We start from the raw sequence: 72,089 nt of genomic DNA, 5'->3' as shown, positions 1-72,089 counted from the left end.
ATAGAGATGTATGCCACCAATCAAGGCTCTCCTTGACTTGCAAGGCTCCCAACAATGACCATCACCAACAACCAGTAAAAGTGCCCTAAAAGAAAGATTTCAGTTTTAACCATCCACAAAAACCAGAAAAAGAAAACCACCTAACCAAGTAAAATTGCCCTATTCCCATCCCAATCCTCTTTGCCCAAATTTTACATGGAAGGGATATATAGTCTGCTAGTTAGAGTGGGAGCAGGTAAGTGGGAGAAGGAGCAAAAGGCAGAAACCTACCCCAATGCCTTTCCTGAGGCCAAGCAACCACCAACCAAAAGTTGACAAAGGGGAAGAAATCTTTTTTTAAAATAAAGACTGAAGTACTTATTAATATTTTGACCTATATACATTCTACTTGCTGAACTCTTACTATATTTAGTGGCCTAATGTCAGTATAGGTATGTTTACCTAAGAGTGAGTAGAGAAGACCCAGGATGTGCCCAAGCATGTCTGCATCAAGCGGCAATAGAGAACTATCTATCTGCCTAGCTCATCTTAACTAAATTTTAAAAGGACAAGGAAAACAAAATAAACTTGTATTTTGATTATAAGACACCACTGGTTATACACAACTGGTTATAATGTTTTCTTCTGTTACATCAACTACTAGCAATATTTTTTAATAAACTGTGAACCCTTAGTCCGGGTCAGATACCAAGCTCTTAAATTCAAAACTATTAATAAGTAGCACCCAATACCTGTATGATACAAAGGACTCTATTAAATATTATCAGAAAGTAAGAAAACAAAGAAGACAAATCTTCTGTCCTTGCATTACTTCACAATATAATTGTAGTCTTAAAACCTAGAACAGTATTGCAAATTGTGAACAATTGCATAGTGACTTATTAATTTTCTCAAAATAATAGAGTTCAATAAATCTGCTGTAAAATCAGCCAGTGAAATGAACGTGTTGTTCTGTGGAATGCCCATGATTGACTTCTCTACTCTCTCTAGATCAGAGAATCAGATTCCTGGAGCAGCACCATACTCACATTTTATTTGGTTCATTTTCCACACGCTTACGTGCACATCCTGAAACTAAACCTCTGCTTTCCAAGAGTCATTTCATGCAGTTTCCATAGTTGCTCCAGGAAACGAAGATGGCCATCTTGATAGTCACTAGCAGTGAACAGGTGAGAGGCAGAAAAATGGACAATACAGATCCTCTCTTTACCTACAGACCCTTTTCTAGAATGGGCATCACAATACATCATTGTTAAGAATACTAGTTAGGCATTTCATATAGAAAGATGACAGAAATGTTGGACCCACTTAAGATAATGGTATACTAAGTCAAAGAAGAATTCTCCCAAGGAACAAAATATTTTCAGTATATCAGAGAATAAATGATATCCTCTTTTAGGGGCTGAATTGTGCCTCCCCCCCCCAAAAAAAAAAAAAACTCATATTTTGAAATCATAATCCCCAGTACCTCGGAATGTGCCCTTATTTGAGAATAGGGCCGTTCAAGATATAATTAGTTAAGCTAAAATGAGGTCATAATAGAGTAGGGTGCCTAATCCAATATGACTGATATCCTCATTAAAAGGAGATATTTGGACACAGAGACGTATAATCAAGGAGAATGCCATGTGAATATAGAATTTATGCTGACACAAGCCAAGGAATTATCAGAAGCTAAGAGAGAGGCCTGGAACAGATCCTTTCCTAGAGGCTTCAGAGGCAGCATGGCCTTTCTGATGCCTTGATCTTGGATTTTTTTCCTAGTTTCTAGAAAAGTCACACAATTAATTCCTGTTTTTTTAAGTTACTCAGTATGTAGTACTTTCATACAGCAGCCCTAGGAAATTAGAGCCAGCCTATGAAAAACAATGACAGCATTTCAACATATACTCTATAAAGGTATAAAAATAATACTTTAAAATAACACATAATAGGATCTATTCCCTAAGAAAAAAGCAGACAAATTTAACACGTACGAGTATTTCAAACTCAAGTGTCAATAGAAATTATAATCCAAAGGTAAGTGCTCAGTTCTTAAATCTTTATTTATGTGTTTATGATATCACATTTGAATGTTCTTCCCCAATAGTCTGAAAGTGACTTAATAGGAACCCTACCTTATTTATCTTTATAATTCCTTCACCTTACACAGAACCCAAAACGATTTCGTGAGAACTGAACTGAATGAAAGAGAATAAAGTGAATAATCTTTATCAGGAAACCGACCAACAAAGAAGCATTGTTTGGGTTAATCTGTGACTAAACCATGCCTGTGTATGTATTTCCTTGTTCGTCATTTAAATTATGGACATTTGCCATGGGCATGGATTTTAATCTGCCACATTCAGATGCAAAATATATTGCATTGTTTTATTTTCTGAGTAAACTTATTTCTGACTCTAAAATCCTGTCTCAATGATGGAGAGAAAAGCAATTGCTTCAGGATGGAAAATTGCTTCCTCTGTCCAAGGATCACCAAAGACAGTAGTGCTGCCCTCCAGTACGTGAGAGTCCCTGCCATCTGTCATCATGGTGGCCTTTGTGCTGCTTACTTCCTAGACCCTAAGTTTTCCTCAGACAAAGGCAACTCTACGTCCATGTCAGTGTTGAACACCAGAGACCTTTGTCAGGCTTGGAGACCAGGGCCTTGGGATTCGATCTCCAAACATCCCTGTCCTAGGGACCTGGGCAGGAGCAGGGTGCCAGGCTTCCTTTTATGTCCCTGTCAGAAAAACCTTTCCAGCTTCAGACTCTTTTCCTCCAGAACCAGGCAGCTGCATCTGCCCTCACTTCCAAACACTTCCCATCTTTGTCCTAAGGACACTGACCATTAGAACCTCTCTCCTAGGTTCGTACAGAAGCTGAACCAAGGTCAGTGTTGCCTTTTCTAAGAAGAAAGGCTGGTTCTCATCTTTTAGTTTCGTATCCATTTACCCTGTTACATACTTTGTATATAATGTGTAGCTCTCACTACTAAACAAACCAACAATTTCATACACATTGAACTGGATATCAGTGAGACTCAGAAAAAAGTGAAGCTTTCCTGAGGATATGATGGTGGCTAGAAAACACAATGACGGTGTCTGGACTATTCACTGGACTGTGAGATGGATTCACCCTAAGAAACAGCAGAGACGTGGAGCTCCCTCTTCAGCCGTCCTGGACTCAAGTTTTCCTGAACCCTGCTGTGCATGTATTTGCTTTGTCGTCATGCATTCGTGGAGGATGGTTCTTGCTTGGGGGTTGGGGACACAGACTGAGAGAACATCTTTAGCAACCCAGACCAAAAGCTGCTCACCAGATGTGCACAGCTCTGCCTGGAGTACATCCACGAACACACCCCGTATAAATTGCAGCCGCCTTGAGTTCATGTTAAATAGGAAAATCAATTAGAGGAAAGCCAAAGCGTAACTTGAGGAAACCCCTCCAGTCTCCATTTAATATTTCTACACTTTTTCTTTTACTTTCATCAAACTTTGATGAATCCAGCTAACTTTTTTATACCACTCACTGTCCCTGCTCATCTAGTCAATCTAGAGAGAAAGAAAAACATAAAATCCCTTAGTTGTTTCATTTTTCAATTGAGTTCAGTATTCCAGCATTGTGAATTATACCTCAACAAATTGGCCTTAATATACATCTGTAACCTATTAGAAATAGAGAGTTTTCAAGACTTCTCTATGGATTCTTCCTGAAACTTGTGAAAAATATGTGCATGTGTATGTGTGTGTGCTGTGTGTTTGTGTATGCACATGAATTCATACATGTATGCACATGTACATGGACTCTGTTTTAAAAGTGCTGTGAGAAGAACCAGCCCCCATTGACCATTTTATTACTGTTTGCACATTTGGTGCAGAGCAGCAGTGAAGGCCTCAGCGTCTGCAGCAGCTCCGGCAATTAGCTCCAAATGAAACAGTCATAAATAGTAATTAGCCATTCCCTCAGTCGTGTCCCAAAGCCTTTAAAAAAATCCACAGAGAAATCAATGCATTCTTTTCTGAAGACCTATTATAGGCGCACCGCCCACTCCGCCATCATTTCACAGAAGCTGAAAACAAGAGCAGCGTTCCTGCCACTCCCCAGATGCCAGGGTGTGAGTCCCTGATGGGGATCACGGAGGGAAGGTGAGCGAAAGGGGGTGAGACAAGAAGCTGCACAGCCGAAGGTCACTAGGACATTTGTTGAGCTAGCGAGATGTGGCTCTGGAGGAACCAAGAATATTCAACACAGGAGGACACTGGAACAGAACCCTAATTAACATAGAACTGCCTCCTATCCTGGCTCTACTTCTCCTTCAACTCCGAATCAAGGTGCTACAGGGAAACCTCATGAATTCCCACTTCCCTCAGCGGTGAACTCTCTCAGCTCTAAAATGAAGCCAGTTGGGTCACATCACTCCTTAGTGGGAACATAAGAGTGGAGATCCTAGAATGAGGTATCATATTAATGAAGCTTCACCCCGTGTCTTAAAAAGTAGATTCAGAGGCCCTGACAGGTATATCTATGTGTTATAAGGGAGTTTGCAACAGGGACAATTAAACCCTGTCATTCAGTAAGCAGACACAGTCTATTCTGTGATATGCCGAGTGGACTTGATGTGATCACTCAAATTCTCACTGTCGGACATCGGGAATGGGCCTTGAAAGCTTATCTGGCTTATTCCCTTGGCTTCGGTTCTGTCTCTTCTCTTCTGTTTCAAACAGATTTATGTTCAGTGAAACCCTGAGCTCAGCCTTTCGATATCAACCATCTAGACCCTGGACTAACTATTCACAGCACATCTAATCAGAACATTCTCAGAACCACAGTCCAGGCATTACCAGTGGCCCGAACAAAAACTGGCAGTGTGGCTTCCGCTCCTGAGATACTATAGTGGTGCCTAGCATATGGCATCCAAAATCAGACCTAAGCATCTTTTCTGATCCTGTCTCCTACCTTCCACTGTTAGTTTTTTTGTTTGTGTGTGTGTTTTTAGTTAGCCAGATTGTATCACTCAGTACACCTTGAATATATCTTTTCTTTGCCCTTACACACACACACACACACACACACACACACACACACACACACGGATTACCAGTGATCTCTCCACTGAGCAGCCCCATCCCCCTAGGGTCAGCCTAATATAATGATAAAGGTTCAAGTCAGACCCTTGTGCTTGAAACCTGGGCTTGTCATTCATTAGAAGTGTGAATTTGGAATTGTTCTTTGTTCCCTCTAAGGCAGGAGTTCTCAGCCCTGGTGTCACAGTAACATTACCTGGGAGGTTTAAACAACCATAACCATGACCACAACCACTCCTCCAAAGCTCAGATCCTCTGCAGACTGTGAAATCAGAACCTGTGCGGTGGGTCCTGGTGCAGGTCCTTCGCAAAAAGTGCCTCATATGATTCTTATATGCTTCTCATTCTATTTGCACTTAAGGTCCAGACCATAGTTTGAAACCTCGATATTCTCACCTATAAATCACTGATAATAATGACCTATTTCCAAGGGTTATTATATATTTTTAATTCTACAACATGGATAAATTACCTGGAAAATACTAAATATATGAAAAATTAACAGTGACTATGTTACTATTATCCATTTTGCTTCCACTGCATTTTATCCAGGCCCTCTAAAAGCTCTGTTGTAGGGCAGTGTGTGCTCAATTCCAGAGTCCTTGAGAATGTATCTGCCTGCATAGCACTAAGCCAGTGTCTGGTACAGGAGAGCATCTGTGTCATGAGTACACTATTCTTCTAGATGTCCTCTACCTTTGCTACAAATATCCTAGTCAATCCACCCTTTAAGATCTATGGCAAATTCCCACTTCTCCCCTAAGCAAACTTTCCCCCATCAGAATTCTCTTACAGTGTAGATCATTCGCCTGACTCATCTAGCAACTAGTTATAACTGCCCTTCCTTCCTGACCTCACATTATTTTTTGTTTGGCTATTTTTTATGTATATCTCACCTCTTCAAAGAAACATTATATTTAATCTTTTTTATATCCTTCACAGAACCTAACATATATAATACATGGCATATATTTTTAAAAAAATAAATAAATCCTCTGATAAAAGCAGTAAAATATTCTACTTATTTAAGTACAAATTGAAATGAGATAGCAATGACAACATTAAAAAAAAAACTTGAGCAAACATTCGAATTTCATAATAATAAACTGCCCTTCCTCTATGGGTGAACACATAGGGTGTCGAGAGCTAAAAACACGGTAAAGTAAGACAAAAGCTCTGGAGTTTGGGGACATCAATTCTAGTCCCAGTGTCATTGATATCTAAATTGAGACCTTGAGCAAGTCAAGTCACCTTTATGATTTTCAGATTCTGAAGGAGGCAAGGGTTAGATGCTGATCTGGAAGGTAGCTTTCAGCCCTTATGTTCTATATTTGTGATTCTAAAAATTTTAAATACAAACATGCAAAGTTACAAATATTGTGGACCTCCCAATAGATAACATTATTTCTCTGAGAATGGATGATAGAATTATGCAAAAGTGAGAATTCAAGGAAAGAAGGAAAACCTAGCATAAATAATGAAAGAGAAACAAAGAACTGGGAATGAAGCATGATTCGTGGGCCTCTACTGCCCTCCTCAGAGAAAAGGGTGGCAGTGGGGCTGCAAGGCACATTATTGTAGGAAGAAAGGGGACTTTTCTGCAGTCAAGATATACTGAATAGGACTTTCCTAGGAAAACGGGCTTCAGTGAGAATTAAGCTATTTTTTAGATAACAATATGCCACTGAGAGAGTCATTTATACTAATTTTAAAACTAATCAAATCATCTTCATTATTCAAACCAACATCGATGAAGCAACTGCTATTTCTCAGTCAAAAGTAAAAGGGGCCTGTTTAGGGACATTAGAAAACTTTATTTTTCACCTTCAGATGAGCTGCCTCACTTCTCTACCTGGTGACTCTACTAATAAGGCATGACATTTTTTACAAAAACCAGTTGGCCTCCCACATTTTACTGGGTCATGAAAGGCCCTCCCTGGTGGAATGCCACCCACAGGCGCATCTGTATTTCCCTGAGTCTCCTTCTTCTCCACAAGATGTGGGGAAGACACGCCCTTCCCTCCATCCTGTCTTTGTGCCTGAGCTTCCTTCCTAGCCCATGTCTCCGTGCAAGTATAAATCATTACAAAGGTCCACCATAAAGTACTGCGCTGTGAAGCCTTTTTCCAACCCCTCCTGTCAAAATCAACTTTAAAGATATTCAATTCAATCATTAGAGGTAGAGGATTGAAAATAAATATTAATTTTCTTTCCAGCGCTATCCCCAAACCACACTACAATGACAGTAAAGAAATAAAAAGTCAAAACCCCAAAAATGAAAGAAGAGGACAGAAGATAGAGTCATTAGAGAAACTTTGTCTTCATTAAGAAGGAGGTATAACTCTGTCAGCGAGTTTAGCGGAAGAAATAGTGATGAGAAGGACATTAAAAAAAGAAAGGGTTGTTTTCAGTAGGAAAAATACATAAAGAAATTAAATGTAATGATCAAATATGTTAAGTGGTAGTAGCATATGAGAATGTAAGAATTCTAATATATCATAATAGATGGCTTAAGATTTAAAAAGTAAAGAAAGCAATATACATGTATTTTTCAAGATATGAAATAAATGCTGAAAAATAAATAGCTAGCAAAACTGAAAACAATTGCCTCTGGGGAGCCAACTATTGATGCTATTGTTTCTGTTATATGCATTTATATTTGATTTTATTAAACTAGCTGCCTATAATACATAAGTAAAAAATAATAATTTCATTTTAAGAGGCAGATAGAAAGAACATCAACTCTTCATTCCCTTCTATCTTATTAGATCCTACTAGACCTCTGTCTGTACCATCTCTGTCACATTATATTTTGAATTATAACTATGTATTTTGTCTTACTAAATAATCATAAGTGTCATGGCTTTTATTTTTATGTTTCTTCCATACCTCCTCCCCAGGGCATTTTTGAGAGTTGTCATATTAAGAGTGTACTTTTGTTGAAGGTGTCATTATCCTATACATCCTGCAATATGTGGGGATATTCCTACAAAGAAGATAAATATCCTGTTCAAAACACTTTGAGAAATAGCAGGTAGTACGGTATTAGACTTAGTGTCCAGTCGACATGCCAATGATGCTGGAAGAATTAAGATTTGTCAGCTAATAGCTGTGATCTACAGCAGTGTGAATGAGTTGAGTAGGTTTATTAGAGGAGAAGATGCATGTATTTTGTTAGAACTCCAATTAACAAGAAAATAATGAAAATACTGTGTAAAAATTTTATTATCATCTCTAAAAGATTCTGACTCGGTAGTTCTGAGTTACGGCCACAGAATCTGTTATGTGTGTAAAGCTCATCGGAATATTCTAATGCTGCCAAGTTTGAAAAGTACTACAAGTTTAGAATACACCGCTAAAGGAGACGGAGAATAGAAAATAAAATGAAGAGTATTTAGAGCCCCTAAAAGAAAAACTTTCATTCTATTCCATTTGTCCAGAGGTAATGATCACTGTCATCTGAATTCTCCAAAGGCATTATTTTTCAGCATTTGAATTTTGCTCATTTAAGTTCAGAACAATTGTCATTTGAGAAGGGCCCATAGCAGTTTTCACAGTCTAACCTCTTGGAGCTGTATCTGATATCCAAACACCCAAATTATTAAGACACAAATATTTATTTTCAAACTGCAAAGAAAACAAGGGGTTTGTCAGTAGCCTACAGATTTCACAGACATTTTGGGACATGGACACCGTAATTTCCTTCTCAATCCATATATGATTCTGTCTCTCTTTTAAACAACTTGTTTCTAAAAACTTATATAATAAAATCTGTCATTCCCAGCCATAAAACATTTTCCCACAGGTAATATTTAAATACAGCTCAAAATGAACTCCAGCTTCAAATGTGAGGATTTATGTGGTATTATTAAATATTATGCTGTCTGGTCACCCAATAAAGACTGCAAGTCCAAATAAACATTTGAGTAACTGTTCAGTTGTTCTATCAATTGATTTAACGAAAGTTAAAACACCAGCATAATGTTTTTACCTATCAAAATAGCAAATATTATTAAACTTGTAATGCCCTGTGTCAATTACATGCACAAAAATTTATACGAAAGGATTTTTGCTATTAGCAAACAATGTTAATATCCCACAATATGAGAATGATTAAATGAGTGAACAATTATTTAGTCACTATAACCATGTTTTTGAAGACTGTATAAAGACATGAGGAAATGGTCATCATCAAATAATTTTATAAAGCAAAGAATGAAAATCTATATACAGTATCATAAGTTTCATAAAACATAAACATTCATATTAATATTTTTATATTGCAATGTACCTATAGAGTAGTAATTCTAGATAGTGAGATTATAGGCAATTTTCATTTTCTTTATATCTTGTTACAGTTTTTCAATTTTACATCATAAAAATGTGTTATATATTTTTTAATTACAAAAAAATAAATGTATCAGTGTTGCCTGCTCAGCAATGCCCCCAGCCTCACCGACAACATTCACCAAGTGAGGAAAAGCAGTTGCTTAGGGCAATTGCTGCAATTCCAGAGAGACCTGAAGATCTGATTCAATCAGGAGGGAAAAATCATTACTTACTTTTCCCTTTCTGGGATATTTTTTATACATTGTCAGAGGTAGGGGTCGAGTAAAATAGACCACATGGAATATTAAATCAAGAAGAAATAGATCCATCATAAAAGGGCGTGTTTTGAAATTATTATAAGTGAACTTATTCATGCTGCATTAGGCTTTAGTAATAAAGCAGCACTCTTCTCTCCCTCTGTCTCATGGTTCCCCTGCTCTGTCTGCACACTTCTGAACAGTAAAATAAATCAAATTATTCCGACAAAAAAAGCATAATATTCTCCAAAGAGAGGCCCCTGTGCCCCTCCCTTTATTCTATACCGTGCTTGAATAAAGCACCCGAGATCCTCTCATTGAATTGGTCTAAATATAAAGCCTTTGGAAATACCAGGCATCCTCCCCTTTCCAAACTCACGTACAATTTCCATTAATGTTAATAAGAGCTATGTGGAGGGATGAGAAAAAACCATTCCCATTACGTTTTATTACATCTTTATTTTATGAACTAGTCTCTTGGATGATAAATCAGTGCTACTGCAAAACCATAATTCTTTGGGGAAAACCTTCCCTGAAATTTCCCTTCTTTGTGCTGTTTTGATGCTGTCAAAAAGAAAAATCCAAAAGACCAAATGCAAGCAGAATGTTTTTGACCTGTAGTAACTATGGTACTGTGGATGACATCCCAATAAAATGCCAACTACATCTTTCATAATTAACAGCAAGTGCAGTTTTGCTAAAAGGAAAAAGAAAAACTGCCCAAGGTAATTATTGTATTTTACAAATATCCACTCAGCAGCTGGCAATTAGATAACTCAGAATCAAATCATGCCCACCATTAGATAAGTCTCAGACACCCAAATGCTTTGGAGTCAGCATTTGGCAGAAGTCCGATTATGGTGACATGGCTTAGCCCTGTGGCTGGCCATACTCAAATGGCCTTATTTGTCTTTGCTCTAAGACAGGGGTGTTCAAAGATTCATGCCTTGGTTTTCTAATCTTTACCATTTCCATATGGCAGATATTCCACTGTAAATGTGTTCTTTGTATTTATTCCCTTGTACTTCATGCCCAGGCTTGCCACTATTCCTCTGATTGAGTAGCTTCCTGAATTTAAAATTTCTTTCTTTCTTTTTCTTTCTTCTTTCTTTCTTCCTTTCTCTCTCAGTCTCTCTCTCTCTCTCTCTCTCTCTCTCTCTCTCTCTCTCTCTCTCTCTCTCTCTCTCTCTCTCTCCTTTCCATGTCTCTTTTTTCAAGAACATTTTTAGCTAAAATTCTGGTCTGTGTTGTTCTTTTCCCTTAAAAACAAAAAATGACAACAACAACTTAATTTTAAAAATCTCCAAACAGCTTTAAAAATAGTGCATACATTTGTAACACATAAAATTTATTTTCTACAAAATAGACAATACTTTTGCACAAATTGATAATATAAAGGACTTCTTGAAAAAGGCTTCATAGCACCCAACTACCTTCCCTCCTTTCCATCAACTAACCCAAGATGAGTGGAGTCCAAATCTTGGCTTTGCCACTCATTTGTGATGGGGCTTAGTAGGTGTCGAGAAGGGGTAACTAATAGTTAATTTAACTTCTCTGAGGTTCAGTTTCCTCATGTATAAAACTGCGATTACCTTGTAGGGTGTTTATGAAAATTAAATAAGGTGGCATAGATAGAGTAGGTAATGCAATCCCTGGAAAATAATAGGTGCTCTGAAAATATTGGTCATATTCCTACTTTTCTCATATCTTCCATTTTAAATTCACTTTAAAAAAATAAATTATATCTGTAGATGAATGTATGTAGTTTCTGTTGTCAGAAAACAAAACTCTGTAATGTAATGTAATTTTCCTTTCAGCTTTAGCTGCCAATAAACTTTTAGTCAAATCTATTGCTCAAGTATTTTAATCTACTCAATTCTTATTCATGCAAGACTTTATTTTCTTCTTCATCTTTTATGTGAATGAGGACCAGTTTTCAATTAAATAATTTCAATCACATCAAAATGTTAAATACATAAATGTACATATCAATTTATGTACAAATTATGCATAGTGGGGAAAACATTGCATTAAAGCGTAAGAAAATTTGAGATTTACTCCCAGCTTTAACACTAACTAGCTTATATGCTTAGACATGTAATTTAATATTAATAGGACAGTAAAATTAAATGATTTGTGAGACCATTTTAAATTATGTGATTATTCTGATCTTTAAATAGAGACACATTCAGAATAGATATTGGGCTCTATATAATTTTCTTACTGTCAAATTTTAAAGACAGAAACATGATGTACATCTTAAGAAAATGTCTATTAATATTTCTCTCAAGTGTGTTTTCAGATAGCTGAAACTATGGTAGAAAAGATATTTAAGTCTCCACAGCTAACTGAATAAATAGGTTCTGGTAAGAAAAATGTATTGTATGAGTGGATGGACCAGAAAACTATACATTAAAAGGGTCATAAGAGTCATATCATCAGGTGGAAGCTCTTTTTAAAGAACTACAATGTATTGATCTGTTATAGTACATATTATATTAATTATTATATTTATTATATTTTAGTGAAGAAAAACTATTCTTAAAAATCCCTTGAGAAGATTCAAACTTTCATTCTCTCCACCCAAAATCTGTGTTTTTGCAAAAACATTTCCAGTGGAAGAAATATTGGATTAAGGGGCAAAGAAGAAAGTACACTGAATAAATGCTTATAGTTAGAAGAAAAAGAGCTACATAATGCTAAGGTATTACTTTAATAAGGTCTCTAAATAACTAACCACATATTTTTAGAATCCTAAATAATTTAATATTTTAAAAACCTGAACTATTTAAATCTTAAATTATAATATTTTTAATTATTTTATGCAAATAAATAACTACACTTCATAAAATGAATCTATTTGAGCATTAATTAATGTGTATTTCTAATAGCAGTGATAAATGATGACATTTATCCATAGCCCTCTATATTAATGTGTAATACATTTTTGTGTATTGACATATTTTACTCAGACACATTTTTTCAACGTGTTAATATGTATTTGTTTGACTTGATGTTGGGTGCTGTAGTCACCTTCCTTTGTTATTATTGTTAATTACACAGACAAAAATAAAATAAACATATCAGGGTAAAATGCAATAATTTATTTGATTCCATCTATTTATGTCAGCTCCCCTAACTTACTAAAAGCAAGCATTTCCAAGTGGTATCCTTAAACAAAATATTTTTATTTGTTTATTACTTAAGTGTCTTCTATGGGACAAGGTGATGCTAAATGCCCACAGATCTGGTTTTCCCTTTTAAAATGAGATCAATACATTGTAGTTCTTTAAACAGAGCTTCCACCTGATAATATGACTCTTATGACCCTTTTAATGTATAGTTTTCTGATTCATCCATGTGTACAGTACATTTTTCTTACCAGAACCTATTTATTCAGTAGGTGGTCACTTGCAGGGAGGGAAATATGCCAAAAACCAGAGTCTTCATAAATACTTAAGAACAATAAATTTTCTAATATGACACTCTTCACTATATAATTTTATTCTTTTTTTGATCATAGAATTTGTTTCATTTTCTCAAAATGACCAATAAAATATCTTTAAAATGGGTTTAGCAGATTAGCTAGAATTAAAAATACAGAAAACATCATGTGTTACCAGAATCAGCCAATTTCAAATCTGATTTTCTCAGAGAAAAAAAAAAGATAAAAAATATTATAAAAGATTGATCCTTTTTCTCAGATATCTATTACCCTGACAGTATTTCAAGATATATGAAATGTTTCAAATGTAAATGAAATATTGGCAATGTTAAACTATGTAAATTAAGGAAAGAGAAAATCTAGGGTTACTTTATAGTCCACCCCAAAATAATGCATCAGTGTTTTATATGCTACTTCCTATGTTGTGTCTTACATTCGCATATGCTAACATCCTGCATTAGTTGCAAGATATCAAATGCAAGAAGTGGATTGGATTATCATTTGATATTAGAAAGTTAGGAAGAACATATTGGAGAATGCTGGCTTAGAGAGTAAGGAACCTTCTACCCTTGAGTCTGGCATTGACTGACTTCATAATATTAACCTGTTGCTTCACTTTTCTCTACAACTATATTATTTATTCAACGTTTTGTGTTTGTGAAACATAATCATTGCTTGAAAGAAGGTAAGGACAAACTGGATAGTTTCTTTCAGATAAAAAAGAGAAGCTCTAATGAAAAACTACTTTAGTTACATAATTTTGTGGAAGGCCAAAGGCCCTCAACAATGAGAAAAGACGGCCCTACAAAATCTTTTGCAGAGTTCTCAGCACAGATTGCAAACCACAGGAACCTAGTCTGACATAGATCTTGCATGAAAACTTCAGATATAAGTGTTTCCATCAAGCCGATTTTCCCATACCAAAACTCTGAGTTAATGGTCTTTGTTTTTTACAAAGTTGGGGAAATTTAGAAACTGGAAATTATTGGGAAATTATGGAAAAGTGGATTATGAGAAGGATGAACAACTTGTCTCAGTTTTCTCAATGCCTTTTTGTGCTAAAATACTATATTTCAGGACACCTGACTTCCTGTTACTTTTTGTATTTTGCCATGTAACCCAGAGGAGTAAGGACCTGTTGTTAATTTTCATATCAATATTCAATGTGGTTTTTGTCATGCAGCTCCTATCAGGCTCTATGTCTAATTTTCTGCCATTATCAATATTCTGTCCCCATTCTACTCATCCCTGCCACCCCCACTTATGCACATCAGAAACTGACTCAAATCCCCCATGATCTTAGAAATGTAGATTTTTCATTTTAACAAAATGATACTTTTCATCCCCTACCTCCCTCTTTCCCATCCTTATCTATTAAAATTGACTGGTAAAGTCAATGACAATCTCAGATTAGACAAAATGTATGTAATTTTTTTCAAGCTTAAAAGTGCTGTCAAAATAAGGAATTACTAGTACAATAAATAAGCAAAGCTGATAAATCAGGGAAATAAACAAATATCCGATTTTATAGTCTAAAATTATTTTTCCAAGTCTAGATAAATTTAGTTCTAGTTTTGGTAGTCCTTCATAGCACTTGGGAGAGAAGATAAAGCTTTGTGCCATCCAAAAGGCAGTTCTGTTAGGAGATCTTCTATTATAAGGCTGAGGTCCCAATGGGCTGTAAACATGAAGACAGAGTAAATGTGAAGCAGAAGTGAACCAGATAACATTCTATTTCCAGGAAACACCAAACAAAATGACCTTGGTACAAGAACATGGAATGGGGTCTGGGAAACAAGTTATAACCTGAAAGGTTATAATGACAGACTGGCCCTCAGAAAGACTTGTAGTTTTAAGTCACATTATCTGTGGCATCCAAGATTATCTCAAGTCATTAAGTCAAAAGGATTTCATAATTGTTACTATTCAAAGTACCAGTCAGAAACAACTTTAGTATCATCCTTGGGTCTTACAAAGGCTCAAAAATATTTTTCCAAAAAAATGAATGCTTCTTAATTAAAAATCAGAAAGTGAAGAAGAAAAAGTTGCCTCAATTGACATCCAATAGAAACAATATTGTCAATTGAAAATATTTAGAATATTGGAATAATCAAAGATAAAATATGAAGTTATTTTACTTGACGATTATTAAAGGAGTAAAGAACAAGTTTAAAATAAGGTATAATTTAAAAAATTAAAACAAAATAAATTCTCTAGAAAGGAAAGGTATAACAAAAATTTAAAACAAATGGATAAATTTATAGCAGATTCAATATAGTTGAAGAGAGAATTAATATACTGGAAAGTAGATTTAGTAGGAAGTATTCCAATAAGCAACATTAGAAAAACAAAAAGATTAAAAGAAAATAGCAGTTAAAATGCAAAGGTTAAAGAATAAAGTTGTAGCATACATTTAATTGAAGTCTAGATGGAAATAAATAGTAAGTACAGCAAAGGCAATATTTGAAGAAATATTAGATACTAATTTATGAAAGATATTTTTCATAGGTTCAGAGAAACCAATGAATTTCAAGTAGGATAGTTTTTTAAAAATCCACATCAAGACTTACTACTACAAAACTGAAGAACACCAAGGACAATGAGAAAATCTGAAAAGCTCCCAAGTGAACCAACGTATTATCTTAAAAAAAAAAAAAGTGATAGATATACAACTATCTTATAATGTTCTTGTTATTAATTTCAGACTCTGATACGTTAAATTTGTGTAACTGATTTTAGTATAACCACTAAGTGAAGAGAAAATGTGTAAAGTCTCCAATGTGACAGAGAAGAGAAATGAGAGTAATCAATTTAAACAAAGTAAAAGAAAGGAGAGAGAAAAAAAAATCATAGTATATCTGGGACAAAGAGAAAAGTATATATGATGGAATATAGAGTAAAACCATATATGAGACTCTAAATAAATCAGTAATTATATTAATATAAGTACACTAAATGCTTCAATTAAAAGACAAAGATTGTCTGACTAAAATTTAAAAATCCAACCAAATGTTGTTATGAGAGACATAAATAAAACTTAATAAATTAAAAAGTTGAAAATAAAAGGACAGAAAAATATATCCTAGACAAATTTTGACCAAAAGAATACTAGTGCAGCAATTGATATATTGTTACAAGATAAAAATATACCAAAAAGCACTAAGCATTACCATAGATAAATATATTCAGTGAATAATAAAACATTCAATTCACCAGATAGAATAATTATAATATGTATATATTCAATAATATTGCTTAAAACTATGTAGAGAAAAAAAATGACAGAAGTCCATGGAGAAGCAGACAAACCTATAATCACAGTAAACGATAGAATTCAACACACTTCTCTCAGTAATTGGTAAAATAAGCAGAAGAAAAACTCAATAAGGATATAGAACATATGGAAAACATAACCACCTAACTCAATTCAATAAAATTGATACTTAAATAGACAGTATTTTTTTTAATTAAAAATAAAAGAGCTAGAGGTATAATATGGGAGAAAATGTTGGCTATACAAAAAAGCAATAAAGAATTCATGTCCATATTATTTAAAGAACTTCTACAAATATATATTTTTTAAAAAAAGAAAGAAAGACAATACAACAGAAACAATAAGCAAAAGCCTTGAAGAGTTACCCTGTAAAAGCTGTGGTTGCAGCCATATCTGATGTTACTATGGGCTTTGCTCCTATAGGCACAAAACTCCAAACCAGGTGCTCTGGCCTTATCAAAAATTCTAGAAAGCTAATGTTTTCTAATAAATTCCTTTTGTGTTTAAACTAGTCAAAGTAGATATCTATTTTGGTTTTCTTTGTTTATATACAAACTCCGAATGGCACAAATGTCAACATGTGGCCTGTTTGGAAAAGCTTAGGTATCGCCACCTCTCCATAAACTTACTTAAGGTACAAGTTTTGCCAGCCCACCACTAGCTAATACCCGCTTTGCCGTTACCTTTCCAAGTGCCAGAAGATACTAGTTCTACCGCTCTCTTATCTCTGCTGATCTGATTTCCCCCTTGCAACTCTTTCTAACATTGGTACTCCGGTTTCCCCAGTGTGCCAACAAATTTAGAGTTGATTACCTTCAGAAGTCACTTTGTGGAACCATTAAGCCCTGTTTAAGCAAAGATTATACCTTCTAAAACCCACTGATCTGCCTTCGTGGTGGCAGAGAGTCATTACAGCATGGGAAAAGAAATTGTTAAGACCTATGAGACTATTGCAAAATAGAAAAACATCTAAAAGACCACATCTTTCCCACAGTATTATATTTATATTTCCTGAAAATTAGAACCAAAGGAATCATCCTTCTTTCTAGCCTCTTTTTCCTAATAACTTTCTGCCCAGATACAAACTTGACCTTTTGATCCCAGATTTATATTCCCCCAAAACATTGTGATTGGCTCTAATGCTAAAATGATTTGCCTACAAATTGCATCCTCTACACTATGGCCTTGCCTATTATGTTCAACCAAAAAGCCTACGATCTTGCCCACAAATAAGGCTCAAATAAGACTATGGATACTACTGTTCTCTAAAAATGATGAAATGATAGTTTAAATATAGTGGTTAAGTTGACTCACTAGAGTACACAGGTCCTTATTAAAGAGTAAGGTAGGCAGAACATTCTGCAGTCCCCTCATTCAGAGACATCTTTCCTACTCCCACGATTATGGAGGCACTGTGTTTCTAACCACATAAAGTGTCATCCCAGACTCCTTCCATTCATCTTCTATCACGTATAAGAACCTTGCTTTAGATTCCTCCTGGGCACTGCCCTAATCACTGTCAGATAATTCAAATCATGAGTTAATATGCATTAACTCTCTGTTATACATATGACATATCCATTCTGAGAGTCTTAAAGATAAGTGAGATGTAGTTTCTGTGTAATCTCTATCCTATGCTCAGGAAATTCTCCGACAGACCCAGTCCTTCTGGACAAAAGCAGGCTGTTTATTATACTTCTGATCCTGAATCAAATGAATGAGCAGAAATCTTGTTTTCTCAGTCCAACTTTCTTTCCAGATACTGGTTAGCAGAAGAGATAAAGCAATGTGACTCGCAGGTATATGGTGATTTTCCCTGGTCTGTGAGGGACATTGGGTTTTTGTATAGATTCGAGTTATATGTTTGGATTCTTTCTGAGTACATACTTGGATTGTGCAAACACTAAGATACTTTCCTCATGACTACACTCTGTCTAATGCACAAATCCTTCCCGAATACCAACCTGGACCTCTGCTGGGTTTCAGGAGAACTTTGAGACTCCATCTCTAATTAATATCTGCTTATGGTATTATAAGTAAGAAATAACCACAAGGAAGACTCGTTATCCTGTGTTTTTAGATTGAATAAATGCTGCAATCAAGAGAATGAAAATATTCTGCCCTTGATATCTAGTTTCTCTCCTTTTGCTGTTGTTGCTATTGTGTATTTTATATTCGTTATTATTTTGGTTTTCTTTCTCTATTTTTCTTTAAGGTGGGGCTGAACTATATAGTTCCCTGAATTTATTAGTGAACTATTAATGTTTTTTTTTTTAATTTCCACTGGCTAATCTTTATGCCTTTCATTCCCCCTACAAAATATATTTCCCTTCTGAATGTCATTTCTGATCAGTCTTCCCAATTCAACATGCCTCAGTCTCTGAAAGTGTCTTTTTTTATTCCTTATTGTCTCACCATAAAAAAAAAGAGTATATTACGTTTTTTATCTGCATGTCCTTGATTTATATTTTTTCACAATATTATTTTGCTACATTAGTTCAATGGTAATAGAAAAAAAGATACCTCATTATTTTAAACCCCTTATTAAACTGCATAAAATATAAATTCCCCAGTTCATCCTTCCCAGGTATATTATACTTTTAATAAGCCACATGTGTTTCATTGTGAAGCAATACTTTTAAACCCCATAGATTTGACCTACTCCTGTTTCTAAGTGTGTTACACTCCTTTTCATGCTTCCCAATGTGTTTTTCATTGCTGTGTAAGAATAAATTCAAGCTTTCTTGTTAGTTAGTGGCTTTGAAATTCCTACTTGAGGATAGTCTCTGGGCAAGAACAAAAATATCCTACAGATGAAACACTTTGGCTTCTCTAACATGCATATTGGAATCTTCAGGGCCCAAATAAATAGTAGCCTTTTTTTCTATCCAAGATGTAAACAAATGGTAAAATAAGACAAAGAAGTGGTATATGAAAGAACAAAATACTACATTTCCAAAAATCAAATATCTTATGGATTGTAAGACATTTTGCAATTTCAGAAATGATGAATGTGAGAAGTACATCATAGTTGTTGAAATGTGCTAGCGCCTGCCTTCTGGATAAAGAATGGAATGTAGAATGTGATTTCTATCTTTGGGAAGGTGTCCTTGCTAATAATGAATTACAGAATATGACTCCCATACACTCACAAGCATGGTGGCCTGGAGCAGGCCTTTTCCATGAGCATAGAGGGTTGGTACAGCCCGGGTAAGACCTCTATATTAAGAAGCAGAAAACACTTACACATTACTGGCAATCTACTCCTTAGAGTAGAATTCAAGAGGAGGAGGCTGGACTACACATGCCCATTTCTCCTTCAATTTCAACTACCTAGCTCATCCCTGTCCCCTTACCCCAGGCAAAGAAGGGTTCAAGTGCAAAGAGAAGCCAAGAATGTTCCAGCAAGAGCTGCTCCTCCTGTAAGGAAGAAAATATCAGCAATGAGTAATAAACATTCCCTCCCTGTCCTACCAGACTCCCCCAGCCCCTCCAAAATCCTGTAACTTTCCATATGAACTAAGAAGCTTAACTACAAGTCATGCACAAACCAAACATGGCCCCAAAAGAAGTCTTGAGGTTGCAGTGACCAGAGATTGTTACTTAGGGGCATGACTCCAACTCCCCATAGAACTATATGAAAGGCAGTTACTCTTCTTCCCCAAAAGGCGCAGAAATTACAACCACCTCCCCTGATTGTTATGCTCTTTGCCACACCACAATCCTGGTCCCAGTTCTCTCTATAAACTTTCATTTCCAGACAACCACATGACATTTCACAATACTATTAAATTTTGTCTCATAGAGGACAACCACAATTTTACAGACTGAGTAACTAAAGTACAAGTTACTAAAGTAGTCCACCAAAGGAATCGTGATGATTTTGTTGCAGAAAACACAGAAAGCACCAAACACTTTATACAAAATTCCTCCATATTTTACATTTCTCTGCATTTCCATTTTCTATTAAAAAAAAATGCATCTCTATTTTATATAATTTTACTTGGCTAAAACTACAGTGAAGGATGCATGCCATTTGATTACATAATAAGCAGCACCTCCTATGACGTTAGAAACTCAAGCACATTATAAATACTTTTTCATTCTTGGTTAGTTTTAGTGCAATGATAGACATATAGCTTCTTTAACATATGTATATGTTCCAGTTGGCTATAATTTTTATCTTTCTGATGCTCAAATTTTTACAATTTAGCCAGTAACAGGCTTCTTTTTATGCTGGCTTCTTTGTCCTTTCCCACACAACTCTAAATATCTCTGAAAATATCTTTCCTTTCTTGCAATAAGATATTTCATGTCCGTATTTATTCATTCTGCCTTAAGATATGATATTAGCCATTCTCTCAGGAGTTCCGGTTGCCTTAGTAAATGATATTAGCGCTAAAACCTGTGTGTCAAGAGTGGAATGAAATAATTTTCATTGAGTACCTGCAATAGACAGGGTAACTCCAAAAAATATTAAGAGGAATATTTCCTTTAAGTTATGAGTTGACATTGACATTTTCAAATTACTTCTATTTTCACTTAGTTCGCTTTTCTATTTAACCTGTTTTATTATAAAAGCTTAATAATTCTATTGTTCTTTCATTTTGACTACCACCTTTCCCTTTTTTTATACTTAATGTGCCATTCTATATACTGTGTCATATCAAGCCCCCTTCTCACTACAAAGTATACATTTTCCCATCTCTCAATTGACTCTCAACCAATGCATCCTGGAATTGACTCCAAAGTATAGAGGTCAAGATGATTCTATGTGTCAGTATCATCTGAAAACATTTCTCCGAATTTAGAAAGGATACCAAAATGGCAATCTAATCCAGAGGTCACCAGATCATTTGAAACAAAAGAGCTTAATACCGTGCATTTATTGCACATTGTAGGCATCCACTTAATGAAAGACCGTACTGAAACAGAATATAGTACAACAGCCACTCTCAAGGTTTTCTTTTTGCAGCATCACTGACTTTCCCTTCTTTTTTTCCTTGTTTCATTACTTTGTCATTGACATTTTGATTACTGAGTACAGCTCCGGTACAATTTCAAATTTGCCTTTTATTTATATATCTGCAGTTTCTATTACAAGTAATTTCAGATATTTTTAATGCATCCCAGAAGCTTTCTTTCTACATGGATACAAGCAAAAAGAATTCAGAATGTCAGAGAATTTAAAAATTATAGTATAAACATATAGAATTTTTAATGGATTAAAACACACCAAATCTTGGGTTACTGAATTCTTGCTGCAGAAACAAAATGTGCAGTCATCTCAGAAAAGGTAAAACTATTGAAATATAACCTAATTTATCAGAAAAGATATCCACACATTCTGGATTGTAATATCAGATAAAGAAGTGTAATGCTCCCTCTTAAGTAAACACTGACATCTCTGAAAGCTAATTAATTTTATACCAAGTAACTTGAATATATTTGGAAAAATTATAATACTTCAAGGTCAGAATATATTACTGTAAGGAAAATGATTTGGCATGCACATTTCAAAACAGAGACACTTGAATCCAAGCTTCCCCTTGGTGTGGAAATGGGCCAAAGTTGTGAGACAGGGCTGAAAGAAGGGCACTTCATGTCAGGTATGTTTTTTCACATGTGCAAATCGTTCAGTGGCCTCTGCCCTGGGAGCCAGCATTAACTCAGTTCAGCATGCATTCCACATTATGACAGATGTGATGACCGGGATGTATTCCAGAGTTATATATATTGAGCACGTGTGGTGATTTAGCACTTAACTATTTCTTTCCAGCTTCTGCTTATCAGCAGTGCAAAGCTGATTGGGTTCTGTAATCTCTCTTCTCTGCAATGTCGATACCCTCTATTTGGGGGGATAGCTTGCCATTTCCTTATTCAGCTCCACCACTCCTAACATGGTCTGTATGTAAAAGGCTCAATACACTGCAGGAACTACTCTAAACCTCTAAATCTTGCCACTTTGAGTAAAAGATAATGTATGAGAGACTTCAGACTCCTGCCATCTAGTTTCTGTGAAACCTATTTGCTGCATGTATAGTCATGTATCCATCTTTGTATTTCAATGTTGTTTCTCTGCTTAAATGGAGTTGAGTGTTAAAGTCAGCATATCAGACATAAAATTGGATATAATCCAAATGACCCTTCAAATATCCCCATTAGCATCCTTAAATCTTGAGGACATTAGCCCTTGACCTCTTAAAAGAACATGATTGACAGTATTTGTTTCTGTATTTTGGATTAGTCCTTCTTTTACCATGGAAAGTAGAGACCAAGAGATGCAATTTGAAGAAGAGATAAGCAAGGAAATAAAAAAAAGAAAGATTTTTCTCCTACTTAATTGAATTCAATTCAGTTAAAAAGGCCTACAGTTCTATTCAAAACTATAGTTCATTTATCTGACAGATATTTACTGATTTCTTTTCAATTCTGAGGATATATTATTAAACTAAACATGAAATTTATGAAACTTATATTTTATAATGGTAACTATAGTTCATGGACTCCTAGTTTTCCTGAAGGTTTTTTTTTCATGATTTTTTTTCACTGTTTTTTATCTGTTTCAGAAAGGAGATGAGGTAGAAATATTATTTTGCTCTCTTTAATAAGTCATTTGCGTTGCATTTGATTTTTGTTTTGTTTTAGTGCAATGCCATGCTGAGCAGATTATAACTCAGCCCAGCTTATCTGGATTATATTAGCAGACTGCATCTATCGTACATGGTAGGCATCCATGAGAGCTCACTGATTTTATTGTACTCCATCACTAACTCTTTACATATACACACTTCCACATACATGCACACATTACCTAGGACTTCTCTGGACAAATAATAAGAGTTAATGTAAATTCCAGACTTCATAAAAGTAGTATATTGTCTCTTGACTAGACTTTTGTATTTTTTATAATTCTTTTCCATAATTTCTGACTTCTACTCAGGTTGCCAAATGATAGAAAGAATGATTACCAGGATTTTTATTAATAGAGTACCAGTCTTCATGGTCTCTCTTCTCTAATGAAAAATAAAAGATATTATATTTCTACTATCAGAAATCTTCTAATTCATCATCTACTTCTAAAATTGCTCTGAGACCTGCTTTCGGGGCAGAGACACTAGCAGCTCACTACGAATAGCACAGCTACTATCATTTATTATATTCTCTGAGGTTCACTACACATGCCCCTTCTTTATAGTCATTTCTACCATAAAATTCCTATGATCCTTGTCCATTTCTTCCTGAATTGTTTTTGACACTGATATGTGCTCTGTTCTGCCACCATATCCTAGGCATACACCACACCCAAAGTTTGAAAGACCATGCTGGAGAAACACAAGCTTGCATTTCTTTCATAATTACCTTTCATTCAGTAAACTGTGAGATAGGTGAGACCACCATAGTTTATTTATAAAGAATATTTAGGACTCCTACTAAGATATAAAACATTTCTGATGTGAACATGTTTTGTATTCTCTCCACTTAGACCATGAATTACTACTGAATACATTCCATGTTGCTAAAGTAATTGATTTACAAAATAGCTTTTATGTAGCACATACAAACTCACTTTTTTGCCAAATACGAAAGATTTTCAAATGCAACAGTTTGGTGGAGCAGAGAGCCTGCTGAGCTGAAAAGCAAATACAGCTATCTGATTAATTGATTCTGACCTCATAAATATTATAGTTTGGGGGCTCTAATGGAACTTCCTGAGGGTAAATTGTATGGTTCACCTCATTCATTTATATCTCTGGCTGACAGATGTACATTATAAAATGTCACTGAATATGCTGGCAATAAATGAGGTATAACATTAGCATCTTGATTCTGCGGTGGGATTTTTATGGAGCATTTTTGTTAAATGATTCCAACAGTAGCAAAAATATTATAATATTATTCACTATACATTGTGCTTTCTATTTTAATCCATCCCCAGGCAATTCACATTGATCTTCTTACTTATAAATAAAATTTCTGCATTTATAAAGTAAGTCTCTTTTTATTATGTGCTTTCTCTCTCACAAAATTAACAATTGTTGACTATCTGTAGGAAGAAGTTTTGTGTATTCTGTTCTAGCTCTATTAATATCCTTTATTTATACAAATAAAGAATGCAATATAAAAATTTAAACTTCAATATGAGGCAAAACTCAAAAGATATATCACAAATTAACAGTCTTGCTTAGAATTAAAAATTTCAGTCTCATGATAATTTTTAAGAACCATTTAAAGAAACACAAATGCTAAAAATCTAGATAACAAAGCAAAACAAAGCAATTTTACACAATAATATGATGTATTTTAACGCAATAGTATATTTTATGTTTTTGTACTGACATCTCCCTGAGAAAAATGTATTTCATAAGCTCTGTGAGCCTATAAAGTATGCAAATTCCAGTAAACATTAATCTTGCAATGAAAGGATGATTATTTTAAAGACAACTTAGCTTCAGGAAAAGGCTAGAAAGGAAAACTAGTGTATCTGCCAAATGGAGCAATTTAATAATGTACTTGAGGTGTCATTATTCTTTTTTGTTTGGGTTCTTGGTACTAGGGGAAAAAAAAATTCCAAAAGTGAAATCAGAAAAACCATTTGATTTTTTTTTCATTAGTAGAAGATTTGTGAATTTGAATATTAAAGACAAAATTTGCTATCAATAATATGGTTATCATTCTAAAAAAGTCTTGATTATATTTTGTTATAGTTTTCTACATATCGTTATTTCATTATTTTTAGAAATCTAGAAGGCAAATATATTTAACTCTATTCTTCAAATGAGAAGTGGGAATATAGGAAAGTTATGAAGTTGGAATATGATTTAAAGAAACCAGTAGTCGAGCTGGTTATTATCAAACTTCAAGATGTAATTAATTCAAATGGATGTGTTCAGTCTGTCCTTTTATGTTAACAGATGCCCTCTGAAAAATCTACAAGTAGAAATGAAAATAATTTCTAACATTATCATTAGTGGACTAACACAAGATTCTCAGTAAAAAGAAAATCAAAAAGCATGCGATGTTGCCCACAACAGAAAAACTACATTCATTATTCAGATAAATGTGGCAATGAAGCTCTCAGACTCTGCTAATGTAAAGGATTAAAAAGTAACTAAAATTTATGCTGTGGATATATTTCTAGACTTTCTCAATTAACCTTATACTTCGTTCAGATCTTCGCTTCTGTTTCTTTTGCAGGGAAATCTTCCTTGATCTTTTCTCTTTGTTACTGTTATTTGCTTTTTTTCCCATTTGTGCTTTTATATTCATCAGTGTGGCTGATCAGTGGTAAGATCTATCTTTCCCACTAGCCTGTTAGGCTATGAAAGAAGGAACTAAGTTTGTTGTACTCCTAGAGTGCTGAGCTATCTGTTGAAAAATTTTAATTTACATTAAATTTTTAAAAAAATTCTGATTTAGATATTTGTGAATGTAAATTATGTGCTCTATAATTATATTAGGTTTAATTTACTAGAAATAGCTCAAATGTTTCCATTCCCTAGAAATTCTGAATTCCATGTGGGAAAATAGCATTAAATATGGGAATTTTTTTAATGGAATTTTGTTACACCAATATGTTCATTTTTTATGAACTCTTGCCTGATTTCTCTGATAGCATATAAGCATAATTTTTGTTAACATTTTTTAAAATGTATTTTATATTTTAACTTCATTCCTTTTAAAGATTTTAAGTGCAAAGTAGAATTGATATATTTGATAAAAATAAGCAAATTGATCATTTAGCAATTTGACTTTCAATTAATTGATTTGTGGCAAATTAACCTGTTTCTTCTTTCTAGTATTTAGCACAAGTCCTAGTAAAATAAGTGTGTTTGGTTTTATTTTGACTTGTAATCTGTAAATTTATATATAATCAATAGTTTTGATAATATGAGAGAGTCTTGTCAAGCTCCTAATTTAGACAGGTACTAAATCACTTTAGAAAGACCTGTTAACCTTCCTCAATCTCTCTTTCTTCATTTGAAAAAAAACCTTTATTTCTCTTGGTAATTTTGGAGGGATTATGTGTAATTTATATGCAGGCTTTTTGAAATCTGTAGAATACTATAAAAAATATAAGGCCATCACAGAGAAGCTTAATCTGAAGGGTTGTTTTGTGTGACCCATCTATCTTTGTAAAATTTTTCTACACTTGAGTTATCTGGAAGTCTGAATGGCACATTCATTCTTGAGGGCTTTTGGAGCTAATCAACCAGAGGTCCAAGGTTATAACGGTTTCATGGTTATTTCCAGGGCATTTGTCAAATTCTCTTTTTTTCCTTAGAAAAGGAAACTTACTACTTCTTACTAGAACTCCTCTAGGATTGTAATCCACAGAGAGTATGCACTGCAAATCAAGACCAGCTGATTTGCAATCAGGAGAAATCGATTTGTCAAGACTTAGGAGTGTCTAGATCAAAATTCATTTGAGTAGCTGAGCTCAAACAAGGGGAGGAAAAAAAAACAAGAAGGATTTTTTTTCCCTACATTTCTGTTTTTTAGCATTCACAAAGGGAGAACAGGCATCTTGGGTTCTTCTCCTTCATAAAGTTGCAGACATCTTACTTTCCCTTTTTTAGGCCTCTTAATTGGTCTAGAGATTTGAGTTTAAACAGCAAGATAGCAGTTGTTTTTTCTTTGTTTGTTTCTTTTTACCTCAAAATTTGGCAATGAAATAAGAGGTATCCCAATTCCTTAATACCAAGTGGATGTTGGTGGTGGCTTTATGGCACAATGACTAGAAAATGGTCGATTTACTCCATTTAACAGGTGAAAACAAATGAAGTGAGTTTAAGTTGTTGGTCAGTCGTTGAACTGCTAGTAAACATTGGAGCTGGGTTGCAGCCCGAGGGCTATGTGGTTTAAAAGTCTGTGCCCTAACTCCATGTAGGAAATAGGTGATTGGTAGCCTCCCTACAAAGTCTTTCCTCTTTATAAACAAAAATTAATTTCTTAATCATCCATATAACTTAACATACTTCCAAATTTTTGTTTTCCATTAATTGACACTCATGAAAGGTAAAATTTACTCTTCTTTTCAATACAATAAAAAGACAGATTACTAGAGACATACTCTAGAATCAAATGACAGTTATAAAACTGACTATGATTTATGAAAGCCTGAGTTCATCCTAGCTCTGTGTTGTGATTTTCACTGTGATCTGCTGTCAGATGGCAGGGGAAGCAAAGAAGAAAGGAGAATAGTTTTATATTCCAATGACAAGGCGGCGTTCTCCTGCAACTCCCCCCATCTTCCCAAAGTTCTTCATTTGCTTAGACCACTTTGTCAATTTTTTGAGGCTCTGGACCTAATTTCTGAAGTCTCCTAACACTTTGACTGCTTCTTGCTTGCTCAGTTCTACTTAGCAGCTCTGTGTCATTGGGCCTCTGATACTTCACACATAAAATGAGAAAAATAACATTGCATAATTTTTAGGACTGTTATAAGGATTGAATGTGATGAGATAACAGCAAATGCCATTTAGAAAGAACCACAGTAAAAGTTACTATTACTGTTATTATTATTGTCATTACTGAAAACCTATTATAATATATCGAAAGAAAGAGAAAGAGTAGGTAGAGGAAGGGTAAATATGAGACCAAATAAAAGAAAAAAAGGAAATGTCTGTGTTTTTGTAAATAAATAAGAACAGAAGATAAAGGAGAATACTTGATATGTTAGGTGTTGCCCCCTTCCAATCTCATCACTCACAGTTCTATTCTTTGTTCCCTACACTATAGCCATACCTATCTACTTGCCTTTTCCAAATACACTTTGCTATCTAATACTACTAATCCTTTGCATATTTCATTTCTTCTCATCAAACAGTATAATTGTCCAACTTATGTTACACAGAATGATTATTAATAGGCTTGACAAAGTTCATACAGAAGTACAGTTATTCATGTACAGAATTTATCTACTAGATATTAAGTTCTTTAAAAGAACAGAATTCTATTTTTTTAATATCTTTTTTTAAAGAAATGTTTATTAAATTAAATCAAGTTTCTGGAGTTTTGCTTTATTTATTTTTGTGAGGAAGCAACTAACTAATATATCATGGATTTTCAAATTTTTTCTTAAAGATAAAATCAAATGCAATCTTTTTGCATCTGTTTACCCCCATTTTTATGTGCCAGTATAGTTGCTTAAAACAGGGTACACTGCTGTGATGAAAAATGCAGTGTTCAATACTACATGCATTTTAGAATCATGTGGAAAACTAAACAAACAAACAAAACTTACATCCAGTACATACCTGAGATTAAATACATCAGAATCTGTTTAAGTGTATGTTTGGAGGGGGTCTGGGATGGAAGACTGGGTACTTTTTAAAAACATTTTGCAGTTCATTTTAATGTTAAGCCAGAGTTGAAACACTGATATGAATCTGTAATCTTGTAGCTTGATGAGAAAAGGTAACTGAACATTACCAATCTGTGTTTTAGATCATCTGAAAACCAACTACTTTAACCTCACCCAAAAAATGATTTGGACCCTATTCCATTGGAGTAGTGCAGAGTGGTAGAGCCAATAGGCTGAACAGTGATGTGATTAATACTTTGTAGGCTTTATGGCCAATGACAAATTTTCCCCAGACATAGAAATTACCACTGAAACCAGAGTAAGTGACTTGAGGGACAAATTCCTTTTAGCCAGATGATGATTAACAGTGTGGTATAAAGGATTGGCTTTGAGGTCAAACAAAAGAGAAATTGAATTCTAGGCCTACCACTTATTTACTATAGGCAAGTCTCTTTGCTTATGTAACCCTTAGTTTTTTCACATATATAATGAGAATAATAATACTAACATTAAAGAGTGGCTATGAGAATTAAGAGAATATGTATATTTGACTGCCAAGTTATAGCACATTAATTCCCTAGAACTCTAGCTACAACCTCTAAGAATTATCCTCCTTCAAATCCTAAAACATAGTAGATGATTCTTATAAAATACATTTACTCAGGGCTATAGTGAAATCATATGCTGACCTTATTCTATAAGAGCAACAAATCATGGCTTGCTATTCGTGAGTTTCATCCTTGAATTCTAGTTTTATCTGTTAGCCAGAAACTTGTATGTGTATGGGTTGCCCTTTAAAAGACACAGAATTACTCATGTCCTTAATAATCCTGGACTTGCATCAGCCAGGAGCTTTGAGATTCACTCCTTCCCACCAGCACACCCGTCTTCATTTCCAGTTGTTCATCCCTTATACATGACACCTCTGGCAGGATGCCTGGAAGGAAACTCATGACCCATAAAGTTAACTTACCTCAGGAGTAGTAGACAAATAGGCTTAATTTAACCCAGAAGACACCAAGAAATAATAACTTGGAAATGGAGACCAGGCTGAGCTAATATACTGACAGACTTGAGAACTATCATTTATAGTAGGGTGTACAGTATTCAAGCACAGATTAGCTCACTCTGAAGGCTGTGAGCCAGAAGCCAGGTTTCAATGTTAATTATAAGATAACTGCCAGGTCTCTGCTCTACACATTTCAGGAAATTTGGTCAGCTGAAAGAATGTATATTCATCTTGCTCCCACGCAAGCCACCATGAGCAAATTTGTGACTCAGACAAAGGTAATTGTAATATGTTCAGTTGTATTTCAAACCCCTCACCACTCACTCCTCCATAAAAGAGAAAATCATAGAACTTTATCACCTTTACGTTAGTTTGAGTCCCTATTGCCTCCAATCTAGAATAATTATTTTGGCGTGTGTGAGTACATGTGAATGTATTTTTAACAAAATAGGAAGAAAACTAAGTAGTTTCTTAAATATTGTTCTCCAATGACTTATTTCTGCTGCCCAATTTAACATTTCTAAAATAGAAAATGAGAAAGTAAGAAGTATGAGTAAAGTGGAATCTAAGAGAAACCACAGATTCCAGTGTTACTATCAGGCTGTCTTTTCCGTCTTTTCGCATCACAAATTTGCATTCACTCCAGAGCTGGAAGGGGAATACTGTGAGGAAGAACTACTGAGGAATTTTACTTTGTTAGTTTAACAGCCAAAACCAATGTCTAGCAATAAGCATGATCATACTTAACCTATTGCTTTCTTTCAATGTCCTCTTTTAACATCTTGACACAATAACTGAGTTCTTCTTTTGATTCCTTCTTGCCCCTAAATAGTTCCTTGGACAATAGTGGAGCAATGTTGAAGACACATCCACTTTGAAGGGAAAATCTCCTTTCTTGAACCGAAGGGGGTACTGCCACAGGATGCAAGAAAGACGGGTATAGGAAGAGAAGAATGCACAATTTCCTTTTTCTATTGTTAACTACAGTTAACTATCAGTTTGAAGAAACAACCATGTCTCTGTTCAATAATTTTCCTGGGCCTAAGATGAAGCATACCCTGTAAGTATATGAGAGTTTTCAATTGTGGGTTGTAATTGTAAGGTCATGTATAACATAGATGTTCATTTATTTATTTAACAAATATTTATTCAACCCCTGGTATGTGACAAGGGTTCTTCTAGATGCTAGCAATATGAAGGTAAAGAATATATAAACTCCCAAAGAGTATATAGTTCAGAATAGTACAAGGTAGGCATAAAAATGATTCTAACTTCACATGGTATTTTTATAATGATGTGGCCTTATGTACAATTTCATCAGGACCACACTAAAGTAGAAAAGAATGTAGGTCTAGCTACAGGCATGAGTGACTTCAAATATAAAAGTTAAATACATTGAGCACTTGAACTGAGATTTAAAACAGAATAGGAGCTTGCTGGACAGAAAAAGGGGAAGGTATTGTAGCCCAAAGAAGAGTGTGGAAATGAGCATATCTGTAGTAGCAGCAGGATAAAACATGAGGGTTAAAAGGTGAGGCTATAGCAGATATAGGGGCCAGGATTTGAATTTTCTCTTCTAGATGATGAAGAGTCACATTAAATTTTGGAGCAGGAAAATAAGAAAGTCAGGTTCAAGGTTGGAAATGTCCAGCTGGAAGCAGAGGAGGGTGCAAAGTGGAGGGGAGCCAAATGGAGGCAGGGAGACTACTGCAATGGTCCAGATGGGAGGATGACAGCAGTGACATTGGAGATGGAGAGGAGGGTAGGAATATGAAAGAATGCAAGAACACAGGAAATATTTGGATATTTGGGGAAAAGTTTTTTTGATTTGGGCAAATCTAAGAGAAGCACATTAGTATAAGACAATTCGTAAATGTATTAAGTAGTTTCCAGTAACATATGGTTCAACTACTGACTAGTACTAATTTAAATAATACAAGAGTTCCTAAATTTGCCATGATGGTAGATTGATAAGTGATATACCTTATATATAAAATATATATTTCCAAATATATGTATTTAAGTATTAAATTATCTCATCATTTAATGTTGAGAAAATTCCAAAAGGCATTTGGTTTGAGGGGAATGGAATAAAGGAAAGTGTAAAAAAAAATGATAGTTTAACTCTGTCCTTTTTTTCCCCAGTAGTGCCTGATATCCCTTATTATAAAATGTGTTTGTAGCTGGGAGGATACAATTAAAAAGTCTGAGCCAAAGGCATTGCTTTGTACAAATTAGTTTTCTTCTTCCTACATACATTTTATAAAATTTATAATCGATAATTTCTTTCTCCCTCTTAAGAAAGAAATGAAAGAAAACAACAAAAAATAAATAAAAATTGTCAGTAAACTGTTGAACATTGTAAATTATACTCAAAATTTAACCAATGTGTATTTATTGAGTACTACCCTGCGCCACTAATCTTCTAGGTCCTGTGGAAAAAAAGATAAACGATATATTACAACTAGTACTAAAAACATAAAACTAAAGACACTGGAATTCAAAGTGAAGTATAGCGCTTGATAGATATTAAAGAGAGCTTGTAGCAATCACATGGAGAATTTTCCCAGTTCCTGGCATGCTTGTTAAAATTTCCCATCATAAGATTGTACTTCATCAAACCAAGATTCTTCATAGCATATCCATAAGACACATGTTTCTATTCCCAAAATATTTATCATTCTACCTGGAACCTAAAATAATCTCCATTTTTATAACTTTATTCCTCCTGCCTGTGACGGTTAATATAATGTGTCAACTTAAAATTTTTTTGGATGATTTTACATTTGAATTGGGAAACTTTGAGTAAAGAAGATTGTCCTCCATAGCATGGGTAAGCCTTGTCCAATCAGTTGACAGACCAAATAGAACAAGAAGACAGGCTTCCCTGAGCAAGAGCAAATTCTCAAGAAGACTGCCTTAAGACTTTATGTACATCATTGGCTCTCTTGGGTCTCCTGGTCTTCCAACTGGAACTGCACCATTGCACCTCCTAGATCTGAGCCAAACAGCCCACGTTGCAGATTTTCAATTTGCCAGCCTCTATAATTGCATGACCCAATTCATCATAATAAATATTGTTCTGTATATAGATACACCCTATTTGTCCTGTTTCTCTAGAGAAATTAGACTTTCATATCACCCCAAATGTGTTATTCTTCCTAAAACCTCCATTTTCTTTTCTTTAGCACAGTCAGTGAGATCTACCTACAGTACAAGAATGGTAAATAACATGTAATAAAAGTTATCATTAACACAAACACATACACATATAACACTTACGAAAAACAAATATCTATCAATTTAATTTACAATCAGGAAAAGTCATTCCTAGTCGACACTATGATATAAAGTTTTTTTTCTGTTTTCTTTCATTTTTCTCCTTCAACCTGTCCCTGTAAACCACAGCAATGCCTGCCTTTAAGTTCCTGCCACTCCTGAATGGTAAAACTTAAGCCAATATTCCCTATAATAAGGACTCTTCATTATCCTTCCTACTCCATAAGGCTGAATTATCTTTGCCTCCTCACTCTTGATATCCAATTAGTTGTTAAGTTCCCTTGATTCCTTCCTACTCCTCTGTTCTTTTTCTGTATGGAACCGGAACTTCAACAACACTTAATCTCCAGCTCTGAGTCTAGCACTAGAGGTGACACTACTTTTGATAAAACTCAAGACACTTTAAGGCCTGAGTTTAGTTTAATTGAGTAGTATGTGTGTAGGAATATGTATATAAATATGAATATGTACTTGTATATGTGGCACATGCATGGAGAACCTGAATTTCACATCATGAGTCGGAGAGAAAAGAAGATTATAACATGGCTTGTTCACATAAAGCACATATGAAAACATTTATATAATTCCATTAGGACCTATGTGTGCAGAAGTAGAACTCTTTAAAGATTAGTGCAACAGTGAGAACAACTTTGGTTAGAACCACGAATGTTTTTTCAAATGTTGTTATAATTATGGCTGGAAAGAGAGCACTTTAGATCCTGAGGGACTTTTCTCAGGTTAACCAGCAAAGCTCTACAAAAGGCCCCCTAGTGTCTTTTCATAACACAGAAATGGTGGCATATAAGTCCCATGCCTTGCTTTAGGCAGCACCATAAATCAATGTCAACTTCAGGAAAAGAAAACCCAAGGAAGCCTCTTGCCTTCCTATCCCCAGCCTGTTTTCTTAACAGAGCCACCTGCACTGCTTCCTTTACTAGAACTGACCTCTGGGAACCAAGCAGCACAAAACAAAATTACATGATGTGGAGCAAATGAAGGGAGAGAGACCAAACCAAATCCTGAAAAAATAAAGCTGACAATAGTGTTTGGGCTGTGAAATGCAGAACACCACTTTTCTCAGAGACCCCTGGGGTCTCGCTCATATTCCAGGGTAAGAGGTGGAGGGAGGGCGGAGTGAAACCCTAGGCCCTTCACCCCAAAGCAACCACAGCAACTCTATTCTTTCTGTTTTTAAATATTGTGATCCCGCTTAGTTTTCATCTGAGAAAAAGATTTCACTCATTTTCTTTATCGAAAATATTGTTTTAGGATAACAAGTGCTAGATTAAGAGTCAGGACAACTCGGTTCTAGTGTTTTCATTGAAATTTCATTTTTCTGCACCTCATTTTCCCATTTGCAAATGGAGATAACATTAGTTTCCTTGCCCTCCAAGATTAAATGAGCCAATGCTCATTAAAGGTATTTACGAAACTGGAAAATACTATACCAATGTAAATGCAGCATTAAGCTGACAATGTGTAATCTATTTAACAAAACTATTCCATAGTAAAGTTGAAAGCCAACCCTTATCGCATTTCCTCCATATGAGAAATGTTGTAGAACATGCAGACTCCATGACTAGGATGTTATTCCTTTGTTCTGTAGTCGTGAACAAGTTGGTTGTTGCTATTTCTATATACTTGTTTTAGCAGCAGACATCTTTTTAAAAATAAAGTTATGTGAAATGTCATTACATAAAGAAACAATAAACAGTGAATGAATTTAAATACATGGGGAAGTCCAGAGGCTTGAGCTTACCCTCCCACCCCAAATACTCCTAGGGTACTTCTGAGGAACCACAGGGCTCTGCTAGTAGTCCCTGAACGACTCCGTTGGTTCACATTTGCAATGTTGACACCACCTCCAGTTCTCTATTTTGATACTGAAGCTTTACTTAACCCCTAAACAATTTTATTCAATGACTTTCCAATCTGTTCAAGTCAGTGTGGTCACTTGGAAGTTCATAGTGACATTTCAATTTTAAGTAATTAATTTTAATTTTAACATTTAATTGTCATTTTAATTAATTAATTTAAATGTTGCTCTTCTTAACAGCTTGAGTTTGGTGTGAGAAATAATCTTGTCCTCCTTTACAAATAACACTAACAGGGCCAAAAACTGAGGTGCCTAACTGCCACAGATAAAAGATGATCAGATAATTTAAGCTAAACCCATCAGATTTTTTCTCTTAAATCTCCAAATTTTGAGCTGAGTGCATGTAATAGAAAAACGGAAAAGGGCATTCATCTGGAGATTGGAACCAAGTAAGTCTCAAGTTCTTAAGGCTAGAAATCTTGAGCTGAATTGGCCCCTATATCGTCTCACTTCTTTCCAAGACTGTTTCTCCAGCATTATTATCCATTCTCTAAGCTGCTTTTTGTCCTCAGTGAACATTTTCTGTTTAACTCAAACAGATTTTTTGGCTTGCAAAACAAACAAACAAACAAACATGCAAAAAAGTCCAGCTAAGTCCATATCCTAAATAACCCTCCAATTATACTAGATTACATTTAACTAGATAAACTCTGTAAAAGCTAACCATGTGCCTACAATATTCTGCCATGTATCCATTATATGTAAAAGTTGTACAGGGTATTTTGTATGTTTTCTAATTTAGTTGTCACACAATACAATAAGCAGATACTATTTTCTCAGTTTTACAGCTAAACAGGTTCAAACAAGTCGTATACCTTTTCTAAGCTTAGATAGCTAGAGAGTAGCCTAGCAGGTCAAAGACAGATGTGATTGGTTTCTAAACCTGGTTCTTTCAACTTACATATTCTATCATAAGTTGAATTATTTGGCTAAAAGAATGCTTTACTTAGTGTCTTGATTACAGTTCGGAGGTTTTACTATATACATTCTAGTTATTGAAATAATAAAATATTACTTAGAAAATAAATTTATTTGTGTTTCTATGTTGGGAATGATGTATTAATATAAACATGTATTTCAAATGTAATTTCAAATGTTAGCGTTGTTGATAAGATAAACACAACAACTGGGATATGTCCCATTTTACATTATTTCTTATAGTTTCCTTGGCAAACACCCTGCATCAGCTAAACACTTCTGGATTAAACATTGTTCCCCTCTCTTGGAGGTCAGAAAGCACCTTGTTTTATTAGTAATTCTGCTAATGGATGAGATCGTGTTTGGCTCCAGCCTTCAAACAGAAATATTTCATCAATTTCCTAGAGGTTTGGGCCAATATCTGGCATTTCACGTTTTAATCTTAACTCTTGATCTTTCTTTAATTATTGTCATTTATGAAATGTAACAATATGAGCAGAAATAAGTAGTTAAAATGTTAAGGAATGCATCTTCCCTCTGACCTTTGAGAACTGTAATGACATGTATTAAAATTTGATATGAGATTTCTCTAACTTACCACCTTACCTCATAGACAAACCTTGTCATATTCATCTTCCAAACATAAAATGTCCCCATCTTGTGAAAAATGTATCTGCATGGAACACCTTTTAGAATTAACTCCATACATGTAACATAGAATGTGTGTATCAGATGAAAGAATAAGTAAAAACATACCCCAAATTCTACCACCCTGAATCAGATACTTTTCTTCGTACTCAATCACATTTAAACATTCACAAATACACAAAAAGACACACAAGATATCAGACACACCTTTTTTCATTGTAGAAATCTCTCCAAATTACCTTATACAAGTTTCACTCATTTTTAATTAGGTATATGATAATTGTATGTGATTGTGTTGTAATTGATTCATTCCTTCCCCATGATGTGTATCAACTTAATTGTCAGTTTTTTTGCCACTGTAAGCGGTATCATTTTAAATACCTTTATTATCTATTGGTGTCTTTATTTCTACGTTAGAGATTCACAGGAATAGAACTGAGGGGTAAACCGCTCCATATTACTTTTCAAAAAGCTATTAGGATTCTCATTGCTATCGGCAATATATAAGAATAAACTTTTCTCCACATTTTCACCAATTATCACTATTATTTGTTTTCTTACTATTTACACCTTCTTCACATGTGAAAAACAGTGTCTGTACAGCAAAAACCCTAAAGCCAGAATTTCAGCGAGAAGGTAGTGACAAAAAGACTAGATGATCTAAAGAATCCATTCTAATATGGATGGTAAGAGTTCTGTTTAATTTTGAGAGAGAGTTATGGGAACAAAGTCCAGTGAAACTAGAGTTTCATTTTTGACATGTTAAGTTTAAGATGCTTTCATCACTTTCAGGTAGAAATTACCAGTAGACAGTTGGACATATATCTAAAGCTCAGAGGAAAGGTGTGAGCTAAATATGACAAAGTCAGCATACAGATGAACCTAAAGCTACAGGAATAGAGGACATCATTAAATGAGATGGTGTAGGGAAAAGAGCAGAGGCAGATCTCAAGCCTGAATCTTGAGAAACTCCGAATTCAGAAGTCAACCTGGAGGAGGAAAGTTTGCAAAGCAAACTCTGGAAGAGCCAGAAGGGAGATAAACCAGACTTGTTTCAAATTAAGAAAAATAACCATTTAAATTCTTTTAACAGATCTCATCAGATAAAGAGAAATGTTCACTGCTTGTGGCAAGGTCTTAGGGAAGGTCTTGGAGACCTTGGCAAGAGCAGTTTCAGATGAATGTTGGAAGAGAAAATAGATTGAGGTGTAAGAGCAGGGAATGGGAAAGGGAAGAAATTGAAACATTGAAGAAAGGACACTTTGAAGGCACATGCCTTTATCTCCTCTTCATGAATCTTTGAAGTCCAGGAGAGAGAATGTGCATAGAGTACATTTAAAGAAAGGCTCAGGGTTGAGGAACTTATTCAACCCTGTCTGGGTTTTGGAGAAGGCCATTGGGACAAGGCGTCCATGCACCATCTACATGGGCGTGATCATGGTGCTGTGATATAGAGAGAATCTAGTTTGTCTCCTGGGACTTTTTCAGCCCCACTGTGTTGAACAAAATGAGTTGAGGGCCTGTTACCCTGCCATGAGGTCAGTGAGGTTGAAAGGAAACAGGAAAGAGTGAAAGGCCCTGTAGGGTCAAACGTCTAGAACAGGATTTGGATAAAAAATAAGGCAGAAGCTTTAAGTGATTTGTAGTCTCAATGAGAGCTAAGGAGGCAGAAGGAAAGTCAGAAGGAAAGGTCATCTGGACTCTGGCCGAACCTAAATGGTTTAATAGTCAGCTGTGCTGTTTGAGACATATGAGACATATGTGTTCCTAAAAATCACTATGCCAGGCAAAACAGTGCAATAAAAACATCAGGGCTTACTGGAAAAATGAGGTTTGGGAATGACACTCAAAAATTTTATCAGTGACACATTAAAAAAATACTGGAACCTAATAAAAATAGAACCACAGTTTATGCATGTTACTTGGTTAAGGAAGACATAAATACTACAATAAATATGGCAGTTTACTTCGAAAAAGACCTGCAATTTGCCTGTGGAAATAGGCATTGGAAGGGCTACAGCTTGTGAGATACTGAGAAGTAGTGGAAGGATGGAAAGTTACAATACCAGATGAGGATGGGAGTGGCTCATAACACATGGGGTAAATTGAGGGAGATGCTTGATGTGTGTTTGTGTACCCCTACAAGGGCTCAATTCTGCATTCCCCTAGCTTTTCTTGCTCAAGAAATTGAGCATAAGCAAATGGAAGCAGGATTTATGCTCAAATTGTTCCCTAATATATCAATTGTGTTTTTAAAATAAGCATTATAGCAGAACTGACTGTACCATGAGTTCATCAGCTGTAGACAGTAGCAGATGTTAGCCAAACAATCAGAGACAGAAATGGCTTAACCACATATTAGCAGTTGTCAGGCAGGCACATTTGAGGACCAGAATTAGAGTCCAACGGCCTTTTCCCAACAAGGGCATGCAGACTTTTTTGTTTGTCTGAGGGATAAGATTTATTTCTACATTTTTCAATTTTCATACAATGATCTTATTATATAGAAAATTTTTATTTATTCCTCCATGTTTATCGAAATATAAATGCCTAAGTTTAAGGTAGGCTATTTAAATATGTATGTGTGTGTGTATCAAAATGATTAATACAATAAGATTTGTCAACACATTCATTACAAACACACAGAATTTCAATTTTGTGTGTATGTATGTGTGGGTGTGTGTATGTGTATAGTGAGAACTTTTAAGATCTACTCTCTTAGCAACTTTCAAATATGCAATACAATATTGTTAACTATATTCACATGGTATATATTTGCAGAACTCATTCATTTTATAACTGGAAGTGTGTATCCTTTGACTACTTCTTTCCCCTATTTCTTCCCCACATCACCCAAACCTGCCCCTAGCAACCATCAAACTACTTTTTGTTTCTAATGATTCATTTTTCCTTAGATTCCACAAATAAGTGACATAGTCAAGTATTTGTTTCACAGGTCATGCAGACTTGTAAAGTCCTTCATACAACCATTTATTATCATAGAGAGCAGTAGGACAAGGGAAAAAACTAGAAGTTTGCAATTATCCAAAGGGACTGAAGGAAACTCAAATTGACCAAATTGACTATAGTAGAATTTATTAAAATATTTTCCCTTTAGTCCAAATTTAATCCCATTACCCCAGAAGGGAGTAGATGTTAGGGGTGTGACTAAGACCAAGAAATAAAAGAGCCACAACATTACTGTGCTCTTTCTTTCTATCAAAAAGCATTAATGGTATAATTAAGGGAAGAGGCTAATACGCAACCATTTTGATAAGTTTGCTATAAAGAGGAATTGAGAAATGGGCAAATGATTTAAATTAAATGTGTGTTCTACAGCAGCTTTTCGGAAGGTAGTTGTTTGTATGTTTTTAAGAAAAGCCTAGCCATATGAGTGTTTTGTTGTTGTTGTTGTTGTTGTTGTTGTTGTTGTTGTTGTTCTTATTCAGCAACTCCAATACAAGTAAGGGAATGATTTTCAAGTAGCAATAAATTTTGAGACAGAATCCAAACCCAACTTCTGATCCTGATGGATATGGTATGTGGGCCAACAAAGAGCCACTCCTAAATAGGACTCAGAGGACAACAAAAGGAAAGGGAATGTTTCAAAAAATAAATGACCATGAATGGGGCTCTGTCAATCACTGATGATCCAGAGAGAGCCAGGAAAAGGATGGTCAAAAGTGGAGGGGTTGGGCAGAGAATTGCATCAGATTCAGTTGAGAGAGTACAGGAAATAGTCTACAAGCCTGGCACTTCTGGTGCTGTGTTAAGGCACTGCTCCTCTAGACACTTTGCTTGGTGGTATGACAGCATCTAGGATATTGCACCTTCCATTAGGGAAGGGGAAGAGCTGACATTTATTGAACACCTCTGTACTCCAGGTCATGTTCTAGGTTTGTCATATACATCTCTTATTCTGACAACTTTATAAAAGTGAGATTATCTTCAATTTACCAAATGAGACAACTGAAACTTAGAAAATTAAAATAACATCTCCTGATTCACACAAGCAATAAATAGAAGAGCCGATATTCAATTCCAACTCCAATACCAAAGTCCATGTTTTTTTTTAACACCCATTATGCTCTTCGTCCCTCCGACATCACATGACCTCCGTTAATAATGTCCTTGTTAAACATGCAAATTGTTGCAAATTCATGAAGAAAAAGTAATTTTAAATATATTTCTTGATTTGATACAGTATTTACCACTGTCATATACATAGAAAGCAGCCTGTTTCTTTTTGATGAACAAGCAACTAAATAACAAAAAAAAGAATGTTGTTAATTCTTTCAAACAATGTAGATTAAAAGATCCTTATGGGGAAGATCATAATCCATTTTAAGGAACATAGTGCAATGAGAAGTTTTACAATCACTAGAATATAAATTACCATAATCTAAAACTATATCTGTGATATATTTGATTCTTAAATATTATTTATTGAGTTAATGAACTAATAAATAAACAAGCTTGGGTCCACCCCTACTTAGTGGCTTTTTGACCTTGGACAAATTAAATTTTAGGCTCTCTGAACTTTTTACTTTAATTTGTAAAATAAGGATATAAATAGCCTACCTGTAGCTCAAGTGCATTCTAAAAGCCAGGTAAAGAAGGGAAGGATAGAAACTAGCATTTAGTAAATTGATATTAAAGACTCTTTGATAGGCATTTTCCTCTATATTATGTTAATGAAGTATGAAAGAGTGTTTCAAAGTTTTTTAAGCAATTGTTTATTAAACAATTTGTACATGAGTTTTTATTAGTTATTGCCTAAATGACATGAGAGATACTCTTTGAATTTGACATATTTAAGATGAGAAAGAAAAAATATCATAAAAAAGAAAACCTTGGGACATATTACATCAAGAAGTGGAATAGGAAGTCCATATTACTGTATTTAAAAAGGTAGAACAAATTATTACTGATGGAATCATAAAATGGCTGCCATGAGTGGCTGATTCTAGTGGGTTTTTATGGTTAATAAGTGAGAACACTGCCTTCTCACAGCTATTCAAGCAATAGAATCCTGAATTGAATAACTAAAGGTCTGAATCAGTGTGACACTACTACAGAGAATACAGGTAATTTTTTCCAAGGTTGTACAGAAAGTCAAAGATAAAATTTTTTTAAAAAATGCAGTTTAGCCCTTTTTAGCTGCAATCTAATTTTATACTTCACTATACAATTACCGGGTTCATGTTCTCCTGGGAGATTTGGGGTTATTTCTATCCTGCATTCCTATTTCTATTATTCAGTTCTGCTAGAATTCTATAACCAGTGCACAAAAGTAGGACAAACTATGTCAGAACATGAATAGTTTTTGTTCCAATGAAATTATCACCTAAAGGTACAAATAATGTGGGGAAAGAAAAATCCAATAGCTATATAGTATCAGATAGTATAAATATAATTATTTTTAGGCTGGGCACTTAATTTTTCAGAAAAGAAATTAAATGATTAGCAAATACTAACTGGAGACTTGTTGTACCTAAAGCGTGTACTCACATGTTTAGGGCAAATCCTCTGACATGTAGAAAGATGACTGTAGCAGCAGAGAATCAGCATTCTTTTTCTCTCTCCCTTTTTCCACAACTCTGCAACATTCAGACTGGCTCTTGTTCTTATCACTTTCAGGTACTGATATTAATTGCCAAAGAGCATTTAAAGTCTGTACTTGTCGATAAAGGACTCAATATTAAGAAACTTCTACATTAGTGGTATAAGTGCCAGTGAGAATGATGATAACCTTCAATATTTACATCATGCTTTATACTTTCAAGATTTTCTTACCTCCAATATTTAAATTTATTTTTTATTATGGTGACATTGGTTAACGAAATCCAGTAGGTTTCAAGTGTACAATTCAACAGTAAGTCATATGTATTTTGCATTGTATGTTTACCGCCATAGTTAAAATTCTTTCTGTCACTACATATTTGACCCCTTTAACCCCATCTACCTCCCTCCTTCCCCTTACCCTCTGGTAACCACTAGTCTATTGTCCCTGTCCATGTTTTTTGTCATGTTTGTTTGTTGCTTTTAGGTTTATATCTCACATTTAAGTGATATCACTTGGTTTTCAACTTTTTCTGTCTGGCATATTTGGCTTACCTCCATTTTTAAAATGTGAGCATCACAAGAACATTATAAGTCAAATAAGGTATATTACATATCATGCCTTAAAAGATATTGAGATTGACCTCTAGTTACTGAACTCTGAGTTGCAAAGCTGAAACTTAACTCTAGAAGCCCTCACCAGTCCAGTCTCACCTTCTAAACTACACCAACCTTCTGTTACTACGCATAAAGCTCATTTTGATAGTCACCTGTTCAGAATCCATCTGAATTTATAAATCCTCCATCCTACACAACTATTATCTTTTGTATGGCCTTCTAATATAGTTATTTATTGTATATAGTTGGAATTTATAGTATATACCTATTGCATTTCAATTTTAGATAATATACAGTTTACATTTTCCATGTTTTATTCATAGCTATCTTTATAATATCTCCATAATATTAAAGCTAGCATATTTAATTGTATATTTCTCTATTGTTGGATACTGTGGCTTCTTCTATTTATTACAGCCTTTTTTTCTTTTTCAATCGCTTTGGTAAAGTTTCATAAATAGTACTCTTTTTTGTTTTTTCATTATTTTCTTTAGCTAGATATCTAGAAGTTGGATTTTAATAACTTAAAAGAGTATATTTAATTTTATAGCTTTTATATCTATTGCCAAATATCTTTATTTACCAGAGCACTGAACCAATTTATATCATAAACAACAATATATGAAAATGGCAAAAGTATTGTTTATATGTCTGCCCTTCTTCTATAAACCAATAGGCAAAAGTAAGCTTAATACAATTAATCAAAGGTTTATTTAAAATCGACTATTAGCCAAGTATTTTATTAGACTCTAAGAAGAAAGGCACACAGCCTACTCTCAAGAAGTTCTGAATAATTTTGCCACAGATAATTCCAGTGACTCAGGAGGCAAAAATTATGTGCAACCAGAACACATATGTGTTTAGTGAACAACTTATTTTAATAGGATATGAGTGGTGATGTATCTTCCAGCTTCGTATGATTCCATCTCGAGTATGTCATTCTTACTCAGTTGTCAACACTCTCATAAATTGGCCTTAATCATCCATCTATGTTCCACATAGACCTCCCCCCACCAAAAACAAATTCTACATCAGTTCTTCTTTGTATGTTTCCCAGATGAAGCCATTGATTTGGAGCCCAGGCAATATTTCTTTTCAAATTTTCAGGTAAGAGCTATCATAACTCTTTTATGGCTCTTCCTTAGCGTCCGAAAAAGTGTATCTATGAGGAAAAACTACCAGAGCAGAATCAGAAACCTTTGCTTTAGTCCTCTATCTGCCACTAAGTATGTACTTGTGGCAAGATGTCTACTAATTTTGTGTCTCATGGATAAAGTAGATAAAAATACTTTTCTGGTCTATTCCATGACTATCCTCATTTGGCCAATTCCCACCACAAGCTAACTCTCTTCTGGAAGCAGGTCTATCCTCTCAGATTTGTTTAATAACCCATCTTAATAAAGTCTTAATTCTAATTACAGAGCCCCAGTCAAGATCCATCTCAGCTAGCACCAACTCCAAAAAGTTTATCTTCTATAATTCCGGCCAGCCTTGATTTTTTTCCCTTCCATCGCACACCAGCTTTTGATAATGTTAAGGTCAGCATTTTATTGTACACTACTTTAAACCATTTCTAAATTGTTTAGTAATTGTTTAGCCCTTATCTCTCTCACACTTTTCTACTAACTCTCCCCCAAAGATGTAAGCAGAAGATAAAATTTTGTTTAATCCTATAGGACCTACCACAGTACTAGAAACAGTAGGTACTCAAACAACATTTGTTTAAAAGCGATTGAAAAGAACCAAAGGAATCAAAATTTAAACAAACTCAGTGCTAGAAAAGAAGAAACTGCAGAAAAGGAAGGCCAAAATTCTGCCTACAATCTCCCAACTTGGCATTTTGAGATTCTCAAGCTGTGCGTACATGTGGGAAGCATAGAAAATCAAGCAAAAAGCACTGCAGGGAGAACGAAGAACCATGCAGCGATTTTGGCAGAGCTGCAGAGACAGAGGCCGAAGTTCTGGGCCAGCCAACGTGCAGAGCAAACACATAGGGCTGTAGATTAAAACATCCCCAAAGGACAACGAAATAGAATTAAGGGTTATGCCTTAGAAGGAAAGACAGATGAGAGAAAAGACAGTCATGACATATACTGAAACTTAGCCTTGACTGGGTTAGGTGATCTTGCACTAGAAGTAAATCACTAGAAAAGACAGTGAAAAAAATTAAAGCACCTCTTGAAAAGGACACCTTTATCCATAGCCATTACCAAAAACTTCTTAATATCCAATCATCAATAATTAAATTAAATCATTGATATTTAATCATCGATAATTAAATTATATTAAATTAAACTTTAAATCAAATAATTGAAGTATATTTGTATAACAATAAAATATGCTATTTAAATTATACCATTTGCTACGTTTTTATAAATCCATATTTCCATATAAACATCATGAAAATCATGAAATAGAACATTTATATTTCCCCATAAAGTTTCTTTCTGATTCTTTGCAGAAAAATTCCACCCACCTCCACTTCTAGGCAACCATTGAAATAGTTTCTGCTACTACAGATTAACTTGACCTGTACTAGAGTTTCCTATATATAAAATAATATGGTATGTACTATTTTCAGTCCTATGTTATTGTGTTCCTTTTTATTACTGAGTAGTATCCATTATCTCAAAAGTTGTTTTTCCATTTGGCTGTTGTTGCACAGTTTGGTTATCTTCAGTTTAGAAATAAGTAAAGCTGCTATGAACATTATTTATATACAAGACTTTCTGTGGATATATATATATATATATATATATATATATATATATATATAATTTTATTTCTCTTGGTAAATACCTGGGAGTGGAATTGTTGTCACCTGGTAATGATATGCTTAACTACATAAGAAAGTAGTAAAATGTTCTCCAGAATAGTTTATACTATCAATAGCAAAAGATAATATATCCAGCTTCTCCACATTCTTGTCAAAACTTGGTATTTCTTTTTTAGATTTTGTTTCAGTCATTCCAGTGAGTGTACTGATAATTATTGTGGTCTTACTTTGAATTTCACTAATAACTAAAGATATTGAACATTTTGTAATGAACTTATTGACCATTCATAAAGTTTCTTTTCTAAAAGAGCTTTCTTTCCTATTTTCATTGTAATTATTAGGCTCCTAATTACCAAGTTATGAGAATTCCTTATCAGATATATGCATTGGAAATATTTTGTTCCATCTGTTGATTTTTTAAAAATTTTTTTGATGTTGTCTTTCAAAATGCAGGAGTTTATAATTTTAATGAAGCTTAACTTATCAGCATTTTGGGGGCTAGTACAAACCTTAGCTTGTAATATAGTTACAAATTTACTCCTATGTTTTCTTCAAAAAGTTTTATATTTTAGCTTTTGGTTATGGTTTATAATCCATTTCAACTTAATTTTGTGCATGATGTGTGCTAATGATTGAGATTCTTTTTATGAGATTTATTTGTTCCTTTACCACTGTCAAAGACTAATTTCCCAATTAATTACCTTAGTTTCTATGTTGAAAAGCAATTCACCACATATGTGCGGGTTGATTTCTAGACTTACTATTCTGTTTCACTGATCCATATACCTATCCCTATGCCAATATACATTTTTTAATCAATTGATGGTCTAATTTTAGGTTGTGAAAACAGATAGTGTACATCCTTCAACCTCGTTTCTCTTCATTTTTTTACCAAAATTGTTTAGGCTATTCTAGATCTTTTATTTCCACATAAATTTTAGAATTGGCATATAAATTCTTATTTTGAAGAAACTTTTAAAAATTATTATTGGGATTGTGTAGGACTAAAGTAGAATTTGAGAAGAACAAATATCTTAATAATACTGAATCTTACAATCCATGGTCATGATGTATTCTTTATTTATTTAAAGTTTTTAATTCTTCTCAGAATTTTTAAATTCATTTTCATGAAAAGTTCTTAAACATATTCTTAAATATATCCCTAGATACTTCATGTATTATACATAGAAATGTTTTCTATTTTAATTTCCAATTTTCCATTGTTAATATACGAATATATAATTTATTTTTTATTATTGTTCTTGTGTCCCAGGACTTTGAAAATTCATGTATTAGTCTCTTGTACATTTCATAAAATTTTATACGCATAATCACGGCATCTGTGAATTTAGAGTTTTATTTACTCCTTAATCTATAGTATTTTATTTTTCTAGAATTATTGAAATGTATTTCAGAATAATATTGAATGGAAGTGAAGAAAGCAGGCATTTCTGCTTTATTTCCAATCTTAGGGAGAACATACTTAGTTTTCTATCATTAAATATTAGTTATATGTTTTTCAAAGATATATTTTATCAAGTTAAGCAAGTTCTCTCTCTTTTAAAATTCCTGTAAATTTTACTATAAATAGGTATGAATTTTTTTAAATATCTTTTACTCCTTAATAAGATTATTATAACTTTTTTCTCCTTTCTTTTAACATAATGAATCACACTGATTGATTTCTAAATGTTAACCAAACTTGTATTCTTGGAATTAACAAAATTTTGTAAGATGCATTTTTTTTATATATATTTTGCTTTATTTGATTTGCCAAAATTTGCTTAAGGATTTTTGTATCCTTGTTCATGAGGACTATTGGTCTGTAGTTTCCAAGTAATGTTTTATTCAATTTTGAATCTAGGCAAAGCTGTACACAAGAAATAACTTCACAAAATACTTCCATAAAGTGACCCCACTTTCATTCCTGTTGTTAGTAAATCGTGTCTTCTATTTATTTTGAATTGATTAGTGTACCTCAAGGTTTATCAACTTCGTTAAACTTTCTTTAAGCTTTGCTCTTTAGCACTTTCTACATTTATTAACACTGGATTTAATTTTCTCTTAATGAGGAAATGTAGATTACTGATTTTTAGATCTTTTGTTTTCTGGCATAAGAATTTAAACTATAAATTTCTAAGTACCACTTTAAATGCATACCACAAATTTCATATTGTTATTTAATTTTTATTCAGTTTAAAATATTTTCTAGTTTTTCTTGTAATTTTTTTTGACCTATAGGTTATTTAAAGAAGATTGCCTTATTTTCAAAAGTGGGTGGATTTTCCATATTTTTGTTACTATTTTTAGTGTGATTTCATTGTGGTCAGATAACATAAGCTGTATGAATTCAATACGAGGTGTTTTGGATTTTTTTTAATTTCTTGTGCTTTGAATGGCTATTTTGCTCCTGTTTGGTGCAGTGTTCCATAGATAGTCAAAGTGATTGATAGTGTTTTATCAAGATTAATACACCCTTTTTAATTTTCTATTTGTTCTAACCATTACTGAAAGAAGATTGCTGAAATTTACAACTATAAATGTTAATTTTCTATTTTTTCTTTCATTTCTGCAATTTTTCTTCATTTAAGTAGAAGCTCTACTAATAGTGCAAATACATGTAATACTAATCGATTGCTTTAACTAATTGACTTGAAATACTTATGATATGACCTTCTTTTTTTCTACGGTAATATTTTTTTCTCCTGAAGTTCACCACGTTTGAAATTAATATACAACTTCCTGTTCTTTTATAACTTATGTTTGCATAATATTACTTTTCATTATTTCACATTTAACTTATCCGAGTCTTTATATATAAAATGTTGTTATTGTAAACAATACAGAGTTGGACCTTGAAAATTTTATCTAGTTGGAAATTCTCTACACTTCAATCAGATTTAGGACATACATATTTAATATATTTATCAACACAATCAGTTTTCAATATGCTTATTGCTATTGGTTTTTTATTTGTTTTATTGATTCTTTCTGTCATTTTCCTTTTTTTCTCTGCCTTTGTTGGGTTAATTCAGTACTTTTAGCATTGTTTTCTTGACTTCAGAATTATTTCTTTTTTAAAAAATGTTATTCTAGGGTTTACAATATGCATCATTAAACATCACCGTCTACCTACAAATAATATTATACCACTTCATGGCAAACATAAGAAACTTACAAGATTATACTTTCATTTCCTTTTACCTCTCCTTTGTGATATTTTTATCACACATTATGCTTTTACAAATGTTATTAATGTCATAACACTTTTTTATTTTTAATTAAAAATTAATAATCTTGCAAGGAAACATAATAAAACATGTTATAAATATATTCACACATATATTTAACATAAAGAACAATTTACTATATACATAGTTTTGTTTACAGCACTTTAAACATACTCCAATTTCCTCTAACTTGAATTATTTCTGAAAATAAATTAATATTTATTATTACTTTGTAATTGTTCTTGTAATACCTGTTTTTCTTTTTCTCTGGTTTTATAATTTTTTAACTTATCATTTATTTTTAGTAATTTCATTTCAGTATGCTCTGTTGTGATTTTATTCCTGTTTATGTGCTTTGGGTTCATTGAGCTTCGTGGCTTATAAATTTATAGTTTTAATCCCACCCAGGTTATTTTTACATTACAGGACTTATTAATTGAACTAAATTAAGATGAAGGCTTCTGTTCATCACAGGATACCATTAAGTCATATATAGAACACTAAAAGGGAGAACTTATTTCCAACATGTTTATTCAACTAATATTTATAATCAAAAGTATATAAAATTCTCAAATCGACAATAAAAAGACAAACTAATTTTTTAAGTAGGCAAAGGATTTAAATAGGTACTTCACTGAAGAGAATATAGGTTTATTCAATAAGTCTAAGAAAGTATTCCCACCATTATTCATTGAGAAAATGCAAACTAAAAACATTGTGTGATACTACTACACACACGCATTGGAATTCTTGTATGGATAAATAAGATACAACAATCTTATTCAATAAAATGTTATTCAACAAATAAAATGAAGAATATACTGCTATGTACAGCAATCTGGATAACTTTCACAGGCATAATGTTGAGTAAAAGAAACCAAACAAACAAAAGTATAAATAATTCCATATATAAAATTAAAAAACAGTCAACCAAATCCACAATGATATGTCAATTAGTGATGATATATAGGGAAGGAAATATTATTGTATACTGTAATGAAGATGACTTCTGAGGCTCTGGATGTTTATTATGTAAATATATACATATGTGAAATTTCATAGAGCTACAATAAATAGTTCCACCTTAACCGCAATTTTGCTTTCTGTGGTTTCAGTTACTCATGGTCGACTGCAGTCCAAAAATATTAAATGATAATTCCAGAAATAACTCTCAAGTACCATCTAAATTTTCCAAAACTAGTATTGATATATTAAGTGCTTACTATATGTCATACACTATGATACACATTTTCAATGCATTTCCTTAATTTATAGATATAGGTACAATTATTAGTGCCATTTTATACATGAAGAAACTAAAATCATAAACAAACAGTAACTTGAGCAAAGCCATGCAGAACTAGGTGCTTAGTGTAGTACCTTATCGAGTGTATTGAAACATTTAACCAATAATTGCTGTAAAAAATGAAAAAGGTTTCTAACTCTTTTTATACAAATCCTGTATTTATAATAAACCATCTCATATCTTAAAGAGAACGCTTAAAAATCTAATGCAAAGTGGGGCTGAACTTGAAGTCGAGGGTAATTATTGGTGAGCCCATCGTATATTAGTATAACATATGTTAGCATATTGATCTTAGTAACTTTTTTGATTTCCTTATCTGTTGACTCATTCATTCAGCAACTATTTATTAAGCATCTACCATATACCAGAGGAGAGAATGTGATGGCAAACAACAGAGATAAAATTCTTCCTTTCATGAAGCTAACAATTCTGGGAAAGAAGACAAAAATAACCAAGTAAGGAAGGAAAAAAGGAAAGAAAGAAAGAAGAAAGAGAGAAGAGAAAAGAAGGGGGGGGAGGAAAGAGGGAGAGAGAGAAGGAGGAAGGGAGAAAAAGATGAAGAACAAAAGTTTAGAGAGTGATAGATGCTATTAGTAGGGTAAAGGAATAGGGATCACAGGGCTATTTATTAAGGGAGGCCTAAGAAAAACTTCTCCAGAGAGGTGACCTAAAAGATAAGACAGCCAGCCCCACCATAGACCTGGAAGAAGTGTATTACATGAAGAGGGAACAGCAAGCGCACAGGATCCCAGACACACTGAATGAGTTTGAAAAACTCTGAGAAGGTCAGTAGGTCTAATGCGTAGTGAGCAAAGGTGCCCTTTAATATCCACACTTTTTGAATGTTTATTTTGAATTGCATGTAGAATATTGTCTATGCTGATCTTGACTTGAAAGTCATGTCTCTAGTATTACTAGCAATACTTGGACTCTGCTGTATTATGAACAATTTAGTTCTGGCCCTAAATGCACATACTTTGCTGAGCGAAGTAAAAGCCCTGAAATTTGCTAGATGCATCAATGCAAAGAGTTAGGTTAGTGAGCAATTACGAGTATGTCTTTTGGAATATAACTCCCCCTAAGCACTTTATAAAAATGATATCTATAACCACACACTACACCTAAAAATGGTTTTCAAACTTCAGTGCAGTGCTTGGTAGCTTGTTAATATGCAAATAAATTCTGGTTCAGCAGATGTAGGTAGGGCCTGAGATTCTGCATTTTTGACAGACGCTCAGGTAATGCCTCTGTGGTTATTGAACCATATTTTGAGTAGCAGATCTTACAAGATTTCTAATAAATAAAAAAATCTCTTTGTCTTCCAGAGATATTTAAGTGCTCATCAGTTTTTAGTGCCTATCAGAATAGCAGGCTGGGCAGTGGCACAGATGGTCTGCTACTTAATCTGGTTCTGATTGTGATAATTAAGTTAAGTAACATATGTGAAAACACTCTACACATAATAAGTGCACAATTAATGTTATTTTTATCTAGTGGAAACTTAACTGCCTTAAATAAAAACTGAATTACTGGTGATAGAACTATTAAAATCATGTCTTAGTAAAATACATTCCCAAACACAATGGACTTCTCCAGAGTGTGGATCAATTAACATATGGTGCACTTTCTTTGTGTTCATCATTATGTTAAATACTGAGATAACAGAAATAGTTCTGAAGAACAGTCTCTGCCCTCAAGGATCTCCAATACAGTTGAAAGAGTAAAAAATAATAATTAAAGAGAGACTTTAATTAGCTGCTAATTTGGATGATAGCACGTTAATTACTATAGAGGATCAGAGGCAAGTGAGATCAATGAGGTCTAATGTTGAATTCCTGTTCTACGTCCCACTATGGGCAGTCCTGACAAGGGCAGGGAGACCAAGCTAGGCCACCGGCCACCTTGATTTTTCTATTTCCAGGCCACCTCACAGAGTACAAGCCCTATGAGCTACCATTTTTTCCCAGTGTATTGTTTCCTCCTTGCAGCAATATCTAGGGAACAGATAAGGCAAGGTAGATATGCAACTACATGATTAATTGACCATATAGACCTGTCAAAGGGAGTGAACTTCTCCAGATGTTCTTAAATACACGTTTGGAGATATTGGAGATCTACACTTTTTTTTTTTTTTTTTTTTTTTAGGACCTGTCATTCTTTTGTTCCCTTCCTGCACGTACCCAGGTTACTATCTAAGATTGATCTTGATCTTGGGGCACTTTTAGTGGGTCACGATCCAGCTCTTTTCTAAAACAAAACAAAACAAAACAAAAACCTAAACATAAACAAATACAAGGTTTAATAGCTGAGTCTACCTTGTTCTGTATCTCTACAGTCCTCTTTTGATGATAATGCAAATACCAATTAATTTCCTTCTAAATATGAACAAATGGTAATGCTGTCAAATTACACAAAAAGAAAAGTGTGATATTTATTTTTTATCTATTAGTTGGTTTAAACTGGACTTTCTAATATTCTTTTGTTATTATGATGATATGAATGCACACACATTTTTTCCCTTAAATTTTTAGAAGTGGTTCTATTTCTATAATACTAATTGAACTTGAATATAATCATATATTTTATCAACAGTGTTGTTGCTCATTATTTTACTTTTCAACACCTGGCATAGTCAAAAAAAGCTTCATGAAAGATGGAACTATTAAAAAATAGATAAGGGTTCAGAGGACCAAACTGGGGAAGGGAGGAGTGACAAGATTTCGGGTAAGTGGAACAGCAGGAGTGCTCAGGTAGAAAAGGACATCTAATTAAAGCAGATAGTACATATAGAGATGAAATAAAAAATAGTTTTAATTAAATGAAGTCATGTAAGAGAAGATTTTAATTGCTGGCAACAATTTGGACTTGAGTTAGGAAAAAATATTCTGAGTATTTAATTTGAGGGACAGACATAATATAAATATTTATGAAAAATGAAACCTGAATTTATGAAAACAAATTTATTGAGATAAGTTACACATAACATAACTTGGACCCAGAATAGAATTTAACATTAGATAAGGTGACAATAAAGAAGAAGAAAGTAAATAACTATACATCCTTATTTCATATAGCTAGTATGCAACGTTTCTGAATGGAAAAGAAATGTTACTTGCGATATCTAACAATTTCGTAGGTACTTTTAGTATCTTATTTTCCATAATTCTATAGTGGAATAAGTTAAACTTATGAGTTTCTCAAGTTTTCAACAGAAAACCTATGGGTATGTGCATGTCTTTGGGACTGCAATGTCACCTCAGTTCTAAAAAATCCAAGAAAAATCTATAGTTTGGGATAACTAGATAGCCAAATTCTTCAAAACATTAGATGCAGAACTTGACCTTAACAGATTCTCAGCACCTTTTGACTGCACCTTTAACTCCTATTGCTAGAAGATCCTCTGTAAAAATCTTGATTTTTTTTGTTCACTATGATAAATGTAAGACATCTGTTTTTTAACCAGAAATGTGTTTGCAATTCACCATTTACCTGACAAAAGCAAATGGTGACTCTAAACCCTTGATACTCCCTACTTTAAACCACTTGTAATTCACTACATATTTTTCTCGACTCTTTCGCCTCCAAATGTTCTATCCTGCTCACACATTTGCCTGGAATCTCCTTGCCTATTGACTTTATTTATATCTCTAGCTCCTATTGAACAATTCATCTTTCCTAAGATAAAATATACTTATTTTTAATCTCTATTCTTTACTTCTCTCTAACTCTTATTATTCAATTAATCTTTTAAGATTCCTCTTAGCCCTGACACCCTTTGACCTTCCTCACTGTACTCCAGACTGCACTTAGATGCTTCTCTCTGACATCCTTGCCTGCTTGCTTGATATATACATACACATGAATGCAACAATGTATTGCAATTACTTCTTTGTGAGTCTTCTTCATTGTGAATTCTTTAGGGGAAGAGTATTTGTATTCCCAGAATAAAACCGAGTACCTAGAAAATAGGCAGTGCTCAATAAAGAATTGCTGATTGAATGACTGGGTGTTTGTGTCTATTGCTCTTACTAAAATAGTTACCATTGTAAATATGAATAGCAGTCCCATCAAGCCTCTTGAGTCAAAATCAGAACTCCAATCTCACTGTGAATTTTTTTTAGTTCTTATCGCACCTTGATGTACAAATGGTAACATTGTAGCAGAAGCTCCATCTTCAGGGATTTTGGAAACAACTATGCAGGCTAGAGTGATCAATGCATACATTTTTCCCCAGAAAAACTTTCCAATAACATGTGAATGAATAGCTATCTCCAAGAATAATTGTAGAAAAACTAGCAACTCTAGATAGATACATAAAATAGCAACATACATTTTTGAAGACATCAGAGACAGTACAGTGCAGCAGTTAAGGTTTAGACTTTATTAGAAACAGACTATCTTGATTCGAATTTTCATGCTTGACAATCACTATCTGAATATAACAAACAAAAAAACTTGCTTTTTCTATGTCTGTGTTTTCTCCTCTCTAAAATAAAAGTGATAATAATACCGAACTCTTGGGATTGTTGTGATTCAATATGTCAGTAACAATTTGAAGGATTTAAAATATCATCTGACCAAGAATAATATTCAGTAAATATTTCTGGAGAAGTAGTAGTGGTGGCAGCAATATTACTATTTTTCACTTGGAAAAAGCATGTTGAAAACCTAGCAAGTTGGCTAAAGCAGAGTATGCTTGGGAATCCAGGGTCAAAAGGAATAAAGATAAATTCATTGACATTCAATTATCTTAAGATACTTAAGATTATATTTTGATGAATTACAGGTGCTGTTATTGATTATCTTGTTATAGATTAGGATAAAACAAGAGAGAAGCAAGCGTTTTCCCCAATAGGCACATATTCTTAATATATTCAAAGGCTACAAAATACAGCAAAAATTATATATTGATACATTTTGTGTATATAAATACAAATACAATAAATAGATAAATATTGGTTGCTGGCAAGGATACAGGGCAACATAAATACAGTCTTAAATGCTATGAGTCATTTTCAAAGTTTGAAGCCAGAACACCAATATCATCAATCAATGAGCTTTCATAGTAAACAAAATGTTGTAATAAGCTGTAAATGAAATATTTAAAATCATTGTGAAATAGGACGACAGTAGAAGTAAACAACCAAATTTCTTCAGGACTTGCCTTTCTGGCCTTTCTCCACTTCACAAAAAGGCTGTTACTCCACCTGGTCTTGGTGTGCTGAAAACTGTTTATAATTAGTCAAGCATTTGCCCCATATGCCAGGTTCATGTTCTTTTTTGTCTACATGAAGCATGCACAATCTAGGGCCACACTGATTTCGCTGAATTCTTCTACCGAATATTGACCTCCTGGAGGCCAAAAACCTTGTCTTATTTGCTTTGAATCTTCAAATGTTATAAAAAATAAATAAAATGTGAATATGTACTTATAGTTTTCCCACTTAGGGCTACATGTCACACTGCTTTTTATACGTTTTAATTAATTTAGCTTAGTTGTGTGGTATTATTGTCAAGTATTTATTGAAAATGTATATTAGTCTTTGTGCTATAAATAATGGTCTCATTTTTTGAGACATTTAAAATAATTGAGAAGACATAACATATGCAGAAAAATGATTATTGGTCTTCACATAAAAGTTCTAACTATATGATGGTAATTTGGTAAGTCATCAATTCATCTAATTAAAAATTTAAAAATACTAACCGTTTGACAGGCATTGTGGAATCTTAGAATAAAAAATGACAAGTAGGATTACTGTCTTTATAGACCTATATCCTAGTGAAGGGGCAAAATGATAAAATATGAAATTTCCATAAAACATGAAAAGTACCACAATAGGGTAAAGACAGTGTTCTAAGAAGACACATAGAAGGCACAATTAACAAAATCTATAGCTCCAAAGGCAGATCCTGTTTTCAGTTAGACTGAGATTTGCTGCATATAACAGAGACCTAAAGGAATAGGGATGTAAACAAGATATAAATATATTTCTCTTGTGTAAACATACGAAGATAGACAGTTGTTCATCAATGCTACATAAATCCATGAGAAATCAGGCTCTCCTATCTTGCTACTATACTATTCTTAGTGTACTATATCTCAAGGCCAAAGATGAATACTCAGGTTACAGCAAATATATGCACATTAAGGCCTGTGAGAAAGATGAAGGCAATAGAGAGTGCTTTTTAGAAGTTAAAAACACTTTCGATTACATCCCACTGGGGAGTAACATGACCCCACATAGTTCCAAAGGAAGCTTACAAGTACCAGTTCAATTTCGATCAGTTAAAATTAGGGTTCCTAATTTTACAGTCAAGATAAATGTGATACAGTCAAGAGAAATGTACAGTCAGGATAAATGTGATTTGAATAATATCTAAAATATATTTGGAGACCAAAGAAATATAATAAAATAACTCAATATATAATCTACAAGGAAACATTATCTTTTTTAGTTGAAATTTTTAAATATTAAAATTCAATTATAAAAAAACAAACAACCCAATTTAAAAGTGGGTAAAAGATTAAACAGAGACTTTAACAAAGAAGACATAAATATAGCAAGTAAGCCTATCAATATATGTTCAACAATATTTGTCATTAGGTAAATGTAAATTAAAACAATGAGATATTACTACACAGCTATTAGAATAGCTAAAATCCAAAAATATGGCAATATTAATTACTGTCAACGATGCAGAGCAACATAAATTCTCATTTATTGCTGGTAGGAATGCAACATGGTACAGCCACTTTGGAAGACAACTTGACAATAAAGTATTTAGGAAGTCAAGACATCCCAAGATAGTACACGGAATGTAACAGTGTAACTGTTTTGCAAGTGCATGAAAACAAGCTCACTGAAGGAGATGAGGTAAATGGTGCTGATTTAAGTAACATGGGAAATGAGAGGCATCTCCAAGACTAAAGCCAAAAGGAACTGTACATAAGCTGAGCATTACTCTAGCTGATAATAGTTCTCAACAGGTTAATAGTTCTGAAGCTATAATACACATATACTAAAATTAAACCATTTAGCAAATAATGACAGTTGATACAAGCCAGCATTCTCACTGTTAAAATGGGAAGTTACAGATAAGCAAGGTAAGGAGGCTAAGACAATGCATGTGGCAATGACTTAAGACTGAGCACTTTAGTATGCATTCATGTTTAGCTTATATGATTACATGTAGAATTATTTATAGAGATATGTATATGCACACATACATATATTTCCTTGCCCTTTCAGCTGAAACGGACCAGAATTAATGACATTCCAGTGTCAATAAGAATAGACGGTACTCAATTCTTAGTGTCTAATACTATTCTCCATAAAATAAAACTAGGGCTCCCTTGATAAATGGCTGATTTTAGAGCTGGTACAAGAAACAATGAACCTAAAGCATCTTTAGTGACAAAAAGTAAGAAAGTGCTAAAAAAACAGCAACAAAAACAACAAAAAGCCCTAGGACTTTAAGATTTATTTAATAATAACATGTAAATATAGTTTTATTAATTGTGACAAATGTGTCACATTTCCAAGATATTAATAATAGGGGAAACTGACTATGAAGTATGTAAGAACTCTGTACTATCATAATTTTTATGTAAATTTTAAGTGATTTTAAAGTTAAGTTTATCTTTTAAAAAGATAAGTAACAGTTTTAAATAAACTAGTACTTAAAATTATTTAAATATTTACACCACTAAAAGTGAAATAATTTTGAGTTTTCTGTAATTCATGACTCCTATTAAAATTCATAAATGTTCTTGATGGCTTTATAAGTATTTATTGGTTTTTCAACTTCTATTTAAGAAACTGTTACATTAATAAATATAGTTAACAATGACAGCAGTGATACAACCTTGATGAAAATTAGAGAAATATGGCTGAATTACCAAGGGTTTAGAATGAGCATTAGGAATGAATATGTGTGACGCTTACCACATGGTGTGTAATAGTTTCTATTACCACTGGTCAAATGTGAGTGCTCATATAACCATTAAGTGATATTTTATTATAGTCCATAATGAAAACATTTTTTTATAATTGAACTTTTTTTTTATGTGTGAGAATCTCATACAGCAGAGGAACTGAATATTTCAAGAATATGATAAAAGTTCAGTATAAAATTTTTCAAAGGACCGCACATTTGAAACATTGAAAGGGGAGCATGCTAACTGGGAAAATGAATTGCCAACTGATTTTCTCTCTTGCTGAAGATGCAGAAAGCTAAGAAAATCCAACTATACTCTTGCCAAAGAATCTCATATGTCATAGAAAAGAATTTCTGTAGGATTCTATTTCAGTGAAAGAGGTCAAAAAAAATACCCTTTTTGTATAAAAGTGCATGTATATATGCAATATAAGAAGACAAGTGTTAAAACAAAAGCATAAACTCAGAACGCTTTTATCTCAGGATATTTTTCTATATTAGGCCCTAAAAGTAAAATGCTCCCATATGAAAATGTAAAATCAAAACTTTCGTACATCTGCTGTAACAAGACTTATATCTGCTATTAATTGTATGCCAGACAAACACACAAAATTTCATACAAATCTGAATACAAGGCCATTATAAATATTAGTATCACTATGGAATAACTTACCTTCTTTACTGGGGTTATTGATTTGAAGAGTCAAAATTCTTCAAAGTAATCTACATAAATATTTTTTTTTCAATTGAGTTTGGATTCAATTAGGGCGTGACATATTGGTGATGATGGAAAGGGCACAGATGCATAGGAATCACCTATGCAGATATATTAAGTGAAAACAGGATTGGATGTCATTTATAGAGGAGGAGACCATAGATAGCTAAAAGAAAGCCAAGTACAGATCCGTAGGAAAAATCTGTCTTCAAATGGCAGGAGAAAAAAATAAAATAAAACTAGAAATATAGAAACAACAACAACTTTGAAAATAGAAAGAAGAGTCGAAATTTAAAGCTCGGTTCCACTATTCCTTGAGTATGAACATTCACCTTTTGATTCTATTTGCTCATCTTTAAGCAAGGGAAATTAATTCTTATCCACCGGCTCAAACTGAATATTAATGTAATGTATGTAAAATGCTTAGCTCAGTTCGTTGTTGAAAGTGAACATTCAGTGTTAGTTTCCTTTCTCATAAACACTTATTTTCTTTAAAAGAAAAGTGAATCATAGAAATGAATGCAAAAATCCAGAAAAAAAAAAAGGCATCAAATATAGTAGAATTCAGGAAACACCAGAAAGGCATTATATTTTCATGGTGATTTTATGCAGGATCAACTTTACTCATAACCAACAAATTTTGGCTATATCTCATTTTTCTCAGGGCTAACTCTGACCTCACTGAATGAGAATCATGTTTAATGAAGATGGTATAGTTGTAAACAGGAAGAGCATATTATACCTTAAATTGAGAAATTCCTTAAAATAGTATCTTTGTTGCCAATTATGTCTAGACATTCTGTTGGTTTCACTTGAAAATATTTATCTAAAATTAAAACCAAGTCAACAAAATTTAGAAAATCCAAATATATTAAAAGAATAAAACTAATGGAACTGAAAAAGAAGTTAAGTAACACAATATATCTGTGCAAAGGATGTAAAAATTCGACTGCTTTTGGATTTGTTAAATGTGTGTTTTCCTTTTAAAACACTTTTGAGAATAGGCAAAACCCAAAAGATGTTTTACTAAACACTTTCCTATTCATGTAGAAAAGTCCCAGAGGATATTTAATCTTTATGTTTCTGATACTTTCACACTTAACATCAAAGAATTGTTTTATAAGAGTTATTTGATATATTAAGAGGCTTTTTGAGCTTTCTTCCAAGGTTTTCAAATTGTTTTTCTTGGAAAAAATGTATTTGCGCATAACCAATGGGAATCTAATTCATACACCACTGAGTTCAAATTCAGTTCAAAATTCTAATGCCAAATTATCCAAACAAAAGCCTTCCCAGTTAAAAAATAATAACAATTTCTCCATTTTAACGTTTCGGCTAAACACCCTGATTTTATAGCACATTCAAGTAAAATTAATTTTATTACTGCACTAATTTCACATGTATCATTACAGAACTGCACGTTCTGGTATATTGCTCTTATAAAGTGAAGATGTGTGACTGACTTCACATGATTTAGCACAGAGTTCAAAGGGTGAACAAAAGAGAATGGGAACTCTATATATAAAGTCCTGGTTAAATACCTGAAAGTTACTAAAGTTCTCTCTGCCAGGAGCAAAGAGATTTAATCTTCATTTCTAAAAATTATTATGCCTTGGACTTTTTTAATCTTTAACCAAGGTATGTCCAGACACCATCGCCCACCATCTAGCTTAGAAATAACCTGCTGGTTGGTCTCTCTACCTTTTTTATTATCTCTGTTTAGTTCACTTTTTATAAAGCAATGAGCTCTCTTATGCCCACTCCCAAATCTTCAATTCATTCTTCATAGAGCAATCAGTATTATTTCCTTAAAAATTAAAATCACACTTTTGATCCACTTGAAGACAATTAGTGAATGCCACAGATTGAATTTTGTGCCCCACCCTGACCAAATTCGTGTGTCGAAGCCTAATGCCCAATATGATGGTACCTGAAGGTAGGGCTTCAGGAAAATGGTTAGGTTATAGAGGCAGAACTCTCCTTAATGGGAAGAGTGCCCTTATAAAAGAGACCCCAGAGAGTTCCCTCATCCCTTTCTTCATGTGAAGACCAGGAGAAGATGGTTGTTAATGAACCTGGAAGTGAGTCCTCACCAGACAACAAATCTGCAGGTGTGTTGATCTTGGATTTCCCAGGCTCCGTGGCAGTGGAAAATAAATTGATGTTCTTATTAGACATCCAGTCTATTATAGGAGCATAAATAGATGAGGACAGTGATTATCCATTTTCTAAGAAACACACACACACACACACACACACACACACACAAACACTGAATTCCTTAATTTGGCCTACCCTTCTGTTACAATTCTTGGGCCTTACTGATCTTCTTTGGGATGACCCATGAGGGGAGCTACTTTCAGAATTAGTGCTTTTGTACATGCTTTCCCTCTCTCTGGACTATGCCCACCCACTCTTTTGACTCAGTCAACCTCTATTTATTATTTGTGTTTTCTTCACAGTGAAGTCTTCTCTCACCATCATGCATTCTGTTTCACATTCATTGAGCATCTTTTCATAATACTTTAAAAGAATGTAAATCAAATTAGGAAATTTAAAATTTTTTCAATAGTTGAAAAATAGCTCTTGACCTCCATTTTGATTTATTGCAGAAAACAGTCTAATAATATCTAGATAAACCAAAGTCATTTTTCTATCTCTTTAAATAAATCCCTAGGCCTATTACCCTTTCTTCTTTCCCGTGCCTATGATTTAACTCCCAGTTGGCTTATCTCACATTCAGGTGTGGATGGTAAAGGATATCTGCTTTACCTTTTTGGTAAAGTAGTTTATTCTCTTGGCTTTTTCTTTAGCAACAGCTAGTCCCTTCATATTTACCATACTTCCTCATGTTCATGCAAACTATTCTGAACTCCATCTGGAGAAATCTATCTGCTTCCTGTTAAGATTTATTTCTCAATAATACAGAAAATTGTGAATAGCGCCAGTGTTATTATAGTATATATCCGTGTCTGTGTGTCTGTGTGTAGGAAGGTATCTCAACATATCTGTCTAATAATACCATGTGGCCGTTTTTACTCTACCATATTGCCACTGAATGGAAATAACTTTTCTTTGAGTATTACATCCTTCTTGGCACAATCTGTGACTAGAGATTGATGAAAAAATCTCTACAATCCCTGCTAGAATATAGGTTTACTTGGATTTAGCCTTTTCAAAGGTAGAGGTGGTTTTAGTTACTTTCATTTGGCCTTTCCTACCAAAATAACCCACATTTCATGTATCAGGAAACAAATAGGGGAATTTTTAAAGTTTTTGAGTATGACTATTTCAATTATACATTCTGGAATTGGAGAAATAACCACAGAGTACATCAGAAGAGTCATTAGACCCACTTTGAGATGAACCTGAGCCCAAATTCTGATGATCACTTCACTTCCACAAGTCAATACTATGAATGGTATAATACAGTGAATTCTAGTAATTACTGAAAAGCTTAATTATTTTTCCTTCACTATAGTAGGTAACCATAGGTCCCTTTTGGAAGGCTAAGAGTAAGATAAACAGTAAAAAATGCTGACAGTATAGTGAGGCCCTTTCTCAATGGGACCTAGCCTCCCCTTCATTCATGAAACTCTGAGTGTGAACTGGCTCAAACAATTATTAGAACTAATAAGTGAATTTGTCAAGGTTGTAAGGTATAAAGATGGAGTACAAAAATCAATTGTATTAAAATATTTTAGCAATAAAATATTTAAAAATTATTCTCATTTTCTTAAAATTTGTCCACATACTAATCCTCAAAGTTTTGTTGATATAAATTGGCAACACCGTGCAATTCTCTTGGTGTGTATAATACTTCTTACTTTCTTTTATCTCACTCTCTGGGCATTGCTGGACTTTAGCTTAGTTACAGGACTACAAGCAAGGAGAATAAAAATAAAGTTAAGTACTAGGAGAATCCCTAGTACCTTGTGAGACAACTACCATAAAAGAGGATATTATAAGTTTAGGCAGGGATTGATTAATTTGTTGATAAATTAATTAATTCAATTTGTGTAGAATATAGCTACCTATAGGAATAGACTTTGAGTTTAATTTTGAGAAAGTTTAGCCTTGTGACTACAGAGAAAAAAAAGTTTCTTTTAGGGCATTCTCAGATGCTTTCAGGTCTCTTATGGGGATCTTGAGCTGGGAATTAAAAGCACTGAGCTCATTATTTTTCCCCTAAATTTTTCAGCACACTTAGAATCAACCATTACCCTATCATACTCCTTATTTTTGCACATACACAAATATTTTATAATAGCAAACACTTGGTCAACCAAAACCTTTTCTTTAATAGGTATTTTCTTACAGTGTCCAAAAATATTAATTTTCATAACTACATTGTCATTGAATGCCATAAGCTAGTAGTGTCACCTTTATCTATTTATAGTCATGAATATCTAAGTTGAATTTTATCAGAGAATCAATTACAAAAACAATTCATTGAACTCATGCTCAAGATTTTATCCCTATGGAATCGTTCTTGTTAACAAATTTTGTATTAGTCAAAGTACAATTAGAAAGCAAAACATTACAATTTGACCCTATGCAACCATGAAAACATGTTAAACAATTTCTGTCTTTCTTTTGTCTTCAAGCATAAGTATACAAGGGAGATAATCAAGAAAGGAAGATGAATGTAAAATGAAAGATAACAAGGACAAGCTGGAACCCATAAGTAAAAAATCTGTATTAGTTTTTTATTGCTGCATAGAAATCTACCTTCTAAATTTTATGGCTTAAAACTAAATGGATAACTATGTGTTGCCTCACACAGTTTCTGTGGGTTAGAAATTCAGGGGTAGCCTCGCTGTGTTACCCCTGTGAGGTCAGCTGTGAACTGGGGCTTCTGTCATCGGAAGGTGTGATTGGGTCTGTACCGCTCACTTCCAAGATGGCTCACATGTATGGCTCAGGTGCTTGCAAGCTGTCGGAAGAAGAACTTATTTCCTCACCACATGCTTCTCTTTATAGGGCTGCTTGAGTGTCCTGATACATCAGCTGGCTTGCTCAAGAATGAGTGATCCAAGAGAGAGTGAGAAGAAAGTCAAAATGTCTTATATGATTTAGCCACTTTCTCCATATTCTATTTGTTAGAAGCAAGAATAGAAGGCCCACCTACACTGAAGGCAAGTGGATTTAGGCTCTTAATTTTGAAGAGAAGAATATAAAAGAATTTGTGGAACTATTTTAAATTATAACATGAACTTATCAGCTATTCCACTCTTAAGTATTTACTCAAATGAAAGAGCATATATTCACATGAAAAAAAGATATATAAGAATAATCATAGTAGTTTTATTAAAAAATAGTAAAAAGCTGGAAAAAGTTAGCACATCCATTATCAGGAGACTGGATAAATACACTGGCATATTCCATGATTTAATACTAATCAGCAATAAAAAGAAACTATTGATCATGCAGATATGTAAGAATGTTCAAAACATTATGCTAAGTAAAATAAGCCTTACACATTTGATTTCCTATGTTAATCCATATATATATATATAATTCTGTAATAGACTCAATTGCACAACAGAAAAAATATCAAAATTATGGTTGATTTTGAGGATTGGAATATGAGGACATACTGTGAAATGGCATGAGAGAATTTTCTGTGGTCATTGTGATGATCTATGATTTACTTGTGTCTACATTTATCTAAGCTCATAGAAAAATATGCTTGACATTTGTTTATTCACTGTATATAAGTTGTACCTGAAATGTAAATAAATATTAAAGTCTTGATAAAGACATGCATTCTTACATGTTTAGATATGAAATATTCTGCTGTCTATAACTTACCTTGAAAGACATAAAAATAAGATGGATTAATGGATGGAGAGAGGTATAAGCTGGATATATATATGTGGTAAAGCAAATATAACAAAATATTAATAGTAGAATCTAAGCAGTGCTTAAATGGGTTTTCATTGTCTAGCTGCTTTATCTTTTCGATATGTTTAAAGTGTTTATAATAAAATGTTGAAGATATGTGTTTAAATTGTTTGGCTTGACTACCTGTAATTCTTTCATCACTGTGAAAAGAACAAGTCCTGGTTTGCCTGTTGGGCTAAAGAAGATGAGGGTTGTGTGGAGCAAACGTGATCTTCAGACGTGACCTTAGAAACCTGCACTTAGAAGCCAAGCTAACCAAATCTAGGCTAAATCAGCCAACCCTCAACTGAACTGCAGATGGAAGACTGAAAATAAGTAACTGTTGTTTTAAGTCTCTGAATTTTGGGATAGTTCTTACATAACATTGTTGTGGCAACAACTAACCAAATCGCTGAGGTAACTATTTTCCCACATTATCACTCTGTTGAGAAGTGCTTACATAAAAAATGCATTGTTATGTGTTGGGGAGAGGAAATTAGCAGTCATAAACCATGCTTTATAGGGCCTTAACCAGTGGGGATGTATAACAAGAACATGGGTATATGAATAGCAGGTATGGAGCTAACTGTATGGACACATATATTCCTAGGTGACAGAATGGTTAAGGCACTTGCTTTAATCTAAAAGATAATGAGCATGTGATCAGATTTAATAGAATTTAAAAGCAATTTGTGGAGTTAAGGTAAGAGTGAATGGATGACCTCTCAATGTGACTTCATTATGACTTTGTAATTCTGTGTCTACATTGTTACTCAACCCAGAGACAGACTGCATAAGGGAGTGCAATATTAAATTAGATTCAACTTCAGAAGCTGCAATGGATAAGATGAGTCTAAATTGGAGGGAATCTTTGAGGACGTTTAGAGAAAAGAAAAAAAACTTTTGATTTGATTCATGTTAGCAACTTATCTGGTCAGCTTTTCAAATTAATTTTGAACAAGTTTTCTATCATTTTATGTGCTGCCTTCTCTTTCTATGTCTTTTCTTTCTTCTTCTAAGATAGAACTCAATAAGCTGAAAAGTTGCAAAGCATATTTCTCTCTCAATGTCCATTGAAACCAACTCTCATTTGAAGGCTTTTAAAAAATCTGTGGGAAGTCATGACCCCAGCCTACAGGCATCACCTCCAAGGCACATCCATCCAAATGGGCTCAGGCTGGACAGCCGGGAGTCCATTCTTCTCAAAAGCAATCATTCATCACCACCTGCAGGCTTTCGGCCAGCTAATTGAAAATAAATAGGGGCATTTTGACTGTTATGATGAAAGACGACCTTTGTATCTCAGCTCTTTTGTCAGTTAGAGAAAAATTAAAAAAAAAAAAAATTTTTTCCATGTTTTATGATTCACATCTCCAACTATGAATTCAACTGAGAACCTCCTGAGAAGAGCAGGTCACCTAGTTCATCAATCCTCTGACCAGAGAAGGAATTAAACCATAAACCGCAAGACCTAGCCAAGGCTGGATCCTAAGCAAAATTATGATAGTGAATTTCAGTGCCCTTCTCCCTGACTTTTTGGTTCCTGCTGTTCTTAACCTCTCACCCCATCACTCCGGGTGAACTTGTACAGCTCTGTGACCTCATATGGGCCCCTTTGGCCAGGTGTCAGATAAGCTCCTTCATTTCTATGAGTCCTTCCATGTCAGTACATCCACAAGGACTTCCTTTCCTACTTAATCTTGCACTACACATTTTATTACTTTTTTAATCTGCTATTATATGTAACTTATAAATTAAAATATATGTATTTATTTTGTCTCTAAATAAATGCATATGTGTGATGTAGAGGAAAGACTAGCTTGGAAATCAGAATTGAGTTTAAATCTGGGTTTTAATAGTCAGTAGCTGTGTGATTTTTAACAAATTGCACTTTTTGAAACATGTCTAAAAAAGGAAATATCTACTTTGTAAGGTTATTGTGAATATTAAAAGTGATATTATATAATGTGCCCAATAAAAATATAGTACTTATATACCTCAGTAACCATATATTATTAAAACTCAAATATGAACTGTAGTCTATCTGAAAATTAGTAGCTAAATAAGGTCAGATTCCAGGTGCTTTGGGAGTAAATCTCTCTCTCCAAGTTTTCTATGAATTCCCAGTAGGTTTATACACTCCAGATCACCTGACTTGTTCTGAGTACTCTTTCTACTATGACAATTCATTTCATAACTGTGCATCATACAAAATCTTCGGTTTTTCATTTACATGCCATCTGCAAGTGTGTAAAGCTTGCAAAAAAAAAAAAAACAAGACAAAATGAGAATGTAGAGCAGATTTTAATAGTGAGACAGTGAGTTTTTTTAATCGTATTTAATTGTCCCAGAGATACAGACAACTTCAATTAAAATTTAGAATAAAATCTTTGAGCCAAATACTGTGATGCTATGCTGTCTTGGTGTTCTCTTCATCCACATTCAAATTCTAATACATCTCTAAGATAAAACTGTTAAAGTATTGGTTAGTTTATTTATTCACTAATATTTGTTTCAGGGTCTCAGCTTCTATCCCAAACTTTACTCAAGTATTTTCTTACTTAGGAAAAGTTAACTTTATGAAAATTCTGTTATGTCATAATTTTTTTTTAAAAATTTAATCTCTTTAAAAAGTTTCCTCATTAAATAAAAAAACTATTCTACCCATCCACACTAGCACAGTGTCTTGCATCCAGTAAACACTCAAATTTTAAATATGAGCAGTAGAACACTAAACTATTTGGTGGGAAGTAGCCTTCACAAACCCTTCAAATCGGACTGTGCAAGTGATGACTGCTTCCAGTCATAGGCCTACCAGCCAACCTTTTCTCCTTAAGGAAGACACCCATGGGCTTTCTCTTCTCACTGACCCAGCCTTCACCTTAATACTTGTTTTTCTTGCTTTAATTTATTTTGAATGGTCCGCCATCATGACCCTTTTTTTGTCCCCCAACTTGAGATATATGAAGGCTTTGGTTTCTCTGGGAGTGGGTTAAAGTGCGCGCGCGCGCACACACACACACACACACACACACACACACACACACACACACTTTTATATTATATAATATACTATTATATTATATTACATTATATTATATAGATGCATATTAAAGGGGCATTCTGCATCTGAGTTCTGGCTCAACTTTCTCAAGGCACCAGAATGAGGGTCCTAATAGGGGCTGGCTCCATAGTGTAGTGTTTAGCATGTCTGCTTTATATGCAGAAGTTCCTGGGTTCCCACCCCAGGTGGAGCCACGGGATCATACCCAGGGTGTCCCAAGTCCAGGGTGCACGCTGCGAGCATGTGGGAGGAGACACCCCACCTTCAGTGATCCAGTTCTTAAGGGAAAAATGCAACATCCATAGGTCAGGGGTGGGGAGGGGTGGGGAGGGGTGGGGAGGGAGGGGTGAGGTGGGGTGGGGTGAAGAGTTCTAATAGATGGGTTCGGTTAACAAGGAAATAATTTTAAACAAAGCATCACAATGCTTAAAACCCCGCTTTCAGATTACAAATAACAGAAGGAAAACACAGTACTGTTTGCAATACTGAAAATAGTTCAACAAGGGATAACTTATTAGTATTTTATAAACATTTAGACTACAATTTTTAAGAAATGGTCATTTTTAAATACATTTGTAGATCCTTTCACTGTTACAGGTCATAGCTAATATATGCATCTAAGTTTGCTCACAAGTATTTCTTTGAGTTCTAATTAAATTGTTAGTGCAATAAATGATAGGCAACCCTTCTCAGCTCTGTCAGTTTTATAAACAATAAATTAAAACTCCGCTATTATTTTTGCCTTATGCTAATAAAGGCCATGACAATCTGACTATCATAAAATAGAATTTAATGAAAGGTAATAAAATAAAATATTTGAACAAATCACATTTTAGGTCTACAACATAATAGATTGATGAAGTTAAATTTATAAATTGAAATTCTTTTTTATCTAAAAATGGATGCATTACCCAGCATAACTGGAAAAAATAATCATAAACCAACAGAATGATTTCTTTTCATCACATGTTCACTGTCTTTTCCATCATTAACTGTCTTTTAGCAAAATATGAATCATGCATAAATCTTACACTGACTAGCTTTTAAATAAAATTAATCTGACTGAATTTTTCTATTGCCCATGCAATTTTTTTCAACAGTAGAACCAAACTTGGAAAGAAAACATTATGAAAATGAATATTGGATTATCTTCTCTCTCTAGGTACAGATTCTTCACTCAAATTCTTTACTCAAAAATTAGGAGGATAATTTATCCTGAAGAACATTATAACATAGTTCCTCTTAAAATCTGATGTATTTTTCAGAGCTTTTAGTATATTTGAGAAATCACTCTATTTTTGAAAATTCAATTTGCTCTGACACTTTTTAGAAATATTTATCTACTGTTATATAATCTACATGTTATGTTACTGTTACATAACCTAATAAGTTAAAGCTATTATTTGATGTATTCCAAAAATGGTTTATTGGTTTTGACTGACAAGTAACGTTAAAGTTTAGAGTCATGTCACTGAGACAATGGAAAGAATTCTAGCTAGACATCATCTAGGGAAGTCATTCTATATAAATTCCTTCCCTCTTCATATAATAAAAAAATAGTAAATAAAATAATAAAATAAGCCTAAATTCGTGGACATTTTAGGAGCATTAGATACTAATGAATTTTTCAGCTATTCAAGCTTAATTTGAGGTCAAATAAATGAAATACCTATTTTTGGCAAAACACACACATAACAAAACAAAAAGATAAGTAAGATATAGACCCTGCCCTTAGTATTCAGAAATATATAAACAAAAGTAGAAAGCAGATGAAATTCGTCCCTGAGATTCCACTGAAAAATAGGAGATAGAGAAGCTGCACAGTAAATTACAATGTTGGGGAACAGAAGAGATGACTGTTTAAACGGTGTTTTTGTTTTTGTTTTGGTGGTGGTGTTTTTGTTTTTATAGGGATCTTTGAAAATGTATTATACAGTATTTTGGAAAAAATTATTTGGTGGAATTACTATGAATGTCAACAACTATGATGTGCATTTTTAAAAATGGTACACGTATACAATGGAATATTACTCAGCCTTAAGAAGAGATGAAATACTGCCATTTGCGACAACCTGGATGGACCTTGAGATAATCATGCTAAGTGAAATAAGCCAGACAGAAAAAGTTGAAAATCACATGATGTCACTTATGTGTGGGATATAAACTTAAATGCAACAAATGAACAGGACAAACACAGATTCTTGGACATGGACAATAGATTAGTGGTTACCAGAGGGTAGGAGGTGGGGGGAGGGGGGAGGTAGACTGGGTAAAGTGGTCAAATATGTGATGACAAAAAAAAAATCTAAACATGGGAGGTGAACACATAATGTAAATTTTATACATATATATAAATATATATATTTTAATAGTAAAGCATATATATATGCTTTACTGTTAAAACGTATAGCTGAAACTTACTGGATTTTGTTAACCAATGTTACCATAAAAATAAATGAATAAATTAATTAAAAAATAATAATCTTAAGAACCACATAGTAATAAGAATGACTGCGCATACACTAAATGGTGCCCCAGTTGTACCACTTCTGAATTATTGTATTTGTTTCATCTCTTTTTTGTTGTTGTTCCTCATCCTATTGGATGTGTCTTTTTGCTATTAAATGATTCTCCCACTTCCTTGTAACATACTGCTCATAATGGGCAGAAATTTGATCAATTTAATAATATATTCTACCAGTTTAGAGTCTCAGTTCTAGCCGAGAAAGAGAATCAATTAAGGTGGTTTTGGGTTTTATTGTTCGTGTTGAACGCATCCCTGTACCTACCCCAAGTATTTTTGATTCAAAAGTGCCATGGTGAGGCAAAAGGATCTGTTTCTTTAACTACTTAGGTAACTCAGATCTGATTCACACTTACTTTAAAAACAATTATACAATATGTAACCCAAAAAAGGAAAGCATTTTTTGAGAACATTTTAATTTTGTTTTCTACTTATCCATGAAATATTTCACCCTAACCTGAAATACAGCATATGTATTTTCTTTTTAGAAATACTTGTTGATAGAATAGCAACCCCATCATGTGGTATTTTGCTGAAATTGCTCCTAGAGGCATATTAGGTTTGAGTGAATTTTCATATCCAAAAGCAAATTTGAAAAATTTGCTAATTTACTTACTCATTCAACATTTATTGAACTGATATATGATAGGTTTATATAGATGCCCAAGGAAAAAAAATCAAAATCAATACTCCAATCTAATTATACTTATTTTGAAATCTATACATCAAAAATAAAGCTGATTGACCCCAAGATATAGATTAATACATTTCTATTCAAATTAACAATCAGATTATTTTAATTAAAATCTATAATGTGTGACAATTTGAACTCTCTACAAAGTTTGTTTAATCAGGGATAGGACAAGGCTAGTTGACTGCTGTACCAGAATGACATGTCACCCTAACATTGAGGACCTCTTCCACTCCTCTCTCATAATATATTTGGTCTTTACCTTAGAAAATCCCAGAGAACCCAACAGAGCAACAGCTTTCAAAATTGAATTATCCCAAACAAAAACCCAAAACGACAGTGGGTTTGATTTCTTTTTCATTGTGTTTTTTCTCCAGTGCCTCCAAACATTTAAAGATAATATTTATTACATAAATGACTTTGCTATTACTGAAAGACAGAATATGCACTGGATTTGATTCTGATTTATATAGATGATAAGAGCAAAATAATTACACTTCAAAATTAGGCATTTGTGCTCTTTAATAATGCAATGTTTCCATGGTCTTCCAGGCATGACAAATATTGAGCACATGTTGTTTATTAATGAGAAGCAGAGATCATAGAAAAGACCATTGTTGTAAGACAGAATTTTTGCACATTTTTGTTAAGCGCACTCCTTGGTTTCTTGCTAGAACAAGATCATTCCATAAAAAGTGACATTCTGAAGCATACATTTGTTTTAAGAATTTTAAAGTGATTTAAAATATTAAAAAACTAATGCATCAATTTTAAAATGTCCTCTTGTTAGTAACCACAACTACAAAATCCCAATAATACCATTGAATTTGTAGTGATATTAATTCTCCTTATTAGTCATTTATTTTCATTGTGTTAAGCAAGTTTCTGTTGTTTTTTTTGTGTGTGTGTCCAAAATTGCATTTACATAGTTTTGTAATAACTGAAAATTGAAATAAATATCAAGTCATTATTTCAAATATTTACGAGGGTAGAATTTGCAAATTTAATAGATACAGGAAAAAATGTTTGAGGACTAGAGATTTTAGCCACAATGGTATGTTACTAAAGTGTTTACTAAGTAGCCGGCATTGAAGCCCAAGAATTCTCCCAAAAGAGTTACACACTGCAAGAATAAAGGTACAAAGTATATAAAAAGTCCTGCTCTGTCTTAAATAGCAACCACTAGCCACAAATAGATATTGAGTACTTGAAATAGGCTATTGTACCTGAGAAATTCAATTTTTAACTTTTGATTTTAATTAATATCAGTTTAAATAGCCACATGTGAGCAGTTGCTGCCGCATTGTACAGTGCAGGTCTAGAGTCACAAACTGCATTTAGTTGCCATTTTATCTTTAAAGTCCTTTA

The sequence above is a fragment of the Rousettus aegyptiacus genome, unplaced genomic scaffold, assembly GCF_014176215.1.
Source record: "Rousettus aegyptiacus isolate mRouAeg1 unplaced genomic scaffold, mRouAeg1.p scaffold_m13_p_1, whole genome shotgun sequence".
Taxonomy (NCBI): Eukaryota; Metazoa; Chordata; class Mammalia; order Chiroptera; family Pteropodidae; genus Rousettus; species Rousettus aegyptiacus.
This window is presented reverse-complemented; position numbering follows the sequence as displayed.